The 72,089-nt window shown below is 37.1% G+C and overlaps 3 protein-coding genes across 4 annotated transcripts; 2 read left to right on the top strand and 1 right to left on the bottom strand.

Moving 5' to 3' along the window:
• Nucleotides 1–14,708: 14,708 nt before the first annotated feature.
• Nucleotides 14,709–18,539, bottom strand: LOC110904009 (protein MRG1). Of its 2 annotated transcripts, none has more exons than XM_022149815.2 (11): nt 18,309–18,539; nt 16,782–16,835; nt 16,602–16,615; nt 16,378–16,517; nt 16,168–16,203; nt 16,025–16,065; nt 15,769–15,867; nt 15,608–15,687; nt 15,349–15,518; nt 15,130–15,214; nt 14,709–15,050 (listed from the first exon to the last, which is right to left on the bottom strand). In XM_022149815.2, the coding sequence occupies exons 1-11, from the start codon at nt 18,510–18,512 to the stop codon at nt 14,960–14,962; spliced, it is 1,014 nt and encodes a 337-aa protein (XP_022005507.1). In that variant the 5' UTR covers nt 18,513–18,539; the 3' UTR covers nt 14,709–14,959. The 2 variants fall into 2 exon arrangements, with proteins under 2 accessions (XP_022005507.1, XP_022005506.1); XM_022149814.2 differs by having other exon boundaries at nt 15,769–15,870; nt 18,309–18,538.
• Nucleotides 18,540–56,197: 37,658 nt separating this feature from the next.
• On the top strand, nt 56,198–61,182 carry LOC110904008 (WD40 repeat-containing protein HOS15). Its single transcript, XM_022149813.2, has 14 exons — nt 56,198–56,410; nt 57,234–57,382; nt 57,490–57,724; nt 58,892–58,998; nt 59,071–59,117; nt 59,198–59,348; nt 59,427–59,490; nt 59,572–59,730; nt 59,822–59,943; nt 60,031–60,105; nt 60,205–60,258; nt 60,361–60,434; nt 60,517–60,591; nt 60,776–61,182. Exons 1-14 carry the CDS (start codon nt 56,350–56,352, stop codon nt 60,993–60,995), a joined length of 1,593 nt encoding a protein of 530 aa, XP_022005505.1. The 5' UTR covers nt 56,198–56,349; the 3' UTR covers nt 60,996–61,182.
• Nucleotides 61,183–62,799: 1,617 nt separating this feature from the next.
• On the top strand, nt 62,800–64,447 carry LOC110904007 (xyloglucan galactosyltransferase XLT2). Its single transcript, XM_022149812.2, has one exon. The coding sequence runs from the start codon at nt 62,854–62,856 to the stop codon at nt 64,279–64,281; it is 1,428 nt and encodes a 475-aa protein (XP_022005504.1). The 5' UTR covers nt 62,800–62,853; the 3' UTR covers nt 64,282–64,447.
• The last annotated feature ends 7,642 nt before the right edge of the window (nt 64,448–72,089 follow it).

The following is a 72,089-nucleotide window of genomic DNA, read 5'->3' as shown; positions in this document are numbered from 1 at the left end:
TGCAAAAATTGCAAATTTTATTACATTTTCCAAAATATTTCTTTTTGCAAATTTTGCAGAATGGCAAAGTTGAAGATTGCCCTGCTCCTCTTTTCTTGAAATTACTACTATTACCCACCCTAAATCCTTGGGTAATTTTCTGAGCTAGTTCCTTCTTCCTGTCTTCTTCTCTTGTGCGTATCAATTCATCAGTCAGAGTGTTAGCTAATTCTACAGCATCGTCAATAGTGCGAGGTCTCGCAGCCTTAACGATATTGCGAATTTCGCCAATTAATCCCCAAATATAGCGAGAAATGAGTACCGGTTCTGGCGAAGCCAGTGTTGGTACCACTCTAGCATATTCAAAGAATGTCGAAGTATAACTACGACAATCCACACCTATCATCCGATGATTTAGGAACTTATTTGCCATTTGTTCCTTTTCATACTCAGGACAGAATTTTCTTTCTACAAGATTCTTAAATTCTTCCCAAGTCATAGCATAAGCCCTATTTCTTCCTTTAGCTTGTAACACAGTGTTCCACCATTCGAGTGCTCATTCTTTAAACAGATTTGATGCGTACATGACCTGATCATCTTTGGCACACTTACTTATTGCAATTACTGCTTCGGTTTTCTCTAACCAACGCAGTGATGCAGTTGCCCCTTCATTGCCTGCAAATTCAGTGGGTTTACAAGCAAGGAATTCTTTGAAAGTGCAACCAGGTGTTGCAACTTTCAGTTTCTTAGGGAGCGGCGTGTGCTGGGATTCATTATCATGATTAACATGATTATTGCCCCCGTTTATACTATTACTGAAGTTATCTTCAGAAGTACGTTTACTAGGAACGATATGTTGTGGTTCGATTGGACTTTTTACAGCAGCAACGAATGCTGGAATAGCATTGGCTATCCCTTGGGCAACAATATTTTCAATATCTTGTCTAGTCACATATTGATCCCCTGGATGTTGCTCCGATTGATTAACCTCATTTACCGGTTCATTACCAATATTTGCCATCTGATAATATATATAATTTTTTTATTAGTATCTAATAAATAGCAATTATACACAAACAATCAGACAATTTACAATACATGTATAGTCAAAACTATCGATTTCTCGATTTCATTTTATATTGGTTATAGTATGCATCAATACACACCAATATTTTACAAAGTTTTATTCGTAGTTATGTTACAGACTGATTTCACTATTTCTTTTACTATTACGCAACTATAGTTTTACCATCCTCCTATCTCTCGTCACTTGTCATCCTAAAAACGAAGTTCCCTTTCATCATACTTCCAGGCAATTTGTCCCCCTATCTCCCTGATTCTATTTCCTGCATCCATCAATTCTTCACCATAATGGCGAAGTTCCGCCACATTTTCGTTACTCATTGGTGGATTAGGTAGGGGTTCTGGATCGAATTGTGGAAGAAAGGAATAAGGGTCATTGACAATATTTTGAAATTGCCAATCATTCGTCCACCATTCGTCCATTTCTACAGGTTGGGAGTGGACTATTGGTTCTGGAATTGCTGGTTCAAAATTCATAGGGAGTGGATTTTCAATAGGATAGGTAAAAACATTAGTATTGACAGTCTGAATAGTCTCACAGCTTGCCAATAGAAAATCTATTTCCTCTTGAAAAGTTATTCCCTGGTTTTGGTTGGAGCTCTCTCCAATTTCTATCCGAGTTGGTCTAGAACCTTGTCCTACTTCCATTTCTATTTCTTTAGAATATTCCTCAAACTGTATTTCCGTTTGCCTAGAATCTTTCTTGACTTCAGTTTCCATCTCTTGCTGTTTAGAGCTTTCTTTGAGTACAATTTCTTTTCCTTTTTCTAAAGGGTTGTTTATTTTAGGAAGTTTTGTAGCTGGCTTTTTCCTACGTATACGACTACCCCATACATAATTCTTTCTTTTCTTTCGTTTTGGCTTTGTCAAAGGTGGAGCATTGAATTCTACATGTTGTTCCACATCAGCAAAGTATCCAGTAAAATCTTTGGAAACTTCTACATTCACCGGGTAAAGAGTGAGGTTCTGAAAGGCTTCAGATATCTCATTCATGCTGTGTAGCATATATGCAAAATGCACAAAAAGGCTAAGTTAAAACTTTGGAACAAAGTTTAACAAATAAACATTGAAGTTTTATTGCACACTATTTGTACAAAATAACAAGAAAGAACACACTCGGATTTATTTATTTATTTACTGGGAAGTGCTATTACTAGACTTAGGGTTTTTAAAGATTTGCATATTCTGCTACTGTGGCTAGCATATACAAATTTGTCCATTTCTCATCTAGCTTGTCTTCCCAAGGTGATTTATTGATTAATTCCTGGGTTTCCTTTTTAATCTTCTTTTCTCGGATTTGCTCTTTACTTTTCTTAATAATCATACTCCTTTTTCTAGGAGAAAGCGGTTGCTCATATTGTGCTTTTCGCACAAATATTCCTTCTTCAGGAATTGTAGGGAGTTTTGAAGATTTGGTTTGGGATGTACTTCCCTCTTCGTAGACTGACCTATCTAATTTAAGATAGATATTTTGCAGCTTTTGCTTACCCATACTGCAACTAACACATAGTCAGTTTAATAAAACACATAATCACATAATAGTAATCAGGAAAAATTAAGTATTTCTAAATACTTAATTAGCTTAACTCAGTGGCTCTGATACCACCTTATTTCTGTCACGGCCCCCGACCCGGTTTGACACGTTTCATGAGCCGCGGAACAGAAATCCCGTGATATATATTTAATTGATTTTAGCAGCGGAATTTTAACATCAGGATCTTTTTAAAGCTAAAAAAAACTTTTCCCGATTATTTTATTTCACAACTCGGGATAAAATCCCGGTAATTTACAATAACATGATTTTACTGAGAAATCTTTATTTTTAGAAAACATATTTCTCTATTTTATAATGAGCCACTTTCTTAAGCTTGAAATGCTCCCCAGCACTTTTCCTGAATTACAATAGATCACCTGAAACATGTTTGAAAAAGGTTTTGTCAGCGGGAAATACTGAGTGAATCATTCTATTTATTTAAAATGACTCGTTTATTATAATTTACAGTATTAAGAGTTTTTACATATGTTTCTGATATCTACCAACTACCCACAGTATTTGTCACTCGACCGGATCTGTGACTGTGGTCATATCACCATTGGCTGCCCCAATGAATGACGTATATCACTTAATTTTAGGTTCGCCCACCTAAAGTGATAAAAACAGTAGTAATGTGCACAATACCCCACATACTGGCTGTAATTTGGTGATTACATAAACTTAATCACTGTAACTATAATTCTGAAAATAATTTGGAGTATTGTAAAACAGTTGATAAAAAGAGAATGACTCACATTGCAGATTTAACACGGACAGAATATGATTTAGCCTTGTTAACCTAATTTAAATAATAAGCACACAAAACCGGGTTAGTGATCAATACAGCATTTACGATAACTCACGAGATCAAATTCTCACAACTAACGACAAAGTGCAATACTTAAACATCCATCGATTTAACGACGAACGACAAAGTATAACCCTATGTGGGTGGCACTTAAACATCCATTGGATATATTGATCAGTCGGAAAATGAATCGTAATAGCGATTGAGTTATTACCCTGTTTTGCGGCAGCACTTCGTGATCAGTGTGTGTTTAATTGTACTGTAATAGCCTTAATTCGACGTACACAGAGTATTTTCACGTTGTTTTCACTTCAGAAAGCAAGTGCCAATGTCTGCTATTTATACTGATTTTTGGACACGCTTACGGACCGTATGCCATTTCCCCTTACGGTCCGTAAGGGATGCAGTCTAATTATATAGGCTAGCTGGGTTCGGGACTAGCCTTGCTGACTCATTTTTAAAACGAATTATAATCTGTACAACGAAAATTTGGTGATAATCATCACTAGGGTTTACCCCCCTTGTGTTTTAAGGGCCCTGATCCTAATTCCGATTGTTCTGAAAATTTTAGGGTTAGTGCAGAATTACTTGGGTGTCTCAATTAGGGTTTCCTTTTTGATTAATTATCATTCTGATTATGGATTTTAATGAGAGTTGTTACAGTGTCCACTACAAGTTTTGGACCCGTGATCTGACTATCCCCCACCTCTGCCCAACAGAGAGGTGACCGGCATTTACGCCCGTACAATGCCTCGAATGGAGCGGCTTGAATGCTGGTGTGATAACTGTTATTGTATGAGAACTCCACCAAAGGGAGATGCTTTTCCCAGCTGTTGCCGAAATCAATAACACATGCCCGAAGTATGTCTTCTAGAGTTTGAATCGTGCGCTCAGACTGCCCATCCGTCTAAGGGTGATATGCTGTGCTCATGTCTAGCCGAGAGCCAAAAGCCTTATGCATTGCTTGCCATAGTTCTGATGTGAATCGTGCATCGCAATCCGAGATGATAGAGGTGGGCACCCCGTGCCTTGAGACTACTTCCTTCAGGTATATGTCTGCTAGTGTGGAAAACTTGTCTGTTTCTTTGATTGCCAGGAAATGAGCAGACTTGGTGAGTCGATCCACGATCACCCAAATAGTATCGTTCCCACGCTGGGATGTAGGTAGGCTTGTAACAAAATCCATGGAAATTTCCTCCCATTTCCACTGTGGTATCTTTGGTTGCTGGAGGAGGCCTGTTGGTTTCTGATACTCTGCCTTGACTCTTGCACAGGTCAACCACTTGCTGACATAGGTAGCGATGTGGGCCTTCATGCTAGGCCACCAATAAGTGGTTCTGAGATCGTGGTACATTTTATCCGACCCTGGATGTACCGAGTAACGCGATTTGTGAGCTTCATCCATCACTAGCTCACGTAAGTTTCCATAAAGTGGAACCCAAATACGCCCTGTTACATAGTAAGCGTCGTCTTCCTTCTGTTCCAATCGTTGCCTTGAGCCACGTAAGGCTTCAGCCCTAACGTTTTCCGGTTTCAATGCTTCTATCTGAGCATCTCGTATCTGTGCTGGAGGACTAGACTGAATGGTGAGCTGCAATGCTCGTACGCGCTTAGGTGTAGTGTCTTTCCGACTGAGAGCGTCAGCCACAACATTGGCCTTGCCTGGATGGTACTTGATAGCGCATTCGTAATCGTTCAAAAGTTCGACCCATCTTCGTTGACGCATGTTCAAATCCTTTTGCTTAAGGATATGCTCGAGACTCCTGTGATCGGTGTAAATAGTGCACCTGGTACCATACAGGTAGTGTCGCCATATCTTAAGCGCGAAGACAACAGCTCCCAGCTCTAAATCGTGTGTCGTGTAGTTCCGTTCGTGAATTTTAAGTTGCCGCGAAGCGTAGGCAATGACTTTATCCCGTTGCATCAACACGCAACCAAGACCCTGTATTGATGCGTCACAATAAACCACAAAATCGTCCGTGCCCTCTGGCAATGAGAGAATAGGTGCGCTGCAAAGCCTATCCTTTAGGTACTGAAAAGCGGTTTCCTGGGAATCTCCCCAACAGTAGGTGACACCCTTCTGTGTCAGTAGTGTAAGCGGCTGTGCGATCTTCGAGAAGTCTTTGATAAACCGTCGGTAGTAACCCGCCAAACCCAAGAATTGGCGTATTTCCGTTGGAGTGCGAGGCGTAGGCCAATTTCTGATCGAATCTACCTTGGATGGATCAACATGAATCCCATCCTTGTTTACCACGTGGCCTAGAAAGTGGACTTCACGAAGCCAGAAGTCGCATTTTGAAAACTTGGCGTACAGTTGTTCTGATCGAAGGAGTTCCAAAATTAATCGTAAATGCTGCTCGTGCTCCTCCTGACTCTTGGAGTAGATCAGAATGTCGTCGATAAAAACTATCACAAATTTGTCTAAGTAGGGCTTGCATACCCTGTTCATTAGATCCATAAATACGGCAGGCGCGTTCGTTAGCCCGAATGGCATAACTAGAAATTCGTAGTGACTGTAGCGAGTTCTGAATGCGGTTTTGGAGACGTCCTCATCCCGGACTCTCAGCTGATGGTAACCTGACCTCAAGTCTATCTTGGAGTAGACCAGGTAAATCTTCAGGAAACACTTGAGGAAAATCACGTACAACTGGGATATCCTCTATTCTTTTCTCTTTCATTGATGCATCAGTAACTAGAGCCAAAATGGCTGTGTGACCCTTTCGTAACCATTTCTAAGCCTTCAAGAAGGAGATGATGCCAACCAGAGCACCACTCTTGTCGCCTTGAACTTCGAGAGGTTGCTTACCCGAACGGGGAATGCGAACTATCTTCTCCTTGCATAAGATCTCTGCGTGATGTTGGGATAACCAATCCATACCAATGACGATATCGAAACTACCCAAAACTATGGGTATGAGATCGATCGAGAAGGTCTGACCAGCTAAGACGATGTTACAACCCTTGACTACATGTGCGGCTTCTACACTCTTACCATTTGCTAACTCTACGATATGTTTGGTGTTTAGGGGTGTTGGTGTACGTTTTAACATTTGACTAACTTTTAACGATATATAACTTGTATCCGCACCCGAATCAAACAAAACAGTAACGTAAAAGTCGTCGAGAAGAAACTTACCCATGACCACGTTAGGATCGTTTCTTGCGTCACCTCGACCCAACACAAAAGCATGACCCCTAGCTTCATTGCCATTATTGTTGTTGTTTCCCCCGTTGTTGTTGTTCCCATTGCCCTGGTGATTGTTGTTGCGATTCTGGTTCAGCTGGGGGCAATCACGTTTGAAATGACCTTCAGCCCCACACTGGAAACATCCCCGGTTTCCTCGCTGTGGCTACTGCTGTTGGTTTTGAGGAGCTGGTGGTGGAAGTTGCTGATTCTGATTAGCAGGTCGTGAGCTCCTGCAGTCTTTAGCTTCGTGCCCTAGCTTGAGACATCTCTGACATCATTCCTTACGACACCGTCCACTGTGGTGTCTGTTGCACCTATTACACAATGGGTGAATTCCCCGATATCCACCCTGCCCCTGACCACCAGAAGATTGCTGACCCAGACTCTGGTAGTCGTTTAACTTGCGCTGCTGTGCTTGAGACTGAGCTGAGACTGAACCTTTACTGGAATCCCCATCCCACTTTCTTTTATTGTCGCTGGGAGTAGCAGAAGTAGCAGCTGGAGTGGTAGCAGTAGTAGCGCTGATACGTTTCGGGAGTTTGTCCTGCTCCACTGCCTGATCAGTGAGACGATGAGCTAGGCGTTGAACATCCTGGATGTTGTTATGATTAGCCGATGTCACATGGCTTTGAATTTCCGGTGCTAGCCCCTTTAGATATAACTCGATACGCCTGATAGGTGGGTCCACCATAGTTGGGCACAGAACAGCCAGCTCATTCGACCGCTTGGTGTAGGCCTCGATCTCCGACCCCGTCATCTTAAGATTGAAAAACTCCACTTCTAACTTGTGGATGTCGTCTCGTGAGCAGTATTCTCTTTTGATCAGTTCTTTGAATTCGTTCCAAGGGGTGGCGTTAGCAGCTGCCAACCCTAAAAGCTGAACTTGCGCATTCCACCAAGTTAGCGCGATTCCTTCCAAAGTACCAGTGGCGTACTTGACCCTGCGAGCCTCAGGGCATTCACACATCTCAAACACCGACTCGAGCTTTTCGAACCAATGGAGGAGTCCCACTGCTCCTTCTGTGCCACTGAATGTGCCTGGACGACAGTCCATGAAGTTCTTGAATGTGTAGACAAGTTGTGGGGCGTGTTGACCTATTGTGTACGAATAGGGCAAAGTTAAACACAAGATTTAATGTAGGATCGAAAGATCCTAGTGTAAATCACATCCGCAGGGTATACTACCTGCTTGTGCAGCTGCAAGTGCCGCAGCTACTTGTTCGTTGATAAGAGCCGTCAACTGGGCTTGGGTCATGTTAACGCGTCCAGACATGATCTTCATAGTAAAGGTAACATAGTGAGAAAAAGTTCGCGAGTAATGCGATGACAGAAGAGTGTAAGCACATAGGTATTCTCAAGTAATAACGATTGGTAAGCAATGTAATCTAAGCATACTACGAGCAAAGTTCTATGTAGTTCTAACAAGCAGGTAATAAACATAAACCTTATTACCTAGGATGTTGAGTCTTGCACGTGGAGCGAAGCGTCGTTGTGGATCGTTGAGAGCACTGTTCTGGTTATAGTCTGGTTTTAGTAAAAACGTTTTTCCCATATTAAAACCAAGTTCTCTATAACCAATGGCTCTGATACCAATCTGTCACACCCCCAAAATCCACCCGCGGAGTACCACCGCTTGGAGGCGTGACATGACCAGGATCAAGCCACCAATCATATTGAACATAGCATATAATAATTAAAGTAGTTCATAAAAATCCAACTCAATACAATTGATGTTCAAACCAAACGTAGTTTAAGTAGCGGAAGCATAGTATGAAAACCCAATGTAAGTAAAGTATGAAATGTCATAAAGTGTTTATCAAACGTTCACAATCCATGCCCACAATGACCGCGCCTCCCGTGCAAGCTCCATAGTACCTAAGGTCCTGCAAGGCATGTAACAGAGAGTCAACAACTAGTTGAGCGAGTTCACAGTTGATAGTTCAGTAATCATCATAGTATAGTATGCCTTATGTTCGTTCATTAACCCATGTATCGTATTAGTTCGTATCGCGGCCCTCTAGGCATGTATGCGAAGATTAGGGGAAAGTTCCCAAGTATTCTAGACTAGGTATATTTGTATCGCAGCCCACCCGGCATGTGTGCGAAGTTTAGTGTATAGTTCGCAGCCATCCCAGGCATGTATGCGAAGATTAGTCATATTATCGCAGCCAACCCTGGCGTGTGTGCGAAGATCAGTTCTATTAGTATCACTAGTCTAGTAGTATCTTATCAATAACCTTCCTCACCCGAGGACCATATCATTAAGTTCTATTAGCTAGGTAAGTACAAGTAAATCATCCAAACCCATTCCCACCCTGGGAACCCCATGCCTTGGCTGTGTGAACTCACCTTGGTTTGCTCGGTATGCTAAGTATGTGCTCACAGTTAATCAATCACGTCCTAAAGTACGCATGTATACATAATCACTTTATATCCAAGTTATTCACGTATAAGTATAATCACCGAAGTACTAAACATGTGTCCTATATCATACAAGTCATGCATATCACTTAACAGCAGTTAATCAATCCAGTTAACTTCTAACGGAGTTAAATCAAGTTACTGTGCAAATTATCTATCCGACGAAACACCCCTTTGTTTCGTCGTTAAGCCCCTTTGACGAAACGCACACCCGTTTCGTCGTTGACACCTTTGGCGAAACACACCTTTGATTCGTCGAGACTGGTTCCGACGAAACACATTTTGTTTCGTCGAATCTGTTTCGCCGTGAGTTGGTTTCGTCATTTATTCAGTTACGTCAACAACAGTTACATACAAAAACCCTAACAGCCGTCAATCATCATCATACGAAAATCATGCAGTCATCATCATATAGAATTTCGTTCAGCAACTCATCAATATTCGTTGATTACTAATCATAGCATAACATAATCATGTGATACCTTAGGCAATCTGTATGTATTGGTCATTGCATGAAGGCATTTTCATAGATTTAATAATATCAACATCATATTCAAGAATTCTAATCTCAACACACGTAAATCATAACTGATTATATAGATCTTATTGTTATAGACAATTCACAATCAAACATGAACACAACCGTTGCTTAGCATCAAACCTCATCGATTTCCAGCAAAAACAGTTAACAAAGATAAAATCAAACGGTCACACAAGGATTAAACACTAACCACGAAGAATGGGATAAAACTTGATCGATTCGGGGCTTCGGGGCTTCGGGGCTGCAAGATCGCCGTCACAGAGAAAAGGAGCTCTAGGGTTTCGATTGTTTTGATAAAAGGTGTGAAACTGAGGCTGTTTCATGTTTTAAACACGCATTCACGTTTTGGGCCCGTAATGGGCTTCGGCGTAACCGGGCTCGGCGAAACACATCCATTTCGTCGAGAGGCAGGTGGCGAAACAAATCCTGTTTCGTCGGATGTGTTTATGGCGAAACACAATCCGTTTCGTCGAGATCCTTTCATGTGTTTAACGGTTAATGCTTTTCTAATAAGTCTCATTTTATAATACAATCACATACATGCAATAATCACAATGCGTTTCATTATAGCACAACATATACAGTTACAAGTCAAACAACTAACCAGTCAAAGTCAACGTGCAATAAATGCGAAAGTGAAATGTCGGAAACTCGAGTTGTCACATGTGGGTCATCATTTCTCTGATCGTCGAGGAGATCGGCATTTTGTATGAGCTGTAGTGTGATCGAACAAGTTGTCGCCGCCGGTGGGAAGTTCGCCTGAGCTGAGATCGCCGGTGGAAGGTTTTGGGAATGGGGGAAACTTGGGGGGTAAGGTGTTTACTTAAGTTATTATATAGGGTGTTTTCTTGAGTAAGCTATAAAAAATAAGTGGAAAAGACAATAATACCCTTTGACCGTTAATAAGTTAGCTTGACTTTAAACAATTTTTAACCCGGGGGGTAATATTGCATAGTTTCTCATTAGTTGAGGGGTCAGACAGCAAAATTTCTCTGGGAGGGGTCAGAGTGTCAATCACGTATAACCTCAGGGGGTAAAATTGCAGTTTACTCAATAATCTATTTTTCATGCATCAATGGTGTCACATTTCTCGATCCACTGTGGTTTTTGATTGAGATCGACCCTCAAGCAATGGCATAGTGTGTAAATTTTTTTATTACCTTCGAATTTTAGAGTAATATGATGAATTTAAGTAAACTATACACAACATAATAATTCTTTTAATATTAAAAAGATCGATTATCCAAATGTTATAACTAGTTTGATATTTGCTTTTAAGGGAAATTGCTATTTTTATTTATGCATTCATACAATTTCAAGGCAATGTCTTCAAAATTGTTTCAAGAGCGTGTATGGTAATTAATTTGGAGGTTGGGTGTTTCACTATTTTAGTATTTATGCTATGTGCTAATGAGGTGGTGGTGGAGTGGTATGGGAGAGACTTAGTGTTTTATGGACCCAAGTTTAATTCATGCTCTCCCTATTATTTACCTCACCGCACTGTCGTGCTTTTGGACGAGTGTTCACGAGCTTCGGCCCTAGGTGAGGCCGTGAGGGTTTTCCTCGGTTCGTAGACGGGTGTATCTCGATGTGGTGAATTTCGCTAATAGCCCATTTAAAGGATTCGTTGGCCGTACAAAAATAAAAGTATTTATGCTATGCATTTAATATAACATATTCTTTATTAAATGTTATGGTTGGTGGATGTAAGATTTATTTATGTTTTTGCATGTCGTTGGGCAACCATCAACCTTTGTCCATCAAGGAAATTATGTTCGCCAACAAAGATAATTAATGTAAATTGAATATAATGACATATCCGGTAATAAACACAAGTGCAAGGGAGCAGTTCGTTATATTTATGTAGTAATCTTAAACCTTTTTATAAATATTATGATATATTTTCTTTGTCAACACATTCTCGGCAATCTAGTGTCTATGTTTTGCAATGGCTGTTAGGATTCCTATATATGTGTTGCATTGTCGATGATCCTTGATAGATGCATCGATGGTCAATGAGAGTTTAAGATGATTTACGACAGTTCAAAATAAAGTTTATGACAAGATCTCGGTTGGTACAAACATGTTAAAAGACGAATCATACCTTGTGATGTGTTTTTATTATCACATCGGGGACATATTGATTAAGATTAACATATCGGAGCTTTGTTATATTATAGAGACCCTAACCAACTAGAATACCTCACAAACCATAGAACCAAAAAATTCATTTGTTGTTGTACTTGTAAAAAGCATAAGGACGATGGATACATGAGCTTTGAAATATTGAATGATGGATATTGCGCCTTTAAGTTATCGCTAGTGCCTTAAAGATCCATAATTATCATCAACCACTCCCTAAACATCGTCCATAATGTCTATGGAGCATGAAGATATTGGACATAATCTGATTGCAACATAAATAACATATAGGTGCTTATTAAATTGATGCTATACATGTTTTATATTGATGTGTGAATGTTTAACAAAAATATTATTTGTACACAGGGGCGAAGGATAAGAGGGGCGGGGAGGGGCGCCCGTACCCCCGAATTTTTCGCTCAGTAGTGTTATATATGTAGTTTTCGTATAGAAATTTGTGGGTATATACGTTTTCGCCCCCCCTGTTCTATAGAAATCTTTTGGTATATACGTTTTCGCCCCCCCGACCGAAAAATTCAAGCTTCGCCACTGTTTGTAATTTGAGACGCACACACCAAAGTTTGTGTTGTATAGATCAGTTGCCTATAAAAAAAAACATGTATATATGTCCAAGCTAAGAAAAAGAAAAATGCAATAATATATAAGCCTAACGCATTAATATTAAAGAAAGATGACTAGTAAAAGGGTTAAGATATATATGAAAAGACAAAGAATATGAAAGTGTCTTGAATCGAATGAATTAAACTTATTTGTTTAATATATTTCAGGTATATATATGCCTATTGCCTAACGCATTAGTATCAGTTTTTTTTTTTCCTTTCTTTTTAAATCAAAAAATATTGCATTCTTAAAGTTTTTATGTCTAGTTATCTTTCTAAATAAAATGAATAAATGATTGTATTGCAAAACATAAGATAAGACGAGAGAAAAAGATACAAATTAATATGGTATTATAATTATTATATATAAAAAATAAAACATTAAAAGTTCTCTAGTGAAAACATATTGGTTACAATGATTGATAGAGGGGACAAGCAATCATAAAGTATGGTAGTTTTTTCTTTTTGAATGGAAATACTTAATCACTTCTAATTTACATCAAATTTAATTCTAAACTACTTCTTACTTTCGATTTGGATTGAACCCAAGATCTCCCTTAAAAGATAAAAGTCTTTACCAAATAGGCTAGCCCCACATTAGCATAAATCGTGGTAGTTACCTCTAACAAGTAACATCAAAAACTTAATCAAATACCTTTTTAAATAGTCTAACAATTAACATCAAAAACTTAATCAAATACCTTTTTAAATAGTTATATATCACAACTTGTACAGTCTCATACCTAGTTTACCAACCGAATATCTTCCCCCATATTTTAAAAAGTATTAGGCTTTGCACATCTTGTGTGTTTAATATCACACTCGACAACAAAACTCACATTTCAAGTGCATTTTATAAAGGATTTGTAACCCTACTCAAATTTATTGTGTTTAATAACGAGTCTTTCATGTGAATAGTAAATAGTAGTTCAAACTAAATTTCGAGTGTTTGTCTCTAATTCGGCTATAACCGTCTTGAGATGGTTGGTGGTTTATTTATAAATGACCCTAAGGGACGGGTAGCGTGAAGTGGTTTTTTAGCTACAACCATCGGCCCTAAACTACGATCGATGACTTGTTAAGAGTCGTAGTGCTATCTCAACTAAAAGAGTAAACTTCCATTTTGCTCACTGTGGTTTGGTCATTTTAACGGTTTTGCTCCAATAGTTTAAAAATAGCCATTTTCCTCTCTGGTTTTTCTAACTTATCTTCATTTTGCTCCCAGCCTCTAACTCCATCAGGGAGGAAACTGGCGACAAACTCGAAAGATTAGGGAGCAAACTGGCGACAAACTCGAAAGATCAGGGAGGAAAATGGCTATTTTTAAACTATTGGAGCAAAACCGTTAAAATGACCTAACCACAGGGAGCAAAACGGAAGTTTACACCAACTAAAATTTAATTTACTTATAGTTTTTCAGTTCAATTATTTTGGCAATTGTGACCTAAAGTAAAAGGGTGACACTTTTCTTTTTTGCCTTAGCACAAGATGGGCCCTTTTCGTCATCTAACACCTTATGATTCTTCATGGGGTTGACCTAACATCTCCGTTGACCTTTTGGCTAAAGGTAGTTCACATGGTAGTGAGGTAAGTGCAAGTGTCACGTGATGAAAAAAAAGATTATAGAGTGGACAAATCTTTCCTATGTATGACCTAATCCTAAGTATGCATTTAAATATGTTTTATTCTTGTGGATGAGAAATTGAAGACCATAGTTCGTTATATTTTAAACGGGCCGGGTCATATTGCATAAACAATATCTTCTAAAATATTAATGTGAATCTTGAAATAATAATAACATAAGAGGTGCATGTATTAAAATTAGATATGCTTGGTAAAACGTGCGAGCGGGGACGGGTTGGCAGTTGGGTAAAGGGGTTCGAGTGAATGAATTTGGATCAGTATGGTTATTTCTAAAAGGTATCACTTTGGTTCGGGTATTGGCAGTGGAAAAGATGGTGGCCTGCAGCGACAGGGTATTGGCGGTGGCAATGATGGTGTTGACGGTGGAGACCCTAACGGAGAGGCTCTACAATGGCGCCAGTAGCGACAATGCTGATAGTGGTGGTTGCATCGATGAAGGTAATGGTTGCATCAGTCAGTGTTGACATAATGGTGGTTGCATCGGTTACGTTGGTGTCCACACTGGGACCATTATTTTACCAAAATCAGCCCATCTATTATCATGAGTGCTCTCACTTAAAAGTAGACATTCCACTCATCCGCCTTTTAGCTAACTTTTTAATAGCCCGATTGAGATTAAAACACAACTCATATATAGACTATTTCAAACATTAAATGGGTCGAACGAGACACCTGAAGCTACTGTGTAAGCAGTCAGCTGCAAAATGAAGAAGCTCTTTGAATTGGAAAACTAAAGAAGATGAAAATAATAACCAAACAACCTGCAAAATCACCAAAACTTCATGACATTCATGTTAACCAACTATACAACACATGGTTATTAACCAGGGTTGATAACTCATTGTAAAAAGAAAATTATGACTAAAAAAAGAAAAAAGCTATAGCCACAACAAAATTGGCACATGGAGTGTTTGTATTTGTGGACTGTGAAATAAAGTTGAATGAGGTGGTAGAGTGAAATTCCCATTTCACCCCTCCCTACTTAAGCTTCAGAAACTCTTCATTCATCATCATCATCGTCGTCGTCATCATCATCATCATCATCATCATATGAAGAAAGAAAAAAAGAGCTTTGGTTGTTCTCCAAAAACCTATATCAACACAAAGTGCCAAATATAAGGTCAAATAATAAGGTGACTGATCAATAATAACGGGAGTGAAGAGTATTACAAGAGAAAGTCGTGAAAGTTTTCTTGCAAGGACGTTAGAATCTCCTCTTCAATGTTCACGTACGGTAATAACTCGGGCAACTTAACTGCATGGAAAAATAGCACATTATATTATATATATGTATTATAATCATTGATCTATCAAACAGGTCGTTTTAAACTGATTTATTGGTTATTTACTTATTTACCATAATGAGGACTGGTTAAAAAAGAATCTTACCAAATAAGCGTAGCAGATGTTCAGCACCGTATACGCTTGACGGAGAAACATCATCTTTAACTGATTCGCGATATTGTACACGCTCTTTATTGTATAAAAGTATAACAGGCAAGGCCCTGTCAAAGTAACACCTTAATCCCTTCAAAATCTCTCCAACTGAATCTGACATCCTGTAGTCAACGGATTATTATGGATTAAACACCAAAAAAGGGATTTGTTTAGGTCCGTTAAATCTGAAGATTGACTAAATAGTACTTACTTTTCCTCCTTCTCTGCCCTATGTTCAAGGTAACTTTTCAATATATCATCAATGTTTGGAGAACGCGGTAGTTTAACAAGCTGCAAGAATAAATTTACTTTCAATAGCAATTGGGATAACAGAAAGAATACAAAGCACGTAGCAGTAAAATGACACTTTACCTGATTCTGCTCGTTGACAAATGCCCAATCGTCAACAAGCTGCTGTTTCAGAGAATCTGGAATTTCAATGGCTACCAGTTTTGCAGAAGTTGCATTCTCCTTCTGTCCCGAAACAACACATGTTCGTGAGATAGATTTCATATTTTGGAAGTTTTACTGGTGTTGTATAGTGGAGAACTTAAATATGAAACACGGGGACTAAAATAGTAGAATCAAATACATTACAGCACAAGATTTGATGTAAAGTTGAAAATACCTCAGCGCTCGATTCATGCTTCCTCTTCTTGCCTTTTGCCCCTATAATAATTCAAATAACAGGCAATTAAAGAATAGTTATAGATACGTTGTTTTGAAAGTAAAACATTTGCAAACAAATAGCAGAAAGTTTGAAGGATATACCATTGCTCTTCACCTTGTCCTTATCCGCCTTTGCATCTGTAAAGTTTGAAAAGACGAGACTTCCGTTATATTCAATGAAAACTAAAAAAACTGAAGAATAAATATAAGCTACATTTATTCCTAAATGGGATGAAGAAATATAAAAGCAAAGTACTTAACTAAACCTGAAGTACCTACAGAAAGAACTAGTTGAGAGTATTGAGAGAATACCGTCAGATATTTTTGACTTTGTTTGATTTGAGCGTGCTGACTTAGGTTCCACGCCCTGTTTTTTGTCAAGTGCTTGCCGTTTACGCTCGTTTTCGGGTGTTTTTTTCATCAGCCGATCAGCACCAACCCATTCATCCCAACTGTCACCAATATTAACAAGATTTTGCGATGAACCTTTATAATTTTTATAAAAGCAAAGTATAGCGGAATAAAAAAATGCTCACGTTTTACTCCAGCCCTGCAAAACAGAAGAAAGGTGTCCATCAGTTAGTATTGTAGCATAAACACTAATGAACATTATAAGACTTTTTGACACTAACAGCATGTTACATCACTGTTGAGAAAATAAGCTAACAGGTCAACAATAATATGAGGTGAAACTATTTGTGGAATCTGAAACTTACAAGGTAATGAACGAAATATTTCCACTCATTCTTACGAATCTCGGATTTTAGTACCTACAAGATTAAAAAACAAAAACAACACATAAAGATATTAGATGAAATGTAACATGAAACACATGGCAAATCGTAATAACAGATAAAGCATAGTTAAAAGGCAATCACAAACTAGGGTTAGCAGCATGGTCAGTGCATGAAACACGAAACATGTATGTGTGTCTTCAATCGCGAGATCATCAAGTATCTGTAGTACTTATTATTCCGTACGATTTTCTCCACTGTAGTGTCTTTACCTATTTTGGAAGACATCTTTAATGCTATTACAAATCACGGTTACTAGAGGCAATCGTCACATAGTTTATATGGTCTGTCCTACAACCACAACGATCCTAGTCAAAATTACCATGTCATTTAATCATGAGATAACAATTAACTATTACGCTAGGTTCGACACGCCCCACACGCACAATCCAACCTAGTAAACTAGATCATAAATCATAAATGGTAACACTAGTTCAGGCTTTATGTATAAGTATATCCCCCCTCCCATATGAATCGTCATATAGATAAACCATATCTAATCCCAATCACGCGCGTAAATCTTACAACACGGACGCTCACATTGTCTACGTAAATGAGCATCCTCTGTTCCACTTCAAACATTAAAGAACTTCAACACTAACTAATTAACTATTAAACATATACCTAGGTTGTTGTTTCACATAACCGATTAACATATCATCCAAAACATTACTAAACACAACCAAATCAACCCTCTGAAAACAAACAAAACAAAATGCAACTTCAATTAACCCTGCAAGAACTTAAAAATTCAGCGATGAATCCGGTGATTGAATCTGTTTGTCTGTTTACAAGTCAATAATCTATGATTTAAACATTTCATTTCAAATATATAATTCACCAAACATAACAATAACTTTGTGTAAATCATCTAAATATTCAAACCCTAACAATCGGATTAAGCCAGATATATTCAATAAACTAATCAAAACCAATCTAATAAGATTTCTTCAAATATAAACTTATAATTATATTCTAATACACTCCTCAATCCTCATTATCTATCGAATCTCCATAACTAAAACTCAACCGCATAAAAGTAAATAAAACTCTCCGATCGATAATAGAACCTATTTGTCTATTTACAAGTCAATAACCTATGATTAAATCATTTCATTCCAATACAAATCACAATTCCTATAAATTATCATTCAAACATGCAAACTCATCACCAACATTTACGACAATCAACAATCGTCCTATACGTATAGACAAATTCAGAAACCCTAGCAATCAAATCAATCCAGATAAACTAATCAAAACCAATCCAATGCGATTTCTTCAAACAATAACATACAGCTCTGTTGAATCTATTCTAACTAACACAGTCCTCATTATCTCGATTCGATTCGATTGAATTCTCCATACAAAAACTCAACCGCATAAAAGTAAAATTAACCGCTACGTAAGAAACAAAAATGATAGATCGAGTGAAAATAATGCACATGCCTTTGCTTCGTAGATGCGAGGACCGTGATACGCGAGAACTTTCTCAGCGTCATCGAAGAACTTGGTGTTGGAGTTAGCGCGGCGGCGATTGGCGGCAGAATTGTCGGAATCGTCTTTCGAAGTCGCCATTCTGGTGGTTCGGGGTAAAGCTAAACCCGCCTCTTTTTGATTTCGTGGTTTACGCTGGCGGTGTTGTGGTTGCATTTTGCTCTCTTTTTTTTTTTAATTATTATATTTGTTTTGGTGAATAAGCCTATGTTGTAAACTGTATAAATAACGAGGGTATAAGTATATAAGAAATGTTACCGTTACATATTGTTGAATGTAATGAGATTTAACGAGATTACATGTTATTACATCATTTAATGTAAAAGATATCGTATGATTTAAATTTTCACACATATAGTAATTGCATAATGGTTGTTTGAATCGGGTCATGTTGATAATTAATTCATTTCGATTATTATTTAATATTTAAAAATAATTTGGTCAAAGTTAAATAAGAAAATGTTATATGACTCTGATAGCAATAAGCCAATAACTAGTGATTTTCTTTTCTTAATTAAGTGTTTGAATAAAACGTATTGGTGATAGGTTTATACTTTTGTAATTATATTGAGTGGTCTCTTTTTTTAGATGATTATTTATGTGTTACTTATACAATAATATGCATATATGTTTGGTTAAACAACTGGACCACTGAATCACACGTTATGTTCTCATTAGTCATCGAACTACTACAATAGAGTAAAATGCACGGATAGTTCCTGTGGTTTGGTAAAATTTCACCTTTAGTCTCCAACTTTTCAGAATTACACTCTTAGTCCCTATGGTTTGACTAGTTGTTACTTAGATAGTCCCTAAAGCGGATGAAGGTTACTCGGATAGTCCCAGTGGTTTGACAAGTTATTACTCAGATAGTCCCTGTGGTTTGACAAGTTATTACTCGGATAGTCCCTAAAGCGGATGGAGGTTAGTTTTTCTGGTTAAGTGGGTTTGAAATGACAAGGACTAAGAGTGTAATTTTGACCAGAAAAACTAACCTCCATCCGCTTTAGGGACTATCCTAGTAACAACTTGTCAAACCACAAGGACTAAGAATGTAATTTTGAAAAATTGGAGACTAAAGGTGAAATTTCATCAAACCACAGGGACTATCCGTGCATTTTACTCACTATAATATTTATTCAGGCAATATTTGTTTCACAAGTGGGAGAAATTAAATTCAAATCCCATTGTATAGGTGTGGTTGGCAAAAAAAAAAAAAAAAAAAAAAGAATTTGAATCCCACTTAATTGAGTTAATTCAAACAACATAAGTGATGAATTAAATGTTATTATTGATAAGATTTTAGATAAACTCATTTCTATGTTATATATTCACTCCGGTTTTGGGTCTGGTGGAATAAGGAGGGTTGGGGTTAGGTTCTCTTAAGAATATGAATGCTAGTCTATTACTAAAATGGTGGTGTCGGTATAAACATGAGAAGGAATCAGTATGGGGTAGAGCCATTACGGCAACAGTTACATATGCATTCTTCATCATATTTACCAGTTAAAGAGGGCATTTCGGGTGTTTGGAATAACATTGTAAAATTGGTAAGGAACTTGAAAATATAATATTAATGTTGGACAATTAATAAAATGTGAAATGGGGAATGTGAAAGAGATTAGATTTTGGTTGGACTGGTGGGTGGGGATGGTCCATTAAGGGATTTATTCCCTGAATTGTAAGGTCTAAAATTCTTATTACAAACATAGGAACTTAAACCCTGAAAACGAAACTGGTCAAACATCAAACTTATAAAATTTTTCCATAAACATCGATATAAACAAACCGAGATGATCTACAAAAAGGTTTACATCCAAATCCTTAAACATCCATCATAAACATAAACTTCAAAAGTTTCGACATCTTTTAAAGTTGAGTTTTACATAAGACTAAACAAAACGAAGAAGTTTCCATCAAAAGTTTTGACCCGTTTAGTTAAGTATCGTAGCGGAAGCTTGTGAGATAGTGTGTCTGTTCCAACGTTATGCCACTTATCAAGATGATTCACCTACATCCAATACAAACAATTAGTCATTTAAACTCAAACAATCTTATAGTGCGAACCTCTATTCGGACTTGATGGTATCACTTCAAGTATTCATTCAATACACTTTCTAACGGAATTCAACATCAATCTTCTACCTTACTTTATACTTAGTTAAACATAAACTTTCCAAACTCGACATATGACCCATTCTACACGTTCGACCCATATTCATGATATAAACTTTTACATAAACTCATTTGACATATACAAGTTTACGAATCTAGGATAATAACATATCATAAACATTACACATTACTAAGATTTGTAAGCGTAAGGACTTACCTTTGTCGTTTTTCTTTTGCGATCCGGAATGACTTGAGCCTTCTTCATTAACTCCTACAATCCAAATCAACTTACTTTAATCTCATGTCATTCTTTTCATTACGTTCTTAACATAATCGAATTAGCAACTAATAATTCCCAAATTCTAACCATTTAACATTGTAATAACATATATCATTTCATTCAAGCATTTTAACAAACACTTGGTGTGCATACCATTTTCAAAGCATGATGTAATAGCCCGAACCTTAATGTACTGGTTATAAACGTATGAAATATGTAATGTAATTTATATTTCATATATTGTTAAACGAGTAAGATGATGTGTGAAAGGTGAAATATCTTGACATGCCTGGGCTAATATAGGAGACCGTTTAATATTAATAATTAAATATATTATTTTTGACCTTACTCCGTTTTTAATGAAACTTAGGTTAAAACGTAGATAAAAATATGCTCGTTCTAATGACATATTCGTCGTTTTATAAAACGTCATATTTTAAAAGTTATACGAGAAAAACGAGTGAAGCAGTTGAGTTAATATATATAAGCAAGCAAGCTAGCAGGTCAAGCAGGCAGGTAGGCACGTCAATTGAATCACAAGGGTTTTGAGGTGCTTGCTTGCTTGCTTACTTTAAATAAGAGTCTCAGTAGTTTGTTTAGGTACCAGTTTCTTTGGAGCGCGAGTAGTAGCAGGAGTAGGGAAACTCTACATCAATGTGCCATAGATAGTTTTAAGGTATGCTCTTGTTTACGTTTATGTTTAGTTATTTATTATTTAATCTTAGTAGTTAATAGGAGTATTATTATTGTTAGTAGTAATATTATTATTCGTAGTAGTAATGTTAGTATTATTTTTAGGTACTAGGGTTATTGTCAGGGGCGGGTATTGGGTAGCCTAGCCTTAGTTAAGCATGGACTGATCAACCATTGCTTAAACAAGGCAACGCTAACCAATATCCAACCATGATAATGACTAGTTAGGTGTACCATTACCTAACCTAGGATTATGTAATTGTGTCAGGACCTTAAGACATAACCCAATCGTACTAGCGGTTGTTAAGCAATTGCTAATCAGGTGAGTCACCATACTTGTCTTTTAAACTGTGATAGTATACTCGTCATAACTGGTAATAATGAGAATGCTGCAATACGCATGTGTCAGTAGGGGTATATGGGATCCTATTATGCTTAATGAGGTGTGTCACTCTGGGAAGGGTAATAAGGTGTTCTACCCACAGGCACCTCGTGCTTATAAGGTCCAGCGACACACACTCATACCTATGTGACGGCCGTAGAGGGACACAGCTGGAGGACCAGTATGTCTCTTGTACGGTGGTTTGTGACAAGTCAAATGTGACCTATAAGGTTCAATGAGGCCCAACCTGACTATAATGTGGTCACATGCCCATATTGTGTATGCATATAATGTAAACTGTGGTCTGTCTTTATAAAAATTGTATAGTATGAGCTCACCAGTATATATCTGACATCTTTTTGAGTATACTTATCTCAGGTAAGTCATGAGGAAAGCTATAGGAACTACTTGACAGTTGTGGAGTTTTAGAAGATCAAGGAGTTCTTAGTTGCCAAAAGTTTGTAAATAAATATAGAGATGAACAAGGGTCTAGAAATAATCAAAATAACAGAAGGGGAGAGGAAAGTTCTTATAGGACTCGAACTCCCTCTCACAGTGTTAGATCCCGGTCTAGTACAAGCATGCGTCTAAATACTGAGGATATCCACAATATAGCCGTGGATGTGGCTAAGGTAATAACAAATGCACAAACCGGTAATGTTAACCGATCTGGAGAACGACCTGAAGAAAGCTCAACTGCCTCCACGCCAGTACAAAGGGAAAGAATGGGCGAGAAGAAAAACACTATTGCAACCATGCCACTAGAAGGAAAAGGTGAATATTCCAAATAAAAGGGATGTACTTATAAGCACTTCATGTCCTGTAAACCTCAGTCCTTCGACGGAAGAAAGGGAGCACTAGAAGCTCAAGACTGGCTCAACAGAATGGAGTCAGTATTAGACCTTTGTGAGTGTGATGACCGCAACAAAGTACGGTTCGCCGTACATATGTTTGAAGCTGAAGCCCTTCACTGGTGGAACATTGTGGTCCGAACAGAGGGAATAGAAAAGGTTAAGGAGATGAAGTGGGAGGAGTTTATTCATAAGTTTCTTGCTAAGTATTGTCCTCCCAGTGAGACTGAGCAACTCGAAGTGGAATTCTTTCAGTTAAAGATGGGAAATAAAACCTATCGATAGTATGTTTCTCGTTTCAATGACATATCTCGACTGGTTTCTTATTTAACACTGACTGAGGAACAACTGACCAATAGGTTTATTTGGGGTCTACCCTCTGAAATGAGGGTGTTTATCAAATCTAAATCCCCCAAGACTTTTGCAGAAACTGTTGAGGCTGGCGCCGTCATGGCTGCCGAGATGATTCTGCAGCAGGCTGAATCTCTCGCACCAAAAAGGAAGTGGGAAGAAAGAAAAGGGGGACACCCGGAATAACAACTTTAAAAGGCCTGAAACATTTCCTCAATGTCAAATTTGCAAACGCTTTCATACGGGGGAATGTCGTTTTCCTTGTCCAAATTGTAAAAAGACGGGTCATGCTCTTCAAGAATGCAAGGAAAAGAAGAAGTGTTTCGAATGTGGAGACCCTAACCACATGAGATCCGAATGTCCCGAACTCAAAAGAAATAATAAGACACAACCAAATCAGCCAAAAGGGCGTGCATTTGTACTCACCACGGAAGAAGCCAAGACCAATACAGACGTTATCACGGGTACGTATCTCGTAAATGATGTATATGCGCGTGTGTTATTTGATACAGGTGCAAATAGAAGTCTAGTGTCGACTACCTTTAGACCTTATTTGAACCAGGCGTCCCAAAACCTAGATCATGCCTTTACAGTAGAAATGGCTGATGGAAGTCAAAGAGAGATAGTTGACATTGTTAAGAATTGTAAAATAAGCTAAAACAACCATGTTATCCCTATAGACCTAATGCCTATAGAACTTGGAGAATTCGACATAGTCATAGGAATGGACTGGTTGACACCATATCATGCGGAAGTTATATGTGACAAAAGGATCGCCCGACTCCGATTACCCAACGGCAAACAGCTAACTGTATCGGGAGACCGCACTGACAAGACTAAGAACCTCATCACGATAGCACAAGCACATAAATGCCTAAGGAAAGGGTATGTTGCCTTTTTAGCATATGTCGTAAAAACTACAGAAAAGCAGAAGGTCGAGGACGTGCCAATAGTACGAGAATACCCCGAAGTGTTTCCCGATGAGCTCCTGGGACTACCATCGGATAGACAAGTTGAGTTTGGCATTGACCTAGTTCCTGGTACATCGGCGATTGCTAAGTTGCCGTACAGACTAGCCCCGACAGAAATGCAAACTCAAGAAGCAACTACAAGAGTTGCTTGACAAGGGGTTTATCCAACCTAGTTCGTCGCCATGGGGCGCACCCATCCTGTTTGTCAAGAAGAAAGATGGGACGATGCGCATGTGCGTCGATTATAGAGACTTGAATAAAGCCACTATAAAGAATAAATACCCTTTACCCAGGATCGACGACTTGTTTGATCAATTACAAGGGGCAACTTATTTCTCTAAAATAGACTTGAGGTCTGGATACCACCAAGTGAAAGTTGCACTAGAAGACATACCTAAGACTACCTTCAGGACTAGGTATGGTCATTATGAATTTTTGGTAATGCCATTTGGATTAACCAATACACCTGCAGTGTTCATGGACCTCATGAACAGGGTTTGTAAACCTTACCTCGATAAGTTTGTGATCGTTTTTATTGACGATATCCTTATCTACTCTAAGAATGAGTCAAAACGTGAACAATACCTGAGAGCAGTCCTTGAATTTCTCAAGAAAGAAAAACTCTATGCAAAGTTCTCTAAGTGTGAATTTTGGATACGTGAGATGCAATTCCTAGGCCACGTGATAAATGAACATGGAATACAAGTTGACCCTGCAAAGATCGAGGCCATCAAGAAATGGGAAGTACCGAAGAATCCCATTGAAATCAGAAGATTTCTAGGGTTAGCAGGAAGGTTTATTCAATACTTCTCAAAGATTGCAACACCATTAACCACACTAACCCAGAAAGCCTCTAAGTTTAATTGGGGACCTAAACAAGAAGAAGCCTTTAACACGTTAAAGCATAAGTTATGTAGCTCCCCAATACTGTCACTTCCTGAGGGAATAAAATATTTTGTTGTCTACTGTGATGCATCTCACTATGGTATGGGATGTGTACTCATGCAAAGAGGCAAAATGATTGCCTACGCCTCTAGATAGTTGAAGATTTATGAGCGGAACTACACAACCCATGATTTGGAACTTGGTGCCATAGTATTCGTGTTGAAAATTTGGAGGCACTATCTCTACGGTACAAAGTGCACTATCTATAGTGACCATAAAAGTATATTTGAGCAGAAAGAGCTCAATATGCGTCAGAGACGATGGATGGAGTTATTAAGTGATTACGACTGTGAGATCCAATACCATCCAGGTAAGGCAAACATAGTAGCAGATGCTCTAAGTAGAAACGAGAAACCTCAACCAATAAGAATACGCGCAACCAGAATAGAGGTTAGAACTAGTCTCTTAGATCAAGTTAAGAATATACAACAAGAAGCCTTAGAAGAGAATCATATTGTAAAAGAAAGAATGATTGGGAGACTGAAGCTACTGACAATAGGAAATGATAATATCCTTAGGTTCAACAATAGGATATGGGTTCCTAATTTTGGAGGACTGCAGGATACAATCTTAGAGGAAGCTCATAAGTCTAGGTATTCCATTCATCCAGGCAGTGACAAGATGTATAAGGATTTAAGGAGAGATTATTGGTGGCCGGGAATGAAGCGATCTATTTCCCATTATGTGGAAAAGTGTCTTACATGCCTTAAGGTGAAGGCGGAACATCAAAAACCCTCTGGATACTTGCAACAACCAGAGATTCCAGAATGGAAATGGGAGAAAATCACCATGGATTTCGTCACGAAGCTCCCAAGGTCAAGTCACAGTTATGATACAATTTGGGTAATAGTGGACATACTGACCAAGTCTACACACTTCGTGCCAATTCGTGAGGACTATAAGATGAACAAGCTAGCTCAAATTTACATCAAAGAAATAGTCTCGCGACATGGGGTGCCTGTATCGATCATATCACACAGAGATAGTCGTTTCACATCTAAATTCTGGCAAAGTTTCCAACAAGAGTTGGGAACCAAGCTTAATCTAAGCACTGCATCTCAGACATTAGAAGATATGCTTCGGGCTTGTGTAATTGATTTTGGTGGAAGTTGGGACACTCATCTACCACTCATCTAATTCTCCTACAATAATAGCTATCACGCCAGCATCAAAGCTGCACCTTATGAAGCTTTATACAGAAGGAAGTGCCAAACTCCTATCTGTTGGACGGAAGTAGGGGAAAGTCAACTAGCAGGACCAGAAATCATTGTGGAGACCACATAAAAGATCCAGCAAATAAAAGAAATGATGAAAAGTGCTCAAGATCGACAAAAGAGTTATGCAGATCAGAGGCGTAAACCCCTAGAGTTCCAACTAGGGGATAAAGTGATGCTTAAGGTATAACCCCTGAAAGGAGTGATTCGGTTTGGAAAGAAGGGAAAGTTGAAACCCTGATATATTGGGCCATTTGAAGTAACAAGAAAAGTAGGACCAGTGGCTTATCGGCTAAAACTTCCTGAACAGCTGGCAGGAATACATAATACTTTTCATGTATCAAATTTAAGGAAGTGCCTGGTCGACGAAGCCCAACAAATACCCCTGGAAGACGTACAGGTTGACGAAAAACTCAACTTCATTGAAGAACCATTACAAATTGAAGATAGGAAGGTTAAAAAGTTACGCAAGAAGGAAATCCTGTTAGTCAAAGTCAAGTGGAACGCACGTCATGGACCCAACTTTACATGGGAATTAGAAAACATAATGAAAGATAAGTATCCTCATCTTTTTAAGTGATGACAAATTTCGATGACGAAATTTTTGTAAAGAGGGAAGGATGTAATACCCCGAACCTTAAGGTACTGGTTATAAACGTATGAAATATGTAATTTATATTTCATATATTGTTAAACGAGTAAGATGATGGTGTGAAAGGTGAAATATCTAGACATGCCTGGGCTAATATAGGAGACCGTTTAATATTAATAATTAAATATATTATTTTTGACCTTACTCCGTTTTTTAATGAAACTTAGGTTAAAACGTAGATAAAAATATGCTCGTTCTAATGACATATTCGTCGTTTTATAAAACGTCATATTTTAAAAGTTATACGAGAAAAACGAGTGAAGCAGCTGAATTAATATATATAAGCAAGCAAGCTAGCAGGTCAAGCAGGCAGGTAGGCACGTCAATTGAATCCCACATCGACCAGAAAGGGTTTTGAGGTGCTTGCTTGCTTACTTTAAATATGTCACACCCCAACCGATGGCGGAATCATCGGGGCGCGACACTGAGCGAAACAGATTGTCCAGAAGTTTCCACAACAACTATTATTACAAATACAGTTAAGTGATACGTCCCATACCGTATCCCAAATAAATAAACAAGTTATCATAGAATACAACTAAACAAATAGTACTGTTTCGACAACTCAGATTCAATTTATTACAAACCAAATGTTTAAAATAGTGCCCAGCGTCATTAAGACTCATATGGACAAGATCTACAAACAGCTAATGCCATAGATGCTTGATCAGACAACTCCAACGGCTCCATGGCAATTGTTTATCTGCTTCTAGAGACCCCTAGGTAGGCTACGGCCTACAACTGCTAGATGGGCTCTAAAGCTTTATCACTACCTCGCTTTCCTAGCAAGCTAACACCTTAAACACCTGTCACATACGTTAAAATAAAGTCAATACATAAAATGTAAAGGTGAGCACACAAGTTTGATAATAGCATATAGAGTTCGAATAGTTTACGCATAACCAGGCACGTACACAGAGGAAAACGATGCATGTTAATTATCAACATGGGACCATCAGTACCAACGACTGCGGATTGACTGTCCGAGACAGTTCGCAATACATGAATACCACCGTAATCCATGCAAGTAATTGTCCTTAACAACCCCCGTGTGAACGGGTGCTGAGTCCAAACTATAGTACTATGTTGCTAAGGCAGGTAAATAACACTCCATGTGTAAACATAATAAACAGCATACATTTAGTCAAATAGCACATGCAAGTCGGTTAGAGTTCAAATAGTTTGTGTTTGAATGTGATTTGATAGATAACGTATGTAACACCCAACAGTGCTAAAGCAAAAAGGGATCGAGTATACTCACAGTGATTTAGTTATGGATTGAAGGGAGCGCTGAGAGTAAGTTAGCCTGAATAGTTCGATAACATAACGATGAGCAACGCGGAAATACAAAACAAGTGATATCGGGTCGATTGGTCCGGTCGATCGGACAACAGGTTCGATCGGACTGGTCGTTCGTTCGGTTTGAAAGTCCGTTTGAACAGTCCAGTTCGATCGGCCGGTTGGCTCGATCGGCTGGTCCTTTCGAGTGGATTGTTTCTTCCTTTAGGAAAGATGTGTTTGTGTATGATGGTTTGAACTTTTGCAGTTTTTGCAGCATTATCAGGACACATTGAAGTATCCTTACCTTTCAGGTCGGTCGATCGAATGGTTCGTTCGATCGGTTAGCCCAACCGATCGGTTAGTCACCCAATACAGTCCCTTTGGTAATGTGTCACTCGATCGAGTGGCATGCCCGATCGGGTGGCACTCCAATGCTTTGAACGAGTTGGAAAAATGGTTTAGTGTTGAAGTATAGTATATCATGATCCGAAGAGTAATGTTACCAATCGAGTGGTAGGTTCGATCGAACATCACTTCGTCAATACTATACTTATGAAATTGTGGGACCATGTGTTAGCCGATCGGCTGGCCCGGTCGATCGGCTGGGAAGTCCATTCGGTTGGGCTGTTCGATCGAACAGCCTAACCGTTCGGCCAACATTTCTGACCTGGTTAGCCTACCGTCTAACACTTGGCTGTTTTGGTTACTTTGGTAAGATTTTGAGGTATTTTGACAACGAGTTAAACCGTAGAACTTAGGTTCTTACTTGTTTTACTGGTTCGGGCAGGAATTACCCAAGTCCGGCCAGTAAATTGTTCGGAACTATAGTTTAACGTTCGACCCGAAATCGGTGAACCTCGTAGTTAGGATCCGAACCTTGAACCATGTGATAGTTTAGAATGGTTTGTGAGTTGGTTCAAGCTCCGTTTGTTGAGTGTAAAAGAGTTGAAAGATGGTTGGAAAATCCGTCTTTCAATCTTTCCCACCGTGAAATGTTTAAGATCTTTGATAGATTTTAGTTTGTTTATGTGGAAATCGGCTAAATCTAAGCTAATCACAGTTGAATGATATCAAAACATGATGTTCTTGAAGAACACCATGACGACATCACCCAAGAACACCTAGATCTTGGTGATTTCACGGTTAGAATCCAAGTTTTGAAAGATAGAAAGGTGTAGAATCATTAAATGAGCAAGATCGTACAAGATTTAGGGTGAAAACTTACCGAATCGGAGAGAAATCTGAGAAAAGATGAAGAATAGGAGCTGGTCAGTCAGAGTTTTCCAAAAATGGTAAAGATGACAATGACAACCCTATTTACAGGCTTCCAAAATAGGAAAGGTGTAACCGATCGCCCAGGCTGCACTGATCGAATGGGCTGGCCGATCGAACAGGGATGTTCGATCGGTTGGCCTGTTCGATCAGGTTGTCCTGTTCGATTGGCACATCCCTTTGAGTGTTTCGCGACGATTTTTGATATTTCGATCTCGATGAACGATGATTTGAGTATGATAGAGTTCCTAATCAAATTACTTTTAATCCCAACTACTATATCTAACATATAAGCATTCTTACCTCACAATTCGGGTTCGATTTCGATTGAGTTCGATTACCTTTCGAGTTTCGATTTGATTCGATCGATTCACCACACATAATAACGTAAAGTAAACATGCACAGTTAACACACAAGGCACACACACGCGTAATAAAGCACCAAAATTCGCATAATTCGAGATTCGAGTTCGATGATTGATGCGATTAGCTTGATTATTGATTGATTAGCTTTATCGCATTGTTACTTCTTACCATTCAAAGTCGATTAACGATTCGCATTCGATTAATATTCGATTCGTTTTGATTATACAACACTTACTCCACATAATACAAAAATTAATATAGATTAATTCCAATAACAGTCAACATTTGACTTTGACTTTGATATTTGGAAAACACGGTGTGTTACAAAATAAGAGTCTTAGTAGTTTGTTTAGGTACCCGTTTCTTTAACGGAAACACTCTAGTATAGAGAATTCCGAGTATACGATACCCCGTTGGGTGTTGTTAATAATCGTTTTTAGAGCGTGAGTAGGAGCAGGAGTAGGGAAACTCTACATCAACGTGCCATAGATAGTTTTAATGTATGCTCTTGTTTACGTTTATGTTTAGTTATTTATTATCTAATTTTAGTAGTTAATAGGAGTATTATTATTAGTAGTAGTAATATTATTATTAGTAGTAGCGATGTTAGTATTATTTATAGGTATTAGGGTTATTGTCAGGGGCGGGTATTGGGTAGCCTAGCCTTAGTTAAGCATAGACTGATCAACCATGCTTAAACAAGGTAGCGCTAACCAATATCCAACCATGATAATGACTAGTTAGGTGTACCATTACCTAACCTAGGATTATGTGATTGTGTCAGGACCTTGAGACATAACCCCCCAATCGTACTGGCAGCTGTTAAGCAATTGCTAATCAGGTGAGTCACCATACTTGTCTTTTAAACTGTGATAGTATACTCGTCCATAACTGGTAATAATGAGAATGTTGTAGTTTTCATGTATCAGTAGGGGTATATGGGATCCTATTATGCTTAATGAGGTGTGTCACTCTGGGAAGGGTAATAAGGTGTTGTACCCACAGGCACCTCGTGCTTTTAAGGTCCAACGACACACACTCATACCTATGTGACGGCCGTAGAGGGACACAACTGGAGGACCAGTATGTCTCTTGTACGGTGGTTTGTGACAAGTCAAATATGACCTATAAGGTTCAATGAGGCCTAACCTGACTATAATGTGGTCTCATGCCCATATTGTGTATGCATATAATGTAAACTGTGGTCTGTCTTTATAAAAATTGTATAGTATGAGCTCACCAGTATATATCTGACGTCGTTTTGAGTATACTTATCTCAGGTAAGTCATGAGGAAAGCTATAGGAACTACTTGACAGTTGTGGAGTTTTAGAAGATCAAGGAGTTCTTAGTTGCCAAAAGTTTGTAAATAAATATAGTGTTGTACTCAGACTATTATAAGTTTTAATGAAAGTTTAGTTTGTTTCCACTGTAAGTGTATCAATTGTGCATAATCACCCGGGTTACGGGGTGGGTGTTACACATAACGTACAGGTATCATATACATAATTTCACTAAATGATGTCAAGAATAACAACATCATCGAACTCAATCGAATATCATATATCCTTCCATCTAATTCAATTCCAACTAACAAGTTATCATTATGAACATCATCATACATGACCCTTGTACTAATTTACACAAGAATTCCGCATTCATCTTATAACACTCCTATTTTAAGTGGGTTTTCACTTCTAATATCAATTTAGTCAAATTCAAGTATTCATCATGTTCTAAATAGTGTTCTTAGTTCATCGTCATACTAATTTCATACAAGCTCATGGATTTCTTGAAACCCTATTTCATACAAGACCGTCATACTAATTTCATAACACCTCGTATCTTCGTATTTCTATTTTTAAAATGTTCGTATTCGTATTTTAATTTTAGAAACCTTACATTCGTATTTTAATTTCAATCTCACAATTCGAGGCGTTAATCATAATAAAATTCATGTTTTATACATATTTTTTTTATTCACACAACCAATCATTTAAATATGTATTTATACGCAAACCGACATAATTATATGTATAAATACTTATACGCACATCCTCAATACTTGAATTATACTTTTATACTTTTTATATACCCAATTACATAATATATACTCAAGAAATACCAAGAAATATACCAATCATCTTTCCTCCTCATCAATCCTCTTCCACCTTTTTTAGCCAATCATATTTCACCCTTTTCCACCTGCTTTCTACACCAATCATCTTTTCAATCCTCTTCCACCTTTTTTAAACCAATCATATTTCACTATTTTCCACCTTCTCTACCTATAAATACCAACATCCTTCTACCATTTTCTTCACACCATTCTTCTCTCCATCTCTCTAATTCTCTCAATCTCTCTAAATCAAGAATTCTAAGTATTCTAAAAGGACATTAAGTGTTCCCACCATTCTTCTCTCAACCTCTCTACTTCTCTCAAATCTTCAAAGCAAGGAATAGAACTCTAAGAGTTCTAAAAGAAAACACTAAGTGTTTTAAAGGAAGCTTTGAAGCTCCAACCTCTAACTCTTCGTGGAATCACCAAAGGAAACTTTGCAATACTGTGAGTATACTTGAACCCCTTTTTCGTTTTACTACTTTTGGGGTGTAACATGTTATCTACTAACTTACACTTAAACTTATTCATAATGCACAAACATTCCGTATACATGCATGCCTACTTGATTGCTTAATGCTTTAAACTTGGGGTTATACGTTTTGTGTTATAATTATCATTAACTTCGTACGAGCCTATCCTTGACATATATAGCGCTATAGGATTAACGCAACGCCTGTAGACTTTGGGTTATGTCATGAGCTTATTGTGTTTCATCATTGGTTTGATTTGTTAAACACATGCCGATTTTAATGTTTATCTTGTATCAAAAAACTTGCCATATGGAATTGTTTAAACTCATTTTTATACTATGTATGTATCAAACTTGTATACTCGCCTTTGCTTTTGCATTGAACTTTATTTTAAACATGTTATAGGTTGAGGATGACGACGCTTTGAAATTAAAGTAGTGATGAAGCTTAGATACACACTTAGACGTCTTAAGTTTTATTATGTTGTATCAATTTGTACTCGTTTGTTGTATTCTTGTAGAACATGTTGTATATCAAGTTGTTGTATTTGATTTTAACCTTTGTAATCGACTTCTAGAAATGAAATGAAACCATTTATTTAATTATTGTCACAAATAGTGTTATGAAGTCTCTTGCAAATCTCGTTTTCGTCTCACTCCGATGTTTCCGCCATCAGTTGGGGTGTGACAACTTGTCTCTTAAGTTATAGTTAATTCGTCTCTTAATTTACTATTTAGGTTGCTTAATAACGTTCAAGGGTTTCGAATCTAAAAAATCGATTTTTATTCCTATTCTAGATTCAAACAAAATCTGACACAGTTATCACGTAATATGTATTTTTTCGACAAATTCAAGATCTGGGTTATGTTGATTTGCTTGATATCACAATTTTGGGTCGTGGATGATAGGTCCTCATTACACTTTTTAAATTAATTTATGGTTTTGAACATACGATGAGTTGGTTATGTTCTCATGTTTATTGAAAATCCAAATATATGACTATAGGTTCCACTATTCAATTGGTCTCGCTTAGGAATGAGGTGTGTCGAGGATAACATGATCAAGCAATAACACCATTTCAATTACACACAATGGGTATTAAAAGGTAGTTGTAAGATATATCTAACATCTTAATCCTAAGTTGCGCATCCAATTTCGAGAACCCTAGATCACAAGGTTAGTTTAATTTCCTTACAATTGTTTAATTATATATTAAATTACATTTAAATTGTTTCTTAATTCATCGAGTAGATTGCTTAATACGTCGAGTGTTACAATCTGAACATAAAACCTGCAATTTATTCTAATTTGATTGTAAGTCATTTGATAGATTCAAACAAAATCTGACACAATTATCATATAATATGGATTTTTTCAATAAATAAAAAATCTGGGTTGTGTTAATTTGGTTGATATCTCAATTTGGGGTGTGGGTGATAGGTCCTCAATTACAACTTAAAAAAAATGTTATGAAACATATGATGAGTTTGTTATATTCTCACGTTTACTGAAAATCTGAATTAATGATTGCAGGTTCGACTATTCAATTTTTCTCGCTTGATAACGACGTATGTTGAAGATAACAAGGTTTATTTTCATTTAGTTGGGTTCCATTCGTGTGATGAATGTGGATGTTTTCAGAAATATGCTAAACATTAATAGGTTGTTCACTAACGAGTAACACATTTGATCATAGTCTGTCATAGAATCCCTTTCAACCTGTTTTGTAGCATCTAACAAGTTTTGTCGGTGAGTAATAACAAAAATAGTTTCCATTTTCTATAGTCCATATCAAATGTGGATTTGTTTCACGACTGTTGATTCCGATACCAATGCCAATTTCAGTTTCAAGAAGATATGTGATTAGTTTTTGTTGAATATTTTTAGTTAACATGTTTAACTTTGCAAACTCTTAACCCCTAACTTGATATTTTATTTTATATATTTTTTTATCGGTATTGACAAATATGAAAACATAATTGCTTGCGCATGCTCACGTGTAATGAGTATAATCAAGCTGAATTATATAGAGTAAGTTTTTTTAGTGTATATTCAAGTTTGTTAATGTTTTTGTCAAGTTTAAATGTTATACATTGGTTATGGATTTTAACCATCTTTATATTATTAGGTAATATATGACCAACCGCCATATATGGACTAACATGTTAGTTTTGATGTAATTGACATACCTCTAACACATAAGAAATGTATATTGTTGACATCAGTCTTATTGCACAAATTATATTCTTCATTGTGTACATATTAGTTAAGTATAAGTGTAAACAATTTGTACTACATAAATTCTTACACACATATGTTATTAATGTTCAAATCTATATTTTAATTAAATGAATCAAACAAAAAACCGTCAATCTAAATGAATAAACCAATCGATTAACTGAAAACGGATTGGTTAATAAAATAAGCTAACCGACGACCTCGATTTCAGTTGAGGATTATAATCTAACCAACCGAACAATGCACACCGTAGCAATGTCTGTGTTTCCAACCGCATCGTGCACGCACCTATCAGTTATTAACCAAACCGAAAAACAGATGAAACCGAACCCAAATCAACCTGAAACTGAATTAACTAAAAACTAAAAATCGACTTAACCAAAAACCCATTATCAGTTTTTTTTGTACTCTCGTTTAACCAAAATTAGTTGAACCGAACTGAATCATTCATATTTTCATACTCGCATGATGCCCGCGCGATGCGCATGAGCTACAAATCGTATTGCGATACTCGTTTTCGGTAGTTTTCTTATTCATATAATACTTATTGTAGCATTATTGTGGTAGATATACATCAAAAGCGAAGTAATCGGGTAATCCATTTCATTATGTTGTGCATGGTTCGGTTATTATCCTCAGCCGAAGCCGAAACAAAAGTCATCGGTTAGTCAATTTTAGTAACCAATCGGTTTTCGGTTAATCACTTCGGTTTGTTCGGTTAGATTGACGGTTTTCGGTTTGGTTCATTTAATTTCAGTTAATAGAAAAAACCAAACTTGGGCTAAAACTTTTGCTTAGAAATATATGAAATTGAGGTATAAATACATGAAATGAAAGTATAAATATATGAAGAGAGATATAAAATATGAAATATATGAACGAGAGGTATAAAAGTTAGAAATATATGAAAATATGATTTATTCGGTCCGATTTAGCTAATTTTAGTTAAACTAGACTACAAAAAAAAAACCGATAACGGGTTTTTGGTTGGTTTTTAGTTTTCAGTTAATTCAGTTTTTGGTTGATTTCGGTTCGGTTTCGTCTGTTTTCGGTTTGGTTTAGGTTTAACGATTTAGTTATTGCTCACCGATAACTGGTTTTGGTTAATAGGCAGGAAACACAGACATTGCCATGGTGTGCATTGTGCAGTTGGTTAGATTATTATCCTCAACCGAAATCGAGGTCATCGATCTGTCCATTTTATTAACCAATCCGTTTTTAGTTATTCGGTTTGGTTTATTTAGTTAGTTTGACAGTTTTTGGGTTGATTCATTTAATTTCGGTTAATAGCCAAAAAGGAAATTTGGGCTAAAACTTTTTATTAGACTTGCATGAAATTTATGTATAAATATATGAAATGGATGTATATGTACATGAAATAGATGTATAAATACATGAAATGAAGGTATAAAATCTAGAAATATATGAAAACAAGAATGGTTCGGTTCAGTTAATTTTGGTTAAATGAGGGTACAAAAAATGGATAACCTTTTTTGGTTAATTCGGGTTTTGGTTAATCAGTTTTTCAGTTAACTACATTTTTGGTTGATTTCGGTTAACAATTCAGTTATTACTCACCTTTAGACACTGTTAATCACGTAATATATCAGTTTGTTTAATTACAAAAACTATAAAAATACTATACTCAAATTATAGAGAATAAAATAATCGTTTATATGGTGAAATTTAAAAAAAAATATTAACGTACCACAAAGTTATGACCGTTTAAAATCTGGGGGAGTTAGATTTTTTATAAAAGGATAGAGTGTAACTAGTAGCTAATTATATGTTATTTTGTTAAAGATGAGGGTTTAATCACTTGACACATTCTGTAGCTATTAAATATTCTGAGATAATGATTAAGTACGTTGGGCTTTAATCACTTGTACACTAAGGCATCATCTACTTGTACCTTTTAATCCACACGTCAATATTGACTAAGACAACTATCGAAACGTCAACGAAAATGAGTAGGTCGTCACGGTACTTTTAGATTTTTTTAAACATTAAAGTTTATAAAATATGATAAGAATGCCTAAAAGAATTATAAGTTTGTTGTGGAGGGAGAAAAATGTAACTAATTACCTATAATTGTGTTAAAACTTAAGGAGTTAAGTGTAATAAGATGTGTCTCTAAAATATAATTATTAGACTAAACTTCCGTTTTGCTCCCTGTGGTTTGGTCACTTTAAAGGTTTTGCTTCAAACCTTTAAAAATAGCAATTTTACTCCCTGATCTCTGAAGCCTTTCATGATTTCACTCTTCGTCTCTAACTCCATCCAATTCAACTATTAAATTCTGGTCACATGCCCTTCACATGAGGGGCATTTCAGTCTTTTCAAATCCAAACTTATCTTTATAACCTACTACTGTAACAACAATCACCACCCAATCACTTTCATCCCCTTATCTTTATAACCTACCTACTGTAACAACAATCACCCCCATTGTCAGTCACCACACGCTGCCACCTAAAATCGGAGTTGGCCACCACCATCTCTATCCTAGCCGACCACCATCATCTCTATTTCTACCTATTTATCTCTCTAAACTAACCAGGCCACTATCATCATCATCTGCTGGTGGCGACAACCTGAGCAACCCATTGTCACCTACTCAACACCCCATCGTCAACATCACCTGACCGCCAGAGACCACCGTAGCGCTTCGATTTCGGCGTCGATATAGGGTTATAGAAGACAACACAGTTAGGGCTTCAATCTAGGGTTCAGTCCATCTAATGGTTTGGGTTTAAATTATAGAGATCGCTTGCCTGTTGTAGTTTTTATCAAAGTTTTCCAGGTACTTTAGGTAAACCCCAAACTAATAATTTCACAATAATGTTGATTTTGAGGGAGAAAGATTCACATGGTGAGCCAGTCATACTTACTTACTTTCAAGCACACAATTTCTATTCATCTTTTATACTTAATCATCATTCAGCATAAACATGACACTTATAACACGATCAAAATCTTGTGTTTCATATAACAAATACAAAGAACAGAATAAATCAATCCGTTGGGCATGTGGATGATACAACGCATGCACTCCCCTGAAACCATTAGATCAAATGTTGTATTGATGTCTTCGAATGGTAGACTGTGCGTGATGAGGTTGTCAATCATGATTTCCTCTTTTAAAAACATATCAATCAAGCTTGGAAGATCTGACTTTGGTTTCCATCCTCCCAAAAGAGACCCTCTTAGTGTTCTATGGCAATCACATATATCGGAAACCGGCGGTACTGCCGGAAAAAGGCGGTGATGTCGCACATGAAAAGAAACGATGACAGACAACTATATCCCATAGACTGAAACACAAATTTCAAAGTTGAAAATTATTAATGGGTTTTGGTTTGATTTGATTATGGTTTGGAACTAGATTGAAATTTTGGTGAATTTGATAATGACAAGGATGATGCAAGTAGTCTTAGATCAACTAAGGTTTGTTGTGGGTTTTATAGGGTATTCCAGTGGTGGTACGGTGTGAGGTGGTGGGTGGTGGTGTAGAAGAGAGAGAGTGATGTTGTAGAGAGAGTAAAGACGGTAGGGATCCTGTACATTAATCCAGAAGTGTGAGAAGTGTATTATAACACTATATATAACACTATATAACACCATATAAACACCGTATAACACTATGTAACACTATATAACAAATATAACACTATACATCTATCATAGACATGCTATCAGACAAAATATAGTGTTACATAGTGTTATATGGTGTTACATAATGTTATACGGTGTTTATATGGTGTTATATAGTGTTATATATAGTGTTATATATAGTGTTATAATACACTTCTCACACTTCTGGATTAATGTATAGGATCCTCTACCTATATATACATATATATATTGATAATTTACATTTAAATATAAATTACCAAAGTACCCTTATTTTATACTTGAAATTACTAAAATACTCTTTCAGTTAACATACAATATGGATGGAGTTAAGACCCCGTGGAGAAAAATGGCGACAAAACCGAAACATCAGGGAGTAAAATGGCTATTTTTAAAGGTTTGGAGCAAAACCGTTAAAGTGACAAAACCACAGGAAGCAAAACGGACTCTAATTATTATTTAAAACACCAATCTACCCTCATTTTAGTGATGTATTTATAAATTAAGAGGGGAATTTTTTTTAGCATCTTAAAATGCTCACCCTCATGCATTATAATATAGTATAGACATTTCTAACTTTTATACCTCTAGTTCATATATTTCATGTATTTATATCTCAATTCATATATTTCTAAGCAAAAGTTTAGCCCTTGGTTTTTGCTATAAATTGAAATTATATGAACTAAACCGAAAACCGTCAATCCAATCGAACAAACCGAAGTGATTAACCGAAAACCGATTGGTTAATAAAATAGACTAACCAATGACTTTGGTTTCAGTTGAGGATAATAATTGAACCATGCATAGCCAAAATGAAATGGATTACCCGATTACTTCGCTTTTAATGTATATCTATCACAATAATGCTACAATAAATGTTATATGAATAATAAAACTACCAAAAACAAGTATTGCAATGCGATTTGTCGCTCCCGCCGCATTGCACGGGCATCCTGCTAATTTTATTTTAAACAGAAAACTGGTATGAATTTAAACGATTTTTAATATGATAACCCACATATTACTATTGTTAGGAGGTGGAAATTAAATCAAAAGAAAAAAAAAGTAAATCTGTAAAACTATGAGATGAGATAGGTGTCGTATAAAAAAATATTGATACCGAAAACGAGTTAAAAATATAAACCGAATAACATATTGATTATAGCGGTGTAGGATCGCTTGGGTACCGGTAATGCAAAAATACTGACTAGTACCAAAATCGAAATGCCTAAAATTGAATACAAGTATTGGTACCAATTTTTTCGGTCGGTACGGTGTTAGGGATGGCAAAAAAGCCCAAACCCGACGGGTATATCTGAAACCCAAAACATACGGGACGAGTATACCCATAGCTCAATATGATGTGATTAGTTTTAAATAAAAATTGCGGTTATGAGATTAGGTGATACCGAAACCACATACACGTTTATCCAAACTATATACCTGATTTTTTTTATTTATATTTATATTTGCCTTTAACCTTAATGACTTATTTAAGTAGATTTTATGTGAGGAAAAAAATCATTTAGAATACGTATTTAATGCAATTATTTCTATATAACGACATAAAATTATAATGATATTATATGTTTATTTATAGTAAAACTTATATATGTATGTAATGTATACTTTAATTTATAATAGTTGATATATAAATTAAAAATATATAGTAATTATAATAGTAAAAAATGTAGGTAGGAATCTTAATCGCTATCTTTTAAAAAATACCTAATATTGACCGGTTTGTCTGATACCCGATGAATAATTATCTGGCAGGTATTGGATTGGGTATGAGACACATTTTAACAACCGAGTAAGAGAGTATGGGATTGCCAATACCTGGCACGAACCCAGCCCATTAGCATCCCAATACGGTATCAGTACTTACTTTATTCAGTAAAAAATACTCACCTATGATGTATGAATTATTAATTTAATTAACTCTTATTATATGACATCATAAAATAACATTATTTACATTAAAAATTTCTTCACGATGTCATCTTCTTCATAAATCGCAATTTGATGCATTTAAATTATAATGGGAGAGGTGTGCGGTGAATGATGGCAGGTGGTGTTGTTGGAGTGCGGTGGACGGTGGTGACAGGTGGTGGTGTGGAATGTGGTGAATGGTGTCGACAGGTTGTGGTGAGGGTGGAGTTGGCGTAGAGAGAGAGGAGAGAGAGAGAGAGTTTTAAAGAGAGTGTGTCTTTATATAATATAATATTTAAATTACATTTTTTATAATTATTAAGGTTATTAAAATAGTTTTTTATATAAATAAGTAAAAAGATTAATTTGCCCTTCACTTAACATTTAAAGTTAACTAGGTTACGTTCAAAAGATAAATCGTGCAGGATTTTGAAACATAAAGTATACAATACATCAATTTTAAAGATAAAGGACACCGCCTAATATTAGGTATAAAGGTAAAGAACAAAATTTGCAATTCACCCTATAATTTATATTTATTGCATTTATACAGTTTTAGTTGATTATGCATATGCAAAGAGCTATGATGAAACATGACGTTGTGGGTACCAATTAGATGCGATATAACACCAATTTTTGTGTAGAGATTTGTTTTTAAGTGTAACTTTGTCTTTTCAATTATTATATGCAATACTAGTTATAAGAAATATTTACAAATTTATAAATTATATCATTTTTTTCATTATACAAACTGTATAATACACAGGTTCATATCTAGTATAATATCCTTTTATTCTTATTATACGATATCATAAAATAACATTATTTACGTTAAATTTTTTCTGCACGTCGTCCTCTTCTTCATAAATCACAATTTGATGTATTTGAATTATAGTTTATATCTATCGCTAAATATATCGTTTATTTTGATTATGAAGATGTAAAAAGCTAAGATGAAACATGATGTTCTGGGTTACCAATCAGACCAGATGGTAAACTTATCAATATAACATTAGTTGTTGTATACAAAGACATATTTTCGAGATTTGTTTTTTGTTGCAACTTTTGTTATTCATTATTATTTGCAATATTAGTCTATAAAAAAATAGATTTTTAATTATCCCATTTTTCATTATACAAACTATGCACTACACATGTTTATACCCAATACAATATACTTTAATTAACTCTTGTTATACAATATCATAAAATTACATTATTTATGTCTTATAATTTTTCTACACGTTGTCCTCTTCTTCATAAATCACAATGTGATGTATTCAAATTATAATTTATTTTATGGAGTTTATGTAGTTTTAATTGACATGCAGATGCAAAGAGCTAGGATGGCACCTGATGTTGTGGGCTACCAATCAAATGGTAAACTTATCAATATAAGTAACATCAATTGTTCCATACAAAGAAGTATTTTAGAGATTTGTATTTAACTATTATATGCAATACTAATTATAAGATATATTTTCAGATTTATGAATTATATCATCTTTTACTATACAAATACACAAGTTTATACCTACTATAATATACTGTAATTAACTCTTATTATACCATATCATAAAATAATATTATTTACAAAAAAAAAAAAAAAAAAAAATTCTACATGTTGTCCTCTTCTTCATCAAGTCACAGTTTTAAGTATTTGAATTATAATTTATATCTTTATCACATTTATGTAGTTTTAATTGAATATGCAGATGCAAAAAGCTAAGATGATACCTGATGTTGTGGGCTACCAGTCAGATGGTAAACTTACAATATAAGTATGTAACATAATTTGTTCCATAGAAATAAATATTTTAGAAATTTGGATTTAACTATTATATGCAATACTAGTTATAGGTGTCACACCCCAACCGATGGTGAAATCATCGGGGCGCGGCACTGAGCGAAACAGATTGTTCAGAAGTTTCCACAACAACTATCATACAAATTCAGTTAAATAACACGTCCCATACCGTGTCCTAAATAAATAACAAGTCATCATAGAAAACAACTAAACAGGTTGATACTGTTCCGACAACTCAGATTCTAATTATTACAAACCAAATTAAATATTGTCTGATGTTTCTAAGACCCCTAATTGTGGACCCCTCTGGCTACAAGTGCCAGTGGCAAGATGTTTCTAAGACCCCTAATTGTGGACCCCTCTGGCTCAATCGGGTGACATTCCAATGTTTCGAAAAAGGTTAAGTGTTGAAGTGTAATATCTCATGATTCGATGAGTAATGTTTACAATCGAGTGGCTCGATCGATCGAACATCACTTCGTCAATATTACACTTGTGAGTTTGTGGGCCTAAGTGCTAGTCGATCGGTTAGCCCGGTCGATCGGCTGTATTGTTCGTTCGGTTGGGCTGTCCGATCGGACAGCCTAACCGTTCGGCCAGCATCCTGACCTGGTTAGCCTATCACTTAACACTTGGTTATTCCCGTTACTTGGTGATGATTTGGAGATAGTTGGATTACGAGTTGAACCATAAAAACTTCAGTCTTTACTTGACTCACTGACTCGGGCAGGAATCACCCAAGTCCGGTCAGTGGGTGTTTCAGAACCTAAGTGTAACGTTTAACCCGAAATCGGTAAATCTTTTGGTAGAACCCGAATCTTGAACCATGTGTTTGTTTAGAATGGTTTATAAGTCGGTTCAAGCTTCGTTTTTACCGGTTTGAGTGTAAAAGAGTTGAAAGATAGATGAAAACCCATCTTCCAATCCTTTCCCACCGTGAAATGTTAAGATCTTTGGTAGATTTTAGGTTATTTATGTGGAAATCGGTTAGACCTAAGTTATTCGTGGTGGAATGATGCCAAAGCTTAGTGTTCTTGAAGAACACCATGATGACATCATCCAAGAACACCTAGATCTTGGTGATTTCACGGTTGAAATTCAGATTTCGAAAGATAGAAAGGTGTAGAATCGATTATTGAACAAGAACGTACAAGGATTTGAGTGAAATACTTACCGGATTGCAAGAAATCTGAGATTTAGCGAGAAGGGAAGGCTGGTCGGTCAGAGCTTTTCCAAAAGTGGAAAGTTTGACAAAGACAGCCCTATTTATAGGCTTCCAAAAGAGGAAAGGTCAGCTGATCGAGCAGCATCCCTGATCGAGCAGCATCCCTGATCGAGTGGGCTGCTCGATCGAACAGCCTGTTCGATCGGCTAGCCTGCTCGATCAGGTTGCCCTGTTCGATCAGATTGTCCTGTTTTGAGCGTTTCGCGACGATTTTTGATATTTCGATTTCGATGGATGAGGAGTAGAGTAGGATAGAGTTTCTATTCAAATTACTTTTAGTCCCAACTACTATATCTAACATACAAGCATCCTTACAACCTATTTTCAAAGTCGGTTTCGATTGAGTTTGATTATCATTCGAGTCTCGATTGATTTGATTGATTCACCACACACTTTAACATAAAAGTAACATGCACAAGTAACACGTAAGGCACACACACACACGTATAAAAGCATTAAAGTATCCACATTGAGCTCGATTATTGATTCGATTAGCTTGATTATTGTTTGATTAACTTTATCGCATTGTTACTTCCTACTTTTCATAGTCGGTCGTCGATTCGCGGTTCGATTATCGGTCGATTAGTTTGATTATACAACACTTACTCAACATAATATGAAAATCAAAATGAAACTAAAACAAAATAATCTTTATTCATCTTTAATTCCAATCACAGTCAACACCTTGACTTTGACTTTGACTTTTGGAAAACACGGGGTGTTACAGTCTCCCCTCCTTTAGGGAATTTCGTCCCGAAATTAGGCTGAGAGTCGTACATCGCCGTGTGATTTTACCAATTTGATGCTTCAGATCTATTTGAACAACTGCGGGTACTTGGCCTTCATGTCACTTTCGAGTTCCCAAGTGAACTCTGCGCCTCGCTTGCCTTCCCACCGGACCTTCACAATAGGAATGCGGGAGCGTCTGAGTTGCTTGGTCTGTCGGTCCATGATTTCGACAGGCTTTTCCACGAAGTGTAGTGTCTCATTGACCTGAAGATCGTCAAGTGGTATTATTGCGTCGTGGTCGGCTACACATTTCCGAAGATTTGAAACATGGAAAGTCGGGTGGACATTGCTGAGTTCCTCCGGTAATTCGAGTCTGTAGGCCACTTTTCCGATTCTTTCCAGAATCTTAAAAGGTCCAACAAATCGAGGCGCAAGTTTCCCTTTTTTGCCGAATCGGACTACACCCTTCCAAGGGGATACCTTTAAAAGTACATAGTCACCAACTGCAAATTCGCGGGGCTTGCGTCGTTTATCGGCGTACATCTTTTGTCTATCCCGGGCCTTTACCAAGTTTTCCCTGATCTGGTGGATCTTGTCGGTCGTTTCTTGTAGAATCTCGGGCCCGGTCAATTGCGAATGACCGACCTCGTGCCATACAATAGGCGAGCGACATCTCCTACCATACAAGGCTTCGAAAGGTGCCATTTCGATACTGGAGTGATAGCTATTATTGTACGAGAATTCGACCAACGGCAGGTGTTTACTCCAACTACCACCAAAATCGATAACACACGCACGGAGCATGTCTTCAATAGTACGGATCGTCCTTTCAGTCTGTCCGTCGGTTTGCGGGTGGAATGCGGTACTCAAATTCAGCGTCGTACCAAGAGCCGCTTGAAATGTTTCCCACAATCTCGAAGTAAACCGAGCGTCACGATCAGAGATGATGTCTCGAGGCGTACCATGATTCTTAATGATCTCATCGGTGTAGATTTGGGCTAGCTTGGCCACCTTATAGTCTTCTCGTATTGGCAGAAAGTGGGCTGATTTGGTTAGACGGTCGACTATAACCCAAATGCTGTCGTGACCTGATGGCGTGGTCGGAAGCTTAGTTATGAAATCCATAGCTATGCTTTCCCACTTCCATACGGGTATCGGCGGTTGTTCGAGTAAGCCGGAAGGTCTTTGATGTTCAGCCTTGACTCTTGCACAAGTTAAACAGCTACCAACGTATAGAGCGATATCCCTTTTCATCCCAGGCCACCAGTACTTGTAGCGCAAATCCTGGTACATCTTGTCTGCACCGGGATGAATGGAGTATCGGGATTTGTGGGCTTCGTTCATGATGATCTTTCGCAAGTCAGTCCTCCTCGGAACCCAGATTCGGTCCAGATAGTAGAGTATCCCATTGGCCTTGCTTACGAGCTGAGCTCCATCGTGATAGATTCTTTCTCTCTTTAACGTACGCTCGTTAAAGCAAGCGTGTTGTGCTTCACGGATGAGAGCTTCGAGGTTATACTGAGCCTGGATGTTTCGAACACCTATCACGTAATTCTTTCTGCTGAGGGCGTCTGCAACTACATTCGCCTTGCCTGGGTGGTAACGAATCTCACAGTCGTAATCGTTGAGAAGTTCTACCCATCGGCGTTGACGCATGTTGAGTTCTCTCTGGTTAAAGATGTGCTGTAGGCTCTTGTGATCGGTGAAGATCGTACACTTTGTACCGTACAGGTAGTGTCGCCAGATCTTTAATGCAAAGACAACTGCGCCTAGCTCGAGGTCATGGGTTGTATAGTTCTTCTCGTGGATCTTGAGCTGTCGAGAAGCGTAAGCTATAACCTTGTCTCGTTGCATGAGAACACAGCCAAGACCAAGGTTTGAAGCATCACAGTAGACAACGAAATCATCGCTTCCGTCCGGCAGTGTAAGAATCGGTGCATGGCACAGCATGTATTTGAGGGTTTGGAAAGCAGTCTCTTGCGCGGTTCCCCACACAAAAAGCTTGTCTTTATGAGTAAGGGAGGTAAGCGGCACGACAATCTTCGAAAATCCCTCGATGAATCGTCGGTAGTAACCGGCTAATCCGAGAAAAAAGCGAACTTCTGACGGATTCTTGGGCGTGATCCAGCCTTTAACTGCCTCAATCTTTGCAGGATCAACGTGTATACCCTGACTATTCACAATGTGACCCAGAAATTGAACCTCCTCCAACCAGAATTCACACTTGGAGAACTTGGCGTAGAGTTGATTCCCCTGAAGTAACTCGAGAACCAACCGCAAATGCTGCGCATGTTCGGCCCTCGATTTGGAATAGATCAAGACATCGTCGATAAATACAATGACGAAACGGTCTAGGAATGGCTTACACACGCGATTCATCAGATCCATGAAGACCGCGGGTGCATTCGTCAAACCAAAAGGCATGACAACGAATTCGTAATGGCCATATCGGGTTCGAAAAGCGGTCTTGGGTATGTCTTCCTCTTGAATCCGCAACTGATGATAGCCTGAACGTAGATCGATCTTGGAGAAGCACTGAGCACCTTGTAACTGGTCAAACAAATCGTCGATTCTGGGCAAGGGGTATCGGTTCTTGATGGTTAGCTTGTTCAACTCCCGGTAATCGATGCACATCCGGAACGACCCGTCCTTCTTTTTGACGAAAAGGACTGGCGCGCCCCAAGGTGAAGTGCTCGGGCGAATGAAGCCTTTTTCAAGTAACTCTTGAAGTTGGTTCGAAAGTTCTCGCATCTCGGAGGGAGCGAGTCGGTAAGGTGCTTTGGCTACAGGGTTGGCTCCAGGAATAAGGTCAATTCGAAAGTCGATATCACGACTTGGAGGTAATCCAGGAAGATCATCAGGAAATACCTGAGGAAACTCTCGGACAACTGGGACATCTTTGACTTCAACTTTCTTTTTCTTTTCCTCCTCCGCTACTACAATATTGGCCAAGAAGGCTCGATAGTCCTTGCGGAGGTATTTGCGAGCTTGAAGGCATGACATGAGCTTGAGACCTTTCGCAGTAGTTTCACCATACACACATAGAATATCACCACTAGCTAATACAAATCGAATCATTTTATCGAAGCACACAACTTCAGCATGGTTTTCGCGAAGAAAGTCCATGCCTACTATGACATCGAAACTTCCGAGCTGCATTGGAATGAGGTTAATTAGGAAAATATGATTGTTGAGCTCAAGAGTACAATCACGGAGCACGGAATTTACAGCAATGGTTCTTCCGGTAGCGACTTCAACTTCGAATGACGACGAAAGATAAGAGCGCTTACGTCTAAGAAGCTTCTCAAATTCAAATGACACAAAGCAGTTATCGGCTCCAGTATCAAACAAACATGATGCATATATACCATTCACAAGGAACGTACCATTGACCACGTTGTTGTCAGCCTGAGCCTGACGTGCGTTGATGTTGAAGGTTCTGGCGTGAGCTGCTTGCTGTTGAGGCTGCTGTTGTTGTTGAGGTTGTTGGGCTTCTTGCTTTACCACCCTGTTCGGGCACCGGTTCGCGAAGTGGTTAGGGTCACCACATGCAAAGCAGGTCCGTACATTGGTTGCTGGGGCCTGAGCGGCTTGTTGAGCCTGAGGAGCAGGGAGTAGAGCTTGGTTAACAGCGGCTTGAGCTTGCGCTTGACGAGGACCATAGCGGCAACTTGCTATGAAATGTCCGTAGACATTGCAGTGGGCACAGAATCGGCAGGCCACACCCACCGGGTGATGATAAGAACATGTAGCACAGAGTGGGTGGGGGCCGGTGTACGCACGCTTAGCCGGCGGCGCATTGATCACTGGCGCAGTGCGCTGTGGTTGTTGCTGCTGTGCGGGTACAGACTGGAGTGGAGCGGCAGTGGTTGCGGCAGCGCAACTCTTGTTCTTCTTTCTTCTTCTTGAAGACTTGGAGGCTTGAGCAGTGGTGTTGTCGGTTGATGCTGTAGTAACTTGATGCAGCGACTTGGATTGCTTGTCCCAGAAACCAGCCTTCACCCGCTTGTCATTGATCTCAGCGGCGAGTAGGTAGGCTTCCTCGATTGATGAGGGTTTGGAGGCGTGAACAAAATCGGCAACACAATCCGGAAGAGCACGGATGTATTTCTTGATGGTCATGTCAGGAGTCTTGACCTGGTCTGGGCAGATAATGCTCAACTGCTTGAAACGGGCAGTGAGACCAGCGTTGTCGCCCTCCTTTTGCTTGATTCCCCAGAACTCATCCTCCAACTTTTGGCGTTCGTGAGGAGGACAGAACTCATCCAGCATGATTGCTTTCAGCTCCTCCCACGCCAGCTCGTATGCAACGTCGTTCCCGCGCTTGTTCCTTTCGGCTGTCCACCAGTCTAAAGCTCGCGACTGGAAGACACCGGTAGCATTGAGAGTACGAAGATGGTCTGGACATCCGCTTTGACGAAGGGTAACTTCCACAGAGTCGAACCAATGAAACAGCGCCGTAGGGCCATCTTCACCGGTGAACTCTTTTGGTCCACATGCCTTAAATTGTTTGAAGCTAAACGGAGCTTTGCTGGAATCTTTGGGAGCGTCGATCCTGGATTCCTCAGACGATTTACTTGCGTTTTCATACACGTCGCTTACAGCCTTAGCCACTTGCTTCGCGATGATTGCAGCAAGACGTTTGTCCCTCTTTTCTTGGCGAGTGAGACGTCGGCGAGACATTGATGATGACGACATGGTCTGCAATAGACATCGCCATAGGGCTCAACACAACGAAATTGAATCTCATCTCACACGTCTTAGATTACTAAAGCTTAGAATCACGTCGTATCTCACGTCACGTAACACATATAAACACATAAGCACCGATTTCATAAAGTCCATGTAATCACAGAAGCACATAAACATATAAACAATTAGAGCACGTAAGCAATTTAAGCACACAATTTCCTAACACATACGCATCTTAGCACAGAGTAGTCAGAAAACAGAAACCTATTAGTCATGAGTCGGGTGTCGTTCGTATTGCATATCGAGTAGCGTCACATTGTATTGTCTAACTTAGTTGTATAGCGTAGCATTAGCATATTGGTTTCGTCTAGATCACATCAACAAGGGATTGAATCGAGGTAGGATAGTAACAAAGGTCACGCAGATTGATAACAAATCGAGTAACCAACGAATTTATAAAACGCGTAAACAGGCAAAGCATATAGAATTAACGAAACAACACTTAAAATCGAAAGGTAGATTGTCTGCGGCTACTAGACTTTGACTAACCATGGCAATTCAACTATTCACAGTAGACTTGTCGTCACTTTCGACTCTAGGGGTCGTGTTTCTGCCTCGGTTCTCGGGCATCATGCACGCGTATCCTAGGTCATACTCGTGAGTTCAGGTCGTTGGAGTCCGTCAATTGCCTTGGCGAGATGAAATAGGGTTGGAACAACTGCCAAGGTTAGGGTTTCACCCCTAGCTTAGCAATTTCTTCCTTGTTTTAAGAAAATTTCAGAGGAAAATTTGCATCAAATTGCGGGTTTCAGCCCTGATTTGGTATAACTTTCCCCGTTTGTTGATGGAAAATTTTTATATGGATGACTGGCAAAATCCAGCAATTTGGGCAGGAATTTACGGCTTTCACACCTAATCCCCTCCCAACTGCAGATTTTGTCTTAGAGTTCGAATGCTTATGATAGAATAGAATAAGAGAGCATGAAATAGCACATAAACTTGGTCTCTTGGTTCTTAGCTATAGTCTAGGTTTCTAAGACAGCGATCCGGACTAGATCGTGTCTAACCTAATTCCCTATAGTTATGGCTCTGATACCAATCTGTCACACCCCAACCGATGGCGGAATCATCGGGGCGCGGCACTGAGCGAAACAGATTGTTCAGAAGTTTCCACAACAACTATCATACAAATTCAGTTAAATAACACGTCCCATACCGTGTCCCAAATAAATAACAAGTCATCATAGAAAACAACTAAACAGGTTGATACTGTTCCGACAACTCAGATTCTAATTATTACAAACCAAATTAAATATTGTCTGATGTTTCTAAGACCCCTAATTGTGGACCCCTCTGGCTACAAGTGCCAGTGGCAAGATCTACAGATAACTATGGCCCTGGAACAGGTACGTGGGCAGAGGCCATAGGTTATGGGCTCCTAGAAGCTTATTATCGCCTCGCTTCCCTAGCAAGCTAACACATTAAACACCTGTCACATACGTTAAAATAAAAGTCAATACATATAATGTAAAGGTGAGTACACAAGTTTGTTATAGCATATAGAGTTTGAATAGTTTACGCATAACCAAGCACGTACACAAGGGGAAACGATGCATGTAAATTATCAACGAGGAACCATCGATACCAACGACTGCGGGTTGACTGTCCGAGACAGTTCGCAATACATGATTACCACCGTAATCCATGCAAGTAATTGTCCTTAGCAACCCCCGTGTGAACGGGTGCTGAGTCCAAACTATAGTACTATGTTGCTAAAGCAGGTAGATAGCACTCCATGTGTAACATAATAAACAGCAATCATTTAGACAAGTAGCACATGCATATAGGTTAGCGTTCAAATAGTTTGTGTTGTTTGTGATTTTGATAGTTTACGTATGTAACACCCAAAAGTGCTGAAAGCAAAAAGGGATCGAGTATACTCACAGTGGTTGATGTGGATTGAAGGGAGCACTGAGAATAGGTTAGCCTGAATAGTTCGATAACAATACGATGAGTAACGCGGAAAGTAAGCAATGGATATTGGATGGAGTAGGCCATTCGATCGGACGGCTGGTTCGATCGAGTGGGCTGTTCGACTGGTTTGAAAGTCCGTTTGAACATTCCCATTCGATCGGCCGGCTGGCTCGATCGGCTGGTTCTTTCAAGTGGATTGTTTCTTCCTTTGATGAGAAGGATGTGTTTGTGTATGATGGTTTGACCTTTTGAAGTTTTTGCAGCATTACCTTTCAAGTTGGCCGATCGGACGGTCTGTTCGACCGGTTAGCCCGACCGATCGGTTAGCATTGCAGACTTGGCAAGATGTCACTCGATCGGTTGGCATGCTCAATCGGGTGACATTCCAATGTTTCGAAAAAGGTTAAGTGTTGAAGTGTAATATCTCATGATTCGATGAGTAATGTTTACAATCGAGTGGCTCGATCGATCGAACATCACTTCGTCAATATTACACTTGTGAGTTTGTGGGCCTAAGTGCTAGTCGATCGGTTAGCCCGGTCGATCGGCTGGTATTGTTCGTTCGGTTGGGCTGTCCGATCGGACAGCCTAACCGTTCGGCCAGCATCCTGACCTGGTTAGCCTATCACTTAACACTTGGTTATTCCCGTTACTTGGTGATGATTTGGAGATAGTTGGATTACGAGTTGAACCATAAAAACTTCAGTCTTTACTTGACTCACTGACTCGGGCAGGAATCACCCAAGTCCGGTCAGTGGGTGTTTCAGAACCTAAGTGTAACGTTTAACCCGAAATCGGTAAATCTCTTGGTAGAACCCGAATCTTGAACCATGTGTTTGTTTAGAATGGTTTATAAGTCGGTTTAAGCTTCGTTTTTACCGGTTTGAGTGTAAAAGAGTTGAAAGATAGATGAAAACCCATCTTCCAATCCTTTCCCACCGTGAAATGTTAAGATCTTTGGTAGATTTTAGGTTATTTATGTGGAAATCGGTTAGACCTAAGTTATTCGTGGTGGAATGATGCCAAAGCTTAGTGTTCTTGAAGAACACCATGATGACATCATCCAAGAACACCTAGATCTTGGTGATTTCACGGTTGAAATTCAGATTTCGAAAGATAGAAAGGTGTAGAATCGATTATTGAACAAGAACGTACAAGGATTTGAGTGAAATACTTACCGGATTGCAAGAAATCTGAGATTTAGCGAGAAGGGAAGGCTGGTCGGTCAGAGCTTTTCCAAAAGTGGAAAGTTTGACAAAGACAGCCCTATTTATAGGCTTCCAAAAGAGGAAAGGTCAGCTGATCGAGCAGCATCCCTGATCGAGTGGGCTGCTCGATCGAACAGCCTGTTCGATCGGCTAGCCTGCTCGATCAGGTTGCCCTGTTCGATCAGATTGTCCTGTTTTGAGCGTTTCGCGACGATTTTTGATATTTCGATTTCGATGGATGAGGAGTAGAGTAGGATAGAGTTTCTATTCAAATTACTTTTAGTCCCAACTACTATATCTAACATACAAGCATCCTTACAACCTATTTTCAAAGTCGGTTTCGATTGAGTTTGATTATCCTTCGAGTCTCGATTGATTTGATTGATTCACCACACACTTTAACATAAAAGTAACATGCACAAGTAACACGTAAGGCACACACACACGTATAAAAGCATTAAAGTATCCACATTGAGCTCGATTATTGATTCGATTAGCTTGATTATTGTTTGATTAACTTTATCGCATTGTTACTTCCTACTATTCATAGTCGGTCGTCGATTCGCGGTTCGATTATCGGTCGATTAGTTTGATTATACAACACTTACTCAACATAATATGAAAATCAAAATGAAACTAAAACAAAATAATCTTTATTCATCTTTAATTCCAATTACAGTCAACACCTTGACTTTGACTTTGACTTTTGGAAAACACGGGGTGTTACAATAGGAGATATCTTCAGATTTATGAATTATATCATTTTTCATTATACAAACTGTGTAATACACATGTTTATACGTAGTATAATGTACTGTAATTAACTCAGATTATACACCATTTGATGTACTGTAATACACATGTTTATCATAAAATAATATTATTTACATTAAATATTTCTGCACATTGTCCTTTTCTTCATCAAATCACCATTTGATGTATTTGAATTATAATTTATATTATTAAAGCAATTTATGCAATTTTAATTGAATATGCAAAGAACTAAGATAACACTTTGTGTTGTGGACTACCAATCAAATGTTAAACTTATCAATGTAAGTATATAACATCAATTGTTTATACAAAGAAGTATTTTATAGATTTATATTTAACTGTTATATCCAATACTAGTTATAAGAGATATTTTCAGATTTATGAGTTATATCATCTTTCAATATACAAACTGTGTAATACACAAATGTATACCTAGCATAATATACTTTAATTAACTCCTATTATACGATATAATCAAATAACATTATTTACATTAAATTTTTCTACAGGCTGTCCACATCTTCATAAATCACAATTTGCAATTTGATGTATTTGAATAATAATTTATATTTATCACATTTATGTAGTTTTAATTGAATATATGTAGAATTGTAGATGCAAAGAACCAAGATGAAAACCTGATGTTGTGGACTACCAATTAGATAATTTTATCAATCTAACATCAATCGTTATATACAAAAAAGTATTTTGGAGATTTGTTTTTAACATCTTTTTGTTTTTAATTTTTATCAATATTAGTTATAAGAAATATTTATATATTTATGAATTATATCATTTTACGCCCCGCTTGTGGTATGCACATATAATGTATATATGTGTGGGCCATCAGGGGCAAAAGTGAAAGTGTACTAATTTTAACGTTAGTTTACTAATTTCGTGAAAATAACGTTAAAAGCTGAGAACGTTTAATCATGCATCATGTGGTGGCGTTGATAGCTGAAAAACAAAAGGGTACGTGCATTAATCGGTCTTTGTCCCGATTGTTAAGTGTTATGTGCCTTATGTTTAAGGTTTGATGCAAAACTACTATCGAGTTGGGGGTCTCACTGGAAGCAATCTCTCTATTCTTACGGGGTAAACGTAAGGCTGTCTATATCTTACCCTCCTCAGACCCTACCTTTAATTTGTTATTGGTGGGATTTAGTGAGTATAATAATAATGATAACACAAGAACTTGTATATTTAATTAAGTCTATGTTATATGATAACACAAAAGAACATTAATTATGTTAAAATTCTCAACACGTTGTCCTCTTCTTTATCAATCACAATTTAATTTAATGTATTTGAATTTGGATTTATAAAAAATAGAATGGTTATTTCATTGCTTGGATGGTATGTACGTACACAAGTGAAAAAAACTAAGGACTCGATTGCAATAAAATATGGCTCTAACTATCTGCACACTCAGTTTGCCTATTTGCACACTTAGGGTTTACCTACGCAGCGTATTGGTCAATACACAACGTATAGGGTTAACCCTATACGCTGCGTATTGACCTATACTCAGCGTATATAAACCATGGATCTCAGTGTCTAATTACCAATCATTGCACAGAAAACAAGGGTATAAAAGACATTTTCAGACCTTTATATACGCAATTATATTTGTATTATTTACCAATAATATTGTTTTTTTATAAATAATTTTCCTTTTTTTTATAAATAAACAAAGGAATACACAATAAAAAAATACAAAAATGGAGCTTTATATACGTTCCTTAGAGGTCCCTACGCAGCGTATGAGACCAAAATGACACAACTACCCTTCTATTTGGCTTCGTATAGCCTGAACACAAGGGTATAAAAGACATTTTCAGACCTTTATATACGCTGCTTAGAGGTCAATACGCAGCGTATTTAAACTTTGTGAAAAAATGATCCCTCAAACCTACCAAAATGACCAAAAAAATCTAATGGTTTATATACGCTGTGTAGAGAGCTATACGCCGCTTATATAAACCTTGTTTTCTGTGCAATGATTGGTAATCAGGCACTGGGATCCATGGTTTATATACGCTGAGTATAGGTCAATACGCAGCGTATAGGGTTAACCCTATACGCTGCGTATTGACCAATACACTGCGTAGATAAACCCTAATTTTGCTAGGGTTTGGTGTGCCAATAGGCACACCCTAAAATATTAATTGGTTCATTGTCGTCTATATTTAGTAAAGGTGAAAGAAGACTTGAATACTTGAAACCCGGAACGTTTGTCACATGTAACATACAACTATTTGTTATTAAAGTTTTTTATTGTTTCTTTTAAAAGTTTTCATGGGCTGAGAGCCTGAGACGAGAAGTGTACCAACTCATATAGGGTGTGGTTTTGGTATAAATGTGTTTTAAGATACAAATGAGGCTTAATATGAGAAGTGAAGAGAATTTTTTTTTTTTTTTTTTTTGAATTTTGTTCCCATCTTGTTAGACAAAGTATTTTAGTTCAGAATTAAAACAAAATCCGTGTATTTACACTAATAGAGTAATTATAATTACTCTAGGGTAATTACAAAATTAAACATCGTACTTAAGTAGATGGAAACAAACTTCTTTCACTTCTTATGTTAAAATCCATTTGTATGTTAAGACCAATTTATATTTTATCTATACATTTAAAATATAATAAAAAACATTTTTAATTTGTAACGAAACTATAATAACTAATACTATAATTTTTTTAAGTACAGCTCAATATTTAAGATTTCGTTTATATAACAACTATATTTCGTGTAATTTCCATCCGAACAAGTAATTACTAACGATATGAGACCATGAGTAAATAGTAACTGGTATCGAAAAATATAAAACTTGGTATAAGATACAATTTTATAAGGGTGAGGCTAAACGTACTCTCATGTATGTTTAACGAACTCGCTATGATAAAAAAGTAGAGTGCTAATGTGATCGATCTAATAGGTTACGAAAGGTACCATAAGTAAAAATTATAGGGGAGGTAATACGTTTAGCACAATCTTTTTCAGGCTGATCGTAGTTGGTTAATGCCTCAATGTTAAATCAGCATTGGAGGCGTTAATACACCACTCTCCATTGTTAATTAGGGCACCAATTGCTCACATTGCCATTAGATTTAGTGATTCTAATACGCATTTGATTTTAAAAAGTAATAAAAAAAAAACATTACGAAATGTCACATGTTTTCAAGCTTGATATGATATATAAATTCTTAGATACGCGCTGTTTGTCAACATCTGAATGGTTAAGTGCTGAACCAGTAAGAGGTCTGAATCATTAAGTGCTGAACCAGTAAGAGGTCTGAACCGTTAAGAGCCTGTATAATGCTTAACCCCGTTCAGAGAAAAATGTCTGACCGATTCAGATTAGAGGTCTTAACCATTCAGACTCTGTATAAATCTTAACCATTCAGAGACAAATGTCTGAACCATTCAGACATCTGCTCGTAAAACAAACAGTCTGAACCATTAAATGCTGAACCAGTAAAATATCTGAACCATTAAAAAACTCATTAAGGGGTAAACAAACAGCCCGTAATTATTCCACTACACTCTAGTAATAAAACCAGGATATACAAGAGTGGTTGACAACTTGTCATCCTCTACTATATATACACCACCCTCACAAGGTTTTTACTTGTTGAAAAACAAAAGAAGTCCTCTATACCAACTGTCCCCCCCCCCCCCCCCCTCTTGAATTGAAAGCAGCCATTGTTTCCGGCAAGATTCATCTTTAACTCCATTTCTGATACTTTCAGCCATTGTTTCCTGCACAAAACCCCTTTCTTTCATCCAATCGCTACCTAATTAATTTGTTCAAGAAACATGACCAACCTCACAGCCAGTGAGTTGAATTACATGGTCTTCCGATACCTTCAAGAATCAGGTAAATCCTACTTGATTATGCACATATGTCTAGATTCGGATCGATCGATCACGATCTCCTTCTTCCATGCACAACTTTCACCGATTGTTAGCGGTTGCAAGTTCAAATCGCCCCTTTACGTCTGAATATTTATAAATTATAATCTATGATTCATCATACCGTATAGTTGTAGAACTCATATGTTAGAATTATTACTCGTTTGGTTTTTCTAAATGATTTTATTTTGTTGACGCATAGTGTTATTTTATTTTATTTTTTGTTTGTGTAAATGTGTTTTTATTTATTTTTTGTAAAAAAATTCTAGGGTTTGTAACTTGTAAGTTGTTGATATGTTAAAATTATTAATCGATTAGTTTTTGTAAATGATTTAAAATTCTTTTTGTGTGTGTTTGTGTGTGTGAGGTTTTTTTTTTTTTTTTTTTTTTTTTTTTTTTTTTTTTTTTTTTTTTTTTTTTGTAAATTTTTTTTTCTAGGGTTTGTAACTTGTAAGTTGATGATCTATGAAACATTTATTGGATTATTTCACTTAAATTTCGGAATTATATCTGTAATCTTAGTTGTTATAACATATAAGTAAATGGGATTTGGGGACAAAAAATGTGAACAGGCATTAAAGAATTAATAGTTCATTATATGTGTAAACTGTAAACTTACCCCTAAATTTATGTAACCTTGAGATTGAATTTAATCGATAATCAGTGCGACTGAGCGGTGTACGTACAGGGGAACAATGAGATTCTTGTGTTTGATCTGTGAGTATACAGCCTAAGATGGTTTAGTTATTTATGTACTGATCAGAATATATTGCTCATTTTACTTTCAGGTTTTTTACATACAGCTTTTAATTTCGGACATGAGGCGGATATCCAGAGGGAAGCCAACATTGATCCAACTTCGGTTCCACCTGGAGCCCTTGTCACCTTTGTACAGAGTGGAATTCAGTATCTTGAAATGAAAGCAAATTTAAAAATTGTCAGCACACAGTTCTGATGTATTTTTATTTATTTTTTATGTATTATGGTACTGATCATGTTTTTTTTTTTTTTTTTTTTTTTTTTTTTTTTTTTTGATATTTCCAGGATGATTCAGATATAGCGGATGATTTTGTATTCGTAAAACCTTTTGACCTCCTTAATATGAATGTTGAGGAACTAAAACAAAATATAGAAAAGAATAGGGTTCTTCAGGCTGCAATGAACCTTCAGAGTCTACGTAAGGGGAAAGAAAGAGAGGATAGCGAGATAGTTGGTAAGGGTAAGGAAAAGATAGATGACGACGTTAACTATAAACTTAACGAAAGTGTGGCATTTGGAGGTAAGTTTCTTGAATTTCTTCGTTGTGATTGAATGCATTATAAGCATAAGATACACGTGCATGTTTCATTTGGAATTGTTACATCGATTTAAGCATACGCTTTCAGTTTAGAATTTCGGATAGAGTATATTACTATATTTATAAATTCAAAATCTGACATGGATGCTTTCATTTTATATGCATAGAATGGTTATAGTGTAAACTATTAGCCGTTCTTAGCCTCACGTGTGCAGTTTGACGCATAATCCATGATCAAATTGAGGAATCCCATTTCTTAATTTTTGCATCGATGGAAACATGCCAAGCAATTAGAGTATTTTGTCGTAAAACAAGTAACGCCTTTAGTGTAGATAACGGTTTTTGGGTGCCCTGGTGGTGTAAATCACAAATTTCCCACCTAAGAAAGTAAAAGAAGAGTTTAAATTAACTCTTACCCGTGCAATAATCAGGGCTTCAGTTCTGATTCGAGCTTCGGAATGGGATAGAAGGAGAGACATGAACCAAAAATGATTCAAAACAGTTCGTTCCACGATATGTCTTTCCACGATACGTCTTTCCACGGTCTGTCATCTTCTTTGTTATTTATAAATTTATTAGTGTATTACCATAGTTTCTTGTGCATCTCCTTGTGCGCACCTAGCAGTAATCCTTATTAGGAATCGCGTGTGTGCATTAATCAGGAATCGCGTGTGTGCATTAATCAGGAATTGCGTGTCTCCCAATTTTACACAATATGTAACCTTATTTTGTACTGATAAGTTCTTAATACTAAAATTTGACAGGTGATACATTTGGTATGTTTACTTCTGCTAATTTAAACACACACATAAATACATTCTTAGATACACATTTACGTTATACTAATATATATTGTTTTTCGGCTTTTACAAATGTATAATATAACATTTTAAAAACTTTGCAACATTATTTTTGTGGTGTGTATGTGCGTGTTTGTGTGGGGTGTGTTCATGTTAGATTCATTATACGGACAAGAGATTAATGAAAACACAAGAAGCTTGGATATAAGAGCATGCCAATAATGTCAAATGAAGATTGAACATACTTAGATTTTCTTAACAAATAAATGCTATTGAATATAATATCTAATCGTTTCTAGCATTTGATGATACATGCCAAGCATATAAACTTTTACGCGGTATGTTATAGGACTTGAACCAATGCATTTTGCTCCCTCTTCAACACTCCAACCTTGGGTACGGTATCGTGGGGTCCGTAGTCGCGATGTATTGGCCTTGGAAGGACATTCTGCTGAGGTTCGGGAATCTTCTTCGCGCTTATAAAACTATTTATTAATTTTTCTAGCCTTATTCCTTTTTTCATTTTAGGTTTTTGCCTGTGCTTGGAGTCCAGCAGGTTTAGTTCTCGCATCCGGGTGGGTCATTGTAAAAAACAAACAAATATCTTTCATTTTTACCTGCACATTTAGTTAAATTTACTATTTTAACGGTTCAGGTCCGGAGACTCGACAGCTAGGATTTGGAGAATTTCAGATAGGAGTAACAGCACTAGTGCTATTAACAGGCTTGCTAGTATGCATGTACTGCGACATTTCGAAGCTAGATCAAAAGAAAAACGAAAAGGCGTCTTAACACTCGATTGGAACGTGAGTTCTATTGCTTCTCCGGCTATTATTTCATTAAAGTTATAATTTTTGTTTTCTAAATCATCAAATTATGCGCAGTTTGACGGGACGCTTCTGGCCACGGGTTCACACGCTGGTGTGACTCGAATCTGGCATGCATCTGGTAAGCTTTTTGCTGTTTTCAAATGTTTCTAGAATCCTCAGATCAAATTCAATTTAGCTATTTCTGACTTTCTGTATCCAGGTGAGATGAAGAGTATCTTGATGAAACACGATGGACCGATATTTTCTGTTAAGTGGAATAAGAAGGGTGATTGTGTTCTTACTGGAGGCTTTGACCGAAGCGGTGTTGTTTGGGACATTAACACTAATAAATTGATCCAACAATTCGACTTCCATTCAGGTGCTATTCTTAATTTTTGATTTACCTAATGCGACAAATAATTGCTTTGTTTAAAGTCGAAAACTAAATGCCATGTGTCACAACCTGGTAGGTTCTATCCTGGATGTTGATTGGCGAACGAATCGCACGTTTGCCACCGGCTCAACTGATACACTGATCTATGTTTGCAAAATCGGCGAAAGTCAACCAGTCAAAAGAATTTCTGGGCATAAGGTTTGTAAGATTTTCTCAATGATGTCTACACGGTATTTTTCGGTCATAGAAATCATTTGATGTATATATAACTGTATTTGGTTTCAGGATCAAGTTAATTGTGTTAAATGGGATCCAAGTTGTATGCTATTGGCTTCCTGCTCGGATGATACAACGGCAAAGGTTATATATACTTATTTTCGTTATAACAGGAAAATATAATGTAATAATATGTGTTGCATTATGAATTTATGACTTAACTTAGAACTATAAATTGTTCAGATATGGAGGATGGAGCAGCACATGCCTGTTCATGATTTCAAAGATCATGATAAGGTGAATCTTTGTCGTTATCATCACTTCACTTGATTATTACTGTTTTTGCTTTGAACATAGATGTTTAATTTCTAACTGAGGACACTAATTAATTACTTGCAGGAGGTATACACAATCACGTGGAGTCCCACCGGACCCGCAACAAACAATCCCAACAAGAAGTTACTGTTGGCAAGGTATGTTAGTTTGCTCGTATTATAATAATCCTGTAAAAAGCATGGGTTATCGTATCACAATCAACCTTTTTTTTCGTTTCAGTGCTTCATTAGACTCGACGGTGAAGCTATGGGATGTCTCGTCTGGAGGACTTTTCGGCAGCTTGAACGGCCACAGGTGTGAACTTTTCACTATCCTCGCTACATTTATCTCCTCATGAACCACAAATTTAAATTTAATTTGTATAAGTGTATATGTAGCTCTCGCAATTTATCTCCGCATGTATTTACTAGTATTTAGCATTTAATGGAAAGTAGGCTTAAGATATGGAATATTAACAGCGTATGTGTAATAATTATAGGGACGCAGTGTATTGTTTGGCGTTTAGTCCAAACGGTGAGTATCTGGCAACTGGTTCTGAGGACAGGTTGATGAACATATGGTCAGTAAAAGATGGGATGATTGTGAAAACCTATTTCTGTAAGGGGAGTGTGTCTCAAGTGTGCTGGAACAAGGAAGGTAACAAGATTGCTTATGGTACGCGTAAGAACAGTGTTTGTATTTCGGATTTCCGAATGTGAACCCACCTGGTGGTTGTGGGGTGGCCTGTTGTGTACAGAGCTTAGTGTGAGTGATAGCATGAACTCAGTTGCGTTGTTGTGTTAAATACATGGATGTCATGTGTGTTGTGTGCTTGTTTTATTTCTTTGGTAATCCTTTATGAAAAAGGTATCTTTAATAAAGATGGTGTTGGTGGTGTTTTTGTCCCATAATTGTTTTGTGAATTTGTGCATATTCTGGATATTTGTGCATATTCTGGATATTTGTACATAAATATAGTATGTTTCATAAGAGCATTCCAATGCACGGTTTTGGGCGGTTTTAAGCTCACGTGAAGGAGTGAGTTGCTGATGTTGAGGGTAGAGGGAGGATAGGCGTTTTTGTTAAAAACGCCAAAAAACGAGGTATGTGAGGGGTGGGAAGAGGAGGCATTTTGGTGTGAGAGGGACAAGGTGGCCTTTTTAGAGGCTCCATTGATGTTTTTATATATAAATATTAGAATATTAGATTAGATTTGTGTTCTGTTCATGAATATCTTTACTAAACATTTCCTTTAGTCAAAATTGTTATTGAACATCTGTCAAGAAAGTATGTATATACAAGATAATAAACTTCGTGTTTTGTTAGTATGTGGTTCGTAGTGACAACATGCAACAATGTATTAGACGCTCCATCGAAAAGAAACGCGCATATAGTTGATACAAGGCGTGTTTGTTGTGAGATTCATTCGGAAACAACTAATCATTTACTTCTTAATTGTGATTTTGCAAAAGTAACATGGGATACATTAAACTGCTGGTGCAAAAGATCAGATTTGAAAGGTCAATCAGTGAAGCAGCTAGGTGAGGAATTTAAGAGGAAACAAGTTGTATAAGAAATCCATTTTGGCAATCGTTTTGAAAACCTTTTGGTGCATATGGAAAGTGAGGAACGACGGGATGTTTATGTGGTGCAGTGAAGCCCTGGCAAGGTTCTCGCAGACATAAAGGCGAGTACTTTCCTTTGGTTTAAATATAGGGCAAAACACCATCTACTATAATGGGATGATTAGTGTAATTTTAACATTGATTTTTGCTGTATTGGGCTAGATTTAGTTTCATTTTATAGAATTATTGTTGCAGTTCAAACAATAAAACTTTGATGATATAGCAGAATAACTAATGGGAGCCAAATGAATGTTATTCAATGGGATTCACGTTATATTAAAAAAATTGAAGGAGTTCATGTGTTGTGTGATTGTTAATGGTCTAGATTTGAGTGGTTATCCTTTATGCAAAGTTAATAATGTGGGTCATGGGTGGGTTTTTTCTTTTCCTGGTCTTTATTTGGGCCATAAGCTGTTTAAGTATTTATTTTCTGCATATGCTCACTCATCATTAATTTTGATTGAGTTTCTTCAATTACACAGATGTTTTTTTATGAACAAATAAATAATGTTCCATAACAACATTTCCATTATACGTTTTTAGGTGATTTTGCACTTGGTTCAAACGCGGGCAATAGAGAAGAGACGTTTTTGGCTGTGAGAGGAGTAAATCACGAAAAGAGATTCGCAATTCGTATACAATAATACAAACCCGACTGAAAAACTGAATGTGAGTTCATATTCTGATTTGAATTTCGGTATTTTAATCAACTCTTTAAACATAATTATTATTAAGCATCCAAATCCTTATCCTTATAATAATCTTAATCATCCTTTAAAAAGTGATAGCAATGATGAAAAAAAAAAAAATAACAAAGACCAATTATAACATAACCGTTTTAGTAAAAGAATATTATTGTCGGTTACTTAACACATTCAAAAGGACCCTACTATCGCTATTGGCATAAACACCCATCTAACCCCTCATTCCCACAATTTCACCAAAAATCACCATGTTCACCTTCAACAAAACCATTATTCACTCCATCCACTCTCATATCACTTCACACCCTCTAATCTCCCTCTTCATCCTCACCCTTTTCCTCATCGAAATCACCCTCTTCTGCTCCCACTCACCGCCGCCACAACCACTATTCCCACCAACCGACAACCTCTGTACCGACGGCACAATCTACGTCTACGACCTCCCACCCATGTTCAACTCCGACTTACTCGGAACCTGCGACGATCTAGACCCCTGGCACTGGCAGTGCGGCGTCGCCACCAACCACGGTTACGGCACCACCGCCACCGAGCTCGCCGGAATTGTACCAGAAAGTTTAGCATCAGCATGGCACCGTACCAACCAGTTTTCATCCGAGGTTATTTTTCATAATAGGGTTCTGAAACATAAATGTAGAACTATGGAGCCGGAATCTGCTACAGCATACTACATACCCTTCTACGCTGGACTCGCAGTGGGGAAATATCTGTTTTCCGACAGTAGTAACGAAGAACGTGATTTTCATGCCGTGGAGTTAATAAAGTGGGTCCAGGATCAACCGTACTGGCGAAGATCCAACGGCTCTGATCATGTTCTTGTCCTGGGCCGCATCACATGGGATTTCCGCCGGTTAACCGACCCGGAAAAGCTCTGGGGGTCCACTTTCTTAAACATGCCGGAAATGCAAAACGTCACGAGACTCACAATTGAGAGAGCACCGTATGACTACCATGACATCGGTGTACCTTACCCCACCGGATTCCACCCCACTTCAGTAACCGATATCCGCACCTGGCAAAGCTTTGTCCGAACCTACAACCGAACCAGCCTGTTTACGTTCGTGGGTGCGGCTCGGGAAGACATTGGAGATGATATTCGAGGACTGTTGTTACGAACCTGTAGGAATGAGTCCGGGTCTGGGTCCGGGTCGGGTGCTTGTCGGGTGGTTGACTGTGCGTTGACTCCGTGTGCTAACGGAAGTAAGGAGATAATAGAGGCGTTATTGGGGTCTGAATTTTGTTTGCAGCCGAGAGGGGATAGTTTTACTAGACGATCGGTTTTTGATTGTATGATTGCGGGTTCGGTGCCGGTTTTGTTTTGGAACCGGACGATGTATGATCAATACGAGTGGTATATGCCGGAAGAGCCGGAGAGCTACTCGGTTTTTATAGATCATGGTGATGTTTCGGCGGGGAAGAGATCGATAAAGGCGGTTTTGGAGAGTTATAGTGTGGAAAAAGTGAGGAGGATGAGAGAGAAAGTTATTGAAATTATACCGAAGATTGTTTATAGTAACAGTAATAGTAGTAGTAGTAGTAATGATGGGATGAAAGACGCTTTTGAAATTGCGGTGGAGGGGGTTTTGAAGAGGTTTGGAGCGGAAAGAGAGCAACTACGGCTAGAATCTGTTGGAAAAGGTTTTTTGGAAAGTCCGTAGAAAACATGATATATGCGTTACTATGACGGTTATATCATGGTGTTGTGTTTTTGTTGATCGTAAGGACGTAATGGATGTGTGATGTGTTGGGAAACAAATTTCTGATTTTGTTTGATTTTTGATAAAAATGTATAACACCGATTGGGAAGGACTTGTTATTTGTTAATAGTGTGCATTTAGGATAATGAGATGGATAGTAACATGTTATAAATATTAACACTCTCAATTTAGTTTGAAATTGCATGTGTTAAGTTGTTAACCATGTGAATTTGCTGAATTATAAATATTAATACTCTCAATGGCAATCCCATGAGACTCAAGAGGACTTGGTAAGCAAATTAAGTTTGATTTTTCAAACGTTTGGCTGATCAAGCTTGAATAGCTGGACACTTATCGAATAATGGCTTGAAGGTGACATTGAGCTTAGTAGATAAGTTTATTTTGCTTGTTTAGTGAGAAACGATAAATCTTTTTAGTTATCTTTCCAATCATACTCCCAATTAGCGCAACTCAATAATCATGTGATGTGTAACTTTTCTAGATGCACGAGAAAGTTTGCCTATGCATTGTGGACATAATTCATATTCAAGTCGAAATTGATTTATTTTTAAGGGTGGAGATATAATAGGAAGTTTATTTGGCTAGGAAGGCTAGGAAGTGATCTTGACCATCCATTTACTTAATCAATGGCTAAGATTAAATCAGGGAAATTGAAAGTAAAAAAAGAGGCGCGTGACTTTTTTCAGGGGCAATCTAGTCAATCCAAGCCAATAGTTTCTCTCTCCTCCAATTCCCCCCATTTTTTAAACGTTAATAACTCTTTCATACGACATTATTTTTTTATAAAAATTGCACCAAAAAAACGAGTGTTTTTTTATCTTTAAAACGAGTATACTATTGCTATATTTTGAAAAAAAAAATTTAAAACCCAGTTGCGTAAAACGCAATAGAAAAAACCCCAGTATCGTAAAACGCAATGAAAAAAAAACCCTAAAAAATGACATTTTTCTAAAACGCAATGCACAAAAAACACAAAGAAATGACTTTTTTGTAAAACGCAATGGCCAGAAAACACATAAAAATGTGTTTTACCTAAAACGCAATGCACCAAAAACACAAAAAAATGACTTATTTGTAAAACGCAATGGCCAGAATACTCTTAAAATGTCTGTTTTCTAAAACGCAATGGACTGAAAACACATAAAAAAGTGTTTTACCTAAAACGCAATGCACCAAAAACACAAAGAAATGTCTTATATGTAAAACGCAATGGCCAGAAAACACTTAAAAATGACTCATTCTAAAACGCAATGGACTGAAAACACCTAAAAATGTGTTTTACCTAAAACACAATGACTAAAAACACTTAAAAATGTGTTTTTTTCTAAAACGCAATAGCTGTCTGTCACTGTGAACTGTCTGTCACTGTGAACTGTCTTATTTCTAAAACGCAATGGACACATAAAACTGTCTGTCACTGTGAACTGTCTGAATTGTCTACGAATTACTGTCTTCGAAATGAGCCAATTTATGGAAATTTAATTTTTCTGATGCGTTTTTAGTACAGCAATTTAATAGAAAAAAAAAATTTTGTCAGTTTAGTACAGCTCAATCCCAGCCAGGGGCTCTGCCCCTTGGACCCCGCCAGGGGCTGCCGCCCCTGGGACCCCGCTACCGGGGGCTGCCGCCCCCGGACCCCCGCAAAGATCGTAAAACGCAATGACTAAATAAAAAACCCAGATCATGAAAATGAAATTAAAGAATTTCTTACATGGATCGAAGCCGATTTCTTCATCAATTGACGGAATTTGAATGATAGAAACACTTATCAACGCTCGAATCGAACGAATCGAGTGATTATCTCCAAAATCACCGGAAAAAACGAGATTTTTTTATGAAATTAAACTGGGTTTTCTTCAAAAAAAAAGCTGAAGAACACGATGATCGGGTTCTGAATCATTGATTTGTGATGAAAATCGCACTATAATGTAGTGATTATTGAGATATAAAGTGAAGAAATAGTTGAAGATGGTGGATTTTGAAAATGATGGGTTTTTGAATTTACTGGGTTTTGAAAAAGGAAGAAGAAAGAGTTGGATTGACTAAAATACCCTTTCTCTTTATTTTAAAATTTGCCACATGTCATAATCCTATGGCTTCCTATCCTTCCTAGAGAAAATTAACTTCCTATTTGATCTTTACCCTTATTTTTAATACTAGGTTATTACTCGAGATTGCTTTTTTAGCTCGAGAAATTACTTATATTAAAAAGTATTTATAATAAATTCATAATTAAAATCATATAAAAAATATTATACAGAGTCTGAATGGTTCAGACTGTTTGTTTCTCGGATAGATGTCTGAATGGTTTAAACATTTGCCTCTAAATGGTTAAACATTATACAGAGTCTGAATGGTTAAGACCTCTGATCTGAATTAGTCAGACATTTGCCTCTAAACGGTTAAACATTATACTGGCTCTCAATGGTTCAGACCTCTTACTGGCTCTTAATGATTCACACATTTTACGGGTTCAGCAATTAACAATTCAGAAGTTGCCAACAGCCCCTGAGATTTTTTAAAACATGCTTTTGGGTGGTGTAAAGGTGAAAAGGTGGAGTCTCTATATTTAGTGCTTGCGTATGAAGACTAAAAACTTCATTTGATAATTTTCGAAGAGTTAAATGCCATTTTAGTCTCTGTGGTTTGGGCCATTTTGTCAGTTTAGTCCAAAGGTTTCATTTTTAACCTGTGGGTCCAAAAAGGTTTCACAGTTGCCATTTTAGTCCACTGGGTTAACTTCATCTATTTTTCTGTTAACGAGAAGGCCAATTTGGTCATTTTGTATGTAATTCTGTAAACTAAAAGGGCAATTCAACCATATAAAATGACCGAATTGGACTTCTCGTTAACAAAAAAAATGGATAAAGTTAACCAAGTGGACTAAAATGGCAACTGTGAAACCTTTTAGACCCACAGATTAAAAATGAAATCTTTGGACTAAACTGGCAAAATGGCCCAAACCATAGGGACTAAAATGACATTTAACTCATTTTCGAAAGAAAGAAAAACGCCCCCCATGTTGGTGTAACATTCGTTTTTCATCGGCAATTTTTTTGTTTTATTCGGATTTGGCTTAAAGCTTGAAACACAATGTAAATTCACATATGACATGCAAATGTTTTCACATTTTATAATTCGGATTTGGCTTAAAGCCTTTCACAACGTAAATTCACATGTGACATACTAATTTTTTTCACATTTTATTCGATGTTGATTCGCATATAAATTTATACATTTAATTGGCTAATATTAGTTTGCATGTGAATCAGTATTGTTCACATGTGAAGTACGTCAATTGAAGTTGATCTGAAAATGAATTTCTTGATCATCTAGTGGGTGTTATATTTAGCTTAAACACTAAATAATGATGAGAAACCCTAAAATCATATGTAGGAAATTTATCTCATTTCACAGACCATTCGTTAATTGATTGTTTATTTTTAATTCCATTGCGATAAAAGTAGTAGAAAACTCTCCCTAAGTTTTTAATTTCATTGCGACAAAAGTAGTAGAAAACTCTCTCCGAGTGAGTGGGCTTTGGGCCCCTCGCCCACCTTGCCCTCTCTTAGTGCCAACCCAATACATGTAAAAAGAAAAGATAATCACTTGGATCTTTGGAAGTAGAATTAACTATAATACAAGGATCTTTGGAAGTAGAATTAACTATAATACAAATACAACCAACCTTTCTGAACACTGATTTCTACCTTTGACATTTTTTTGTTTTTTTTTCTTTTGTTTTTCCTTATACTTTTATCACTTTATTTTCATCATTAACAATTACAATCCCTTAATTTTCTAAAGATTTTGTAAACGAGTTTTACGTTTTTATTTTTATGTAAATGTCGGTATAAATTGAAGTTAATTTACGTTTCGATGTAATTTTTTCACGGAAATGAGTTGGGCTAAATATAATATGTTCTAATGCTTATTATTAAGTACGTTTTTAGTTGGTTTACTTTTCAACATAAATTTTTTTTCGGAAATATGTCAGGTCAAATATAATAAGTTTTCGTGCTTATTTTTATGTATTATTTCAGTTCCTATTGGCTTTTTTTGGACTTTATTATTTTATTTTTTTACTTTTTTATGTTTATTGTTTTAGTTTTACATTCATTTTTCATTAAAGTTATATTTAAGATAACGTTTATGTTTCCATTTAGTTTTACGTTCCTTTTTCATTAAAGTTATATTTAAGATAACGTTTAGGTTTCCATTTAAAATTGATTTAAAATAAGCCAGTCCCGCTATCCAATTAAATTTATATTTACGGATTTCGATCGATGTAAAACATGTGTCAATATTCTTTTGAGCATATTTCTTTGGGTTACTATACTGAACCAAAATAGATATCGACCGAAACCCCGCAACGTAGCGCGGGTAACCTTACTCGTTCTATATATTGTTAGTGCTAATAAAAAAACCCCCGCTAAGATCACAACCTTCTTGGTCAATTGAAAATTTTAAAATTATTTATCCTTTTACGTTATTATATCTTAAGCTGAATAATCTTAAATTAAAACATTTATATAACTAAAAAGGTTTAATCTCATTATATTAAAACATTTATATAACTAAGAAGGTTTGATCTCAGTTCGAACGACATACATGAATAAAAAATGTTCTGAATTTTAGCATATAAAATCAACATATTATTTTCAGTTATATACGAAGAAATATGATACAAATAATGCAGGCATACCACTAATTAAAAGTTAACTAAAACAACTATTGCCATGGTTTAATCAGTCCAATACACTGATGTGGGTTGAAAAAAGAGAGGCCCAAAATCAGATAAAGTGATGGTCTACCAGGTTGACCCAACCAGTCCTAACAATCATCAAGCCCCTAAGATTCGGGTACCTTTTGTGCAACTAGATAAAATGTTCCCCTAAAATATTACCTTTTGTGCAAGTAGATAAAACTAGTTCTTTTGCGCGCCGCGCGTTGCGGCGGCGTCATACGCGAAATGATAACATATAGACTACAATCAACCAGACCTGTTTTCGAACTAAATTTATGTCAAATCGTATGATAACTCAGATTTATACATTCCAATCAAAACGTATTACATTTGACCTGATTTGTTTCCAAATAGAATTTACGTCAAATCGTAAAGCTATCAGATAAACTGAATCCTGCATCGATTGAACAAAAATTCATAGTAAAATGATCCTTATAATAATAATTCAAAACTCATAGCAAAAGGTATTCGTGATAATTAATTTGGAGTAACATTAACATTACATTTAACTGATAGTCGCAAATTAAATTCATTAAAAGCAACAATAAAGGGGAACCGACAAAGTGACTGAAAACAACTATCTCGTTACCTCTGATCAATCTAGGATATTAAAGAAAACATCCAAGAAAAACTCACGGACAACTATAAGTTGAAGGAAAAATCGACTTCTATTGCGAGACGCAATACGCCGACCTTTGTTCCATCTATCCGAAGTGACTTTTACTGTTATTCCTCTTTGTCTGGGTTCAAACAAGGCCAAATCCTACATGCAAATAACAAACCTCAGAAATACCAAAAATCAAACAACCAAGTGGGGGAGAAGATACGAATCGTAAATAAGAACGGAAAATCAATGAACACAGAAAACCCACCTACACTGAGAAACACCAAAGAAGAATTAAAAGAAAAGGGATGCAGGGGGGACCGAGCAAACAATCAAAGGAAAGTATGATGGCCAAAGTGTAAACGCAAAAGGAGGATTAAAAGTGCAAAAGGCACCGACCTTTAACTTTAATATTATATAAATGTTCCCTAAAATATAAAATTATATATAGAGTTAATTACTGTTTTCGTCCCTATAATTTGTCAAAAATCACTATTTCAGTCCATTAGTTTAAAAATTGCAATTTCAGTCCCTGTGGTTTTACTTTCGTAACCATTTCAGTCCCTGTGGTTTCACTTTTGTAACCATTTCAATCCATTATTCTGTTAAGTACATGGACTGAAATGGTTACGAAAGTGAAACCACAGGGACTGAAATCGCAATTTTTAAAGTAATGGACTGAAATAGTGATTTTTGACAAACCATAGGGACGAAAACAGTAATTAACTCTTATATACATAAAAAATCTGAATGTGTTATGTGTGTATATATTATACATTTTATATATATTTAACAATTATTTAATATATTTTGTTTTTATACAGAAGGGCATGTTAGTCATTTCGCACCCCACCTAACACCAAAATTAACCTCCATCCGCACCAGGGACTATTCGGGAACGAAATTGAAAAAGTTGGGGACTATAGGTGTAATTTTAGAAAGTTAGGGACTAAAGATGAAAAATGGGCAAACCACAGGGACTATCCGAGCATTTTTCTCTAAACAAAATATAATTATTATAACAAAATGATTCTTTTTACACAGAGAAAAATGCTCGGATAGTCCCTGTGGTTTGCCTATTTTTCACATTTAGTCTCTAACTTTCTAAAATTACACCTATAGTCCCCAAGTTTTTGAATTTCGTTCCCGGATAGTCCCTGGTGTAACGCCTCGCTTTTCGCAGCTTTCTGTTTTTAGAAAGTTCATCTTGTAATTCTATTTTCGGAAACTCGTTTCCTTTGTAATCGTATTTCGTTTCAAGCTATTGTAAATCCGAGACTTGATCGTAATGAAAGGAATCTTTTATATGAAATATACATCGTTTATACATTATTTATACATTGATACGTACGTTTGTTTGACACATGATTCGTAATTCGCATAAACATAAGCTTAACTCGTAAACAATGATCGTGTATTCGTAATCCCTAAATCTTCATACATTCAAACACTTGGTTATTCGATTATAAGATTAAGTTGTATGTTTTTTTTCACTTGATCATACCAAACTATAAACCATACATACTTGTTACATTTCATGTGTTATACACACCTATGTTATCACACTTTTTGCTAAATTAAAACATGTCATTTATGCATTTTGGACCTTGTTACAAGTTACATACATACTAGACACCATGTAACACTTTATTAAACATCAAATATATACCTTCTAATGTCAAATAAATAAAATAAAACAAAAATTATAGGGCTGTTAACAGCCTTGCATCAGCCCACTTAAATTCTTTCTTTTTGAGTTATTCAGCCCACTAATCACTTCCAAAGCCCAACCCAATGAAACCCTAATCTATCCCCTATATAACCCAAGCCTCCTCCAAGCATTTTTCACTTTCTAAACACTCTCCATTCACTCTCAAACACTCCAAACCGTAGCTGACTTCTGAAGTTCGAGCAGATTGATACTACTTCACTAAAGTGAGCATAACTCACTCAATACTTATCTGATTCACTCGATTCTTTTTGCTACTTCTTTGTATTGACCTTAGCTACGTTTCCATGGGTTTTTCCTGGAAAATCAGAGCCTGGAACGTCGCTAAAAGGGCTCCAAAGTTGACTGATTTTTCTGTTCATGTTTCAGTCTTTGATAAACTTGGTTAAACTTGAGGAAACTCATCTCAAACCTATGTCATTATGCTTATAACCACATCTATGGTTAGTTAGGCTTAAAAACAAGGTTGAGACATGTAAAATCAGAGGTGCAAACCTCACAAACTTTCTGTTTTGGTCAAGGGTTTAACCCACAAGTGATGTTCAAGCCTTAAGCTTGATGAATGTGTGATTTAGGATTAGCTTGGGCTATCCTACTTAAAAATCCACACATTGCTTGTTGTTTTCTCTTAGATTAGTTGTTCTTATTCCATTATTACTTGTAAGTTC

The sequence above is a fragment of the Helianthus annuus genome, chromosome 14 (genome assembly GCF_002127325.2).
Source record: "Helianthus annuus cultivar XRQ/B chromosome 14, HanXRQr2.0-SUNRISE, whole genome shotgun sequence".
NCBI classification, from domain to species: domain Eukaryota; kingdom Viridiplantae; phylum Streptophyta; class Magnoliopsida; order Asterales; family Asteraceae; genus Helianthus; species Helianthus annuus.
This window is presented reverse-complemented; position numbering and strand designations above follow the sequence as displayed.

Bases quoted from the DNA above. Each gene is read 5' to 3' on its own strand.
- LOC110904007 (XM_022149812.2), top strand. From the start codon at position 62,854: ATGTTCACCTTCAACAAAACCATTATTCACTCCATCCACTCTCATATC.
- LOC110904009 (XM_022149814.2), bottom strand. From the start codon at position 18,512: ATGCAACCACAACACCGCCAGCGTAAACCACGAAATCAAAAAGAGGCG. The intron at 16,066-16,167 runs GTATATCCTTCA...GAATTATTATAG, and splicing joins GGACAAGGTGAAGAGCAATG to GGGCAAAAGGCAAGAAGAGG. The intron at 15,871-16,024 runs GTATTTTCAACT...GTTTCGGGACAG, and splicing joins AGCATGAATCGAGCGCTGAG to AAGGAGAATGCAACTTCTGC.
- LOC110904008 (XM_022149813.2), top strand. From the start codon at position 56,350: ATGACCAACCTCACAGCCAGTGAGTTGAATTACATGGTCTTCCGATAC. The intron at 57,383-57,489 runs GTCAGCACACAG...TGATATTTCCAG, and splicing joins TGAAAGCAAATTTAAAAATT to GATGATTCAGATATAGCGGA. The intron at 59,944-60,030 runs GTTTGTAAGATT...ATTTGGTTTCAG, and splicing joins AAAGAATTTCTGGGCATAAG to GATCAAGTTAATTGTGTTAA.